The sequence below is a fragment of the Pinus tabuliformis genome, chromosome 6, assembly GCF_031772625.1.
Source record: "Pinus tabuliformis cultivar Carrire ecotype Pingquan chromosome 6, CPIR1, whole genome shotgun sequence".
In the NCBI taxonomy this organism is placed as follows: domain Eukaryota; kingdom Viridiplantae; phylum Streptophyta; class Pinopsida; order Pinales; family Pinaceae; genus Pinus; species Pinus tabuliformis.
This window is the reverse complement of record NC_142292.1, coordinates 621,796,348-621,868,436: the sequence shown is the minus strand read 5'-3', so window position 1 is coordinate 621,868,436 and position 72,089 is coordinate 621,796,348. Positions and strand designations below refer to the sequence as shown.

General features: G+C 35.5%; 1 protein-coding gene across 1 annotated transcript; it reads right to left on the bottom strand.

The window, feature by feature from the left end:
- Positions 1-47,829: 47,829 nt before the first annotated feature.
- On the bottom strand, positions 47,830-49,315 carry LOC149260118 (bidirectional sugar transporter SWEET3b-like). The gene is made up of 6 exons (XM_089456740.1): positions 49,276-49,315; positions 49,063-49,099; positions 48,742-48,964; positions 48,461-48,622; positions 48,202-48,324; positions 47,830-48,045 (listed from the first exon to the last, which is right to left on the bottom strand). The coding sequence occupies exons 1-6, from the start codon at positions 49,313-49,315 to the stop codon at positions 47,830-47,832; spliced, it is 801 nt and encodes a 266-aa protein (XP_089312866.1).
- Between the last annotated feature and the right edge of the window lie 22,774 nt (positions 49,316-72,089).

Genomic DNA, 72,089 nt, shown 5'->3' with positions numbered 1-72,089 from the left:
CAAACCTCTGAGCAAGGAAGTTTGGGAGCCAGTGACTAATAAACTGCAGGACAAGATCAAGAAATGGATAAGCAGATCTTTGAATTTAGCAGGAAGGCTAGTGCTCACAAAGGTTGTCCTGCAAACCATTCCCATCTTCATGTTTTCAGCTCTTCCTACTCCTAAAGGAGTTATACAACACATCAGGAACATCCAGAGAGATTTTCTTTGGGGCAAAGGGGAAGAGAAAAAGAAATGGGCTTTGGTAGCTTGGGAAAAGCTATGTAAACCCAAGACCCATGGAGATTTGGGACTTCATGACCCAGATACCCTAAGCAAATTTTTGGGGGAAAAACTTTGGTGGAGATGGCTAAAGGAAACGAGAACCCCTTGGGCCAAGCTTTGGAAACAGAAGTATGCAAATAACTGGCAAGAAAGGGATCTTATTCAGATGACGGGGCTCATCAAGGGCTCCCACATTTGGAACAATGCTTGGGAGAATAGAGCCATAGTCCAAAAGCATAGTTTCTTGGAGATCAGATATGGAAACATAGCTTGGTTTTGGGAGGATAATTGGCAGTAGGAACCTAACCTGTGTAGAGAAGAACTAGCCATTCTCAAGAATGACACTAACAATAAAGGTTTATTCAGGGTAAGTGACTTCTGGGATCAAACAAGGAACAAGGGAAAATGGAGAACATGGAAGGACCTATAATATAGTGAAGAGACCCCTTTAAAGGCCCAGGCAGAAGCTCTTGTAGTGATCTTGGAATAGAGAAAGATTTTGACTTCAACTTCATCTGACCAACTAAGATGGGGAAGAAACAACGAAGGAAAATTCAACCTCAAAGAAGCCAAAAGAATTTCCATTGGCCTTGACTTTCCAAACCCTGATAAGATATGGAAGGACATATGGCAGAACCCGCACTGACTAAAAATCAAAGTGTTCATGTGGTTGGTGCAACATAAAAAAATTCTGACCTGGGAAAATCTTAGAAAAAAAGGTTTAGCTGGTCCATCTAGATGCTAGCTATGTGGTCTACAAGAAGAAATGATGGATCACCTACTCAAACTTTGCCCATTCACCTCTACCTTGTGAAATTAAGTAGCCTCAATCTTCAGGCAAACTGACAGGGACGAATTTAGCATCACTGGTACTTTGAAGAACTGGAGGAAAGACTTCTCAGAAAATGAAATAATTAACAAAGCCTGGACTCTGGTGCTAGGTTTTTTGATCAAGGATGTCTGGAAAGAATGCAACAATAGGATTTTCAAGAACAAAATTGGCTCAACCCAGAGCATCATAGCTCAAATTATAAGACAGCTCAAAGAAATTGTGAGCACCCTTCTAAAGAAACCCCCCGAGAACCCTCCTCTAAAGTAGAAAGCTCAGATACTCTTTCAATTGGGTCTCTAGTTGCCTGCCCAAGAGGGCATAAGCAGGACCATAAGACATACATCAATGGAGAAGGACTTCTGGCAACTACCTTCTCATGGCTTTTTGAAATTTAATATAGATGGGGCCTCTAAAGGAAACCCTGGGGCGGCTGGTTATGGCAGAGTCATAAGAGATGAGCAGGGTTACATAAAAGTCATCTTTCATAGTCATTTGGGGAAGGCCACTAATAATATGGCAGAACTCATGGCCTTAGAGAAATGCCTAGAAATCTTGATTAACTCCAATTTACACAATGCCATCATAGAAGCAGACTCTGAAATGATAATCAATTCGGTCAAGAAGATAGGCAACGACACAGCACCAGAAAAAAGTATCAAATCAATGGGCGTTATTGCAGGTCTATCAACGTATACAATCCCACATGAGAACCCTGAGAACACTCATATTTGTTCACGTACGCAGAATAACCAACAGGTTAGCAGATCATTTGGCAAATGAAGGAGTGCTCTGCACTAGAAACAACAAAAGATATGCTTGGGAGTTAACACCCTTAGGGAATTTGCGCGAGGACTGTCATAGACAGGCCACTGAAGATAGGGAGTATTATCAATCTATGAAAGATAAGCAGTAAATAGACCAATGGAAACAACAGAAAGTGAACCAATCACAGGAAAGAAACAAGGGGTAAACAGCGGGCAGGTTGATAGGCAGCCGACCAATGATTGCAGTGAACTTCGGCATCCTACAGCTTTTGGGCGGATAACTGCACGGAGGATATACCTTCATACGGACCCGAAAAACTTTAGAGCAACAGTTTATGCTACTCATCGGGTCCGAATGGAAAATTAAAGAGCAGGCATGTTGTCGGCCCGAAATTAGCTCAGGATCGTTAGATCAATGAAGGCTGGATCGAACGGTATTCAGGTCATAAAGTTAATAGAAGGTTAATCCTAAAACGGACCCGAAAATTTATAGAATAGTGGTTTTGGCTTCTCATCGGGTCCGTAAGGAAAATTAAGGAGTGGGCAAGTTGGTGACCCGAAATCAATTCATAACCGTTGGATCTGCAAGGGCTAGATCGCTCGGTTTTTGGGCTGCTAAGTCAACCAAAGATTAAGGCTTGTTTTTAGTTACATATTGTTGCATTGTGGGTTGTAGGATCTATGGGCCCTCGTCATCAAGGGCTTTCGAGTTCTTAGATGCTCGAGACTTAAGTCTTTCAGCGGACCCAAAAGAACTTTAGAACCCTTTAATTTTCTCTTTCTGGTTAAGAAGGCAAGGATCCTATGCGCTGGTTTTCCAGAGCGATGCTTTGAGGATGGGTAGATTTTTGGAAGTTTGAGAGTTAGTCCTTTTGTAGGTTTATTTGAGTTAGGTAAGGGGTTGTGTCTACCCAGCTGTTTGTTGAGTGTTCACAGAGCTGGTGATGTTGTTCTTGACCCCATACATTATGTACATTATGTAATTTTCTCGATTAATGGAAGGTACCACTCTTACTGGATCAAAAAAAGAAAAAGTAAGAAATGCATAACTACTTTTAAAACAAAACTCAAACCCTCTATCTCAACTACTAGTGCCTATAGGCATCAATCTATAATAAGCATCAAAACAATTATCTCATCATAATCTCAAATTGTTAAAATTAGAAAAATCAAATCTCTTGTCACTCTAAGAGCTGTTTGCATATAAAGAGATTTGATCCGCTTGGGAGATCTGGTCATCCCTCTCCATGCTTGGTAGATCTGCAGTTAGATTCAAATCTGGAGTTAAAATGAATATAAGCTTGTTTAATTTGCCCCTTTAAATAGACTATATTCCACATGAATACCATAGGCCAATACCATGGGTTCTCAATACCATTGGCCATTTCTATTTTTATTTTTATAAGTTATTTTTATTTTGACATTTACTTTTTTTTTTTATTTTGACGGAGTTATAATGTTTACATTACATTGCATTAATCTTTTTTATTTTATTTTTTTATTTTTTTTATGTCATTTGACTTAGTCAAAATGTTAAACATTACATTACTAGGTCTCTAACGGCTCTTAACCATGGAGATTCACCCCCACTTTATCATGGAGGTTTATAATCCACAAATAAGATTTGTTATAATACCATGGGCCAACACCATGGGTTATAAATACTATATGCCCAAAAATTCATAACTCATTTCATATGGCACTTGTTTATATGACATTTCTATAATTAGTGAATTTAATTAAAGGAAAAGAAAAGATATAACTACTTTGAAAATAATTAAATTAAAATGTTGGAAGTCCTATTTCAAAATAGACATACATATAGACATAAATATTTTGTGAATTTATAGTAAATGTTAAATACCTTTAAATACCTACCTTCCATCTATTACTTATTAATAATTAAATTTAAATTCTGAAAATCCTATTCCAAAATAGACACACTTATCAAGGTAATAATTGATTTAATTTTATAATTTATGGAATAAATATATATAATTGATTTGATTTTATTCGTTTTTATTAAAAAAATTAAGATATGATAGTTATGAAGATTTTGTGTATTAAAAATCTAATGTAAATGAAACGAGAGGAAATAATTAGATTGATATAGAGTATTATAAGTATCATAGAAGTGTAAAGTACAACCAAATATAAAATACAAAATAAAAGAAATTCAAAGTTTAACATGGTAAACAAATTTCTCTACAATGCATTTGGCAGGTAAACAAGTTTGTAATACATTTGATATATTACTCATAGTTTATATTTCCAAACACACATTGTTATTGGTTTACATAACTATTTAAATTATATATCAACGCATTTACGTTTGGTTTAGAGCTTACATAATTGGTTATATCTATAGTGGATATTTTCTCATATCCCAATTCCATATTTGATGACATGACTGCATTTTGTCACATGATAGCATTGACCTTATTAGTCTGTGCCTATGAAGGAGTCTAGCAATTCATTTTCTCAATGACCACTATTAATTTAACATTGACCAATGCAATTTATAATGTTTACTTTGAAAAATAAATATTTTTTCAATATTATTAAAAAACTAATTTTCAAATATTTGATTGGACCATAACTGGAAGGTTTATTGTAGCCTTTGCACAATATAATACCATGTAAATAACTTCCTAACATATTTATCCCATAATTTCTTAATGTTGTTGTGATATTCATACATGATTTTTAATTAAATATTTGGTGTACTTATTTTTATTTTTTAGCTTTGCAAGAAAACCATCCAAAATTTAAATCTTTCAAAATAGTTTGCACTTAATAAAATAGAAATAAGATGTAAATAAATTTAATTAATAAGAATTATTATTCATTGTTATTTATTTCAAAATAAAATTGTAAATGTGTAGACATTGATTTGTTTATTAACCACTTGTATAAATTTAATATTTTATATAATTTTTTCTATAATATAATTTTTAACTTAAATAGTAGTCACTAAATTATCTCTACAATATTTATTTTACATAAATTATTAATTCTATATTTAATAATATATTTACATATAATCAAAATTTAACCATAATCAAATTTAAGATTCTATTTTCTCAACTAGGTTCCCTTCCCCTACTTCAACTAGGTTCCCTTCCCCTACTTCAAGAGTAGCCAATGTTCCCTTCCCCTAATTCAAGAGTAGGCTAGTAGTAGGTATCTTACGATAATGGCTAGTGCTCTTGGCTCGACGGTTTAAATGCAGCCTTCAATTACTGTTTTACACTTTATTCCGGTCAATTCATTGATACAGCTTGCACTTTTATTCCATTCAATTTTTATTATATAGTACAGGATTTTATTGCACCCTCCATTATCTTTTGCATTTTAAATTTCAAAATTTTATTAGCATATTTTATAAAGTTGACTTTGGAGAGAGTTGACATATTAATGGTACGATGTATACAATTTGGGATTCATGGTTTATTAATTAAAAAATATAAAATTTTACTTTTAAGAGTGTAAATATTAATTATTAATTTTATTATATACTATAATAATTTTTTATTTAAATACTTATTAATTATTTTTTATAAGAAAAAATAAGATGAAAAAAATATATAATTTATAATGTGATGGTAATATTTTTAATGTTAGAATTGTAACTAATCGAATTATTATTTTAAGTAATGATTTTAATTATAATCTTTATGGTTAGATGAGAATTTTATTTTAGTTAACTAATTAAGTTAACTAATTAAGTTATAAAATTACCGAGATCTAATCATTTTTAATGATTTAATGAAGTGATGGAAATCACACGAGATGATTTCTATTTATGGGCAGCTCATCATTGTTGTTAATTATGTGGTACTAAATATCATTGTATAAAAGCAAATAGTAAATTTTGACCTTTTAAATGACTATGATCTTGATTCTAATTATAGACCTTGAACCCTATAAACTAAACTTTGTCATGCATAAAAGCCCTTCTGAAGAGAACTTAAACTTTTGAAGAGAACTTAAACAACAAAGACGCTTGCTTTTGGACAAAAATAAAATTGATCTCTTCTTAAAGGACTTAAATACTAAATTAAATCTCCTATCATATAAGAATAATATTGAAGACTTCTATCATAATTTTACGGAAACTCTCTCTACTTCCATAAAAAAATTGTCCTTGAAGTGTTGTGTAAAAAGAAAAATTTCCACGAGGTCTTAGACAGACAGTGATTGAAAGTGTTGTTAAGGCACTCCTAGATGTTAAGCAACCAGTTCAATTCCCCGCCCTATTCAAGTCTTATTCTTGGACATGACCATGAAGTAGCCTCACCAATTTCGAACATACAATATATATATATATATATATATATATACATATATATATATATATATATATATATATATATATATATATATATATATATATATATATATATATACCCACCCTTGGTATAATAATGAGTGTAAAGTTGTTAGAAAAATCATTAGGGATACCTCTAATAAGTCCTTGAAATCTTACAAAGTAAAAATATACAAATCCCTAACTAAAATGAAAAACAAATACTAAAAAAAAAACAAACTTTGCACATATGTAAGCTAGATCCAAAGTCAAGTTTGGAAGCAATCTTTGACTTGTAAAACTAAAGAAAATCATATGATTATATTGACAAATCAATATTCTTACCTTTAAAATCTTTATTAATCCCCTAATATCCTAGACAACATTCTAAACATTTCTATGGAGGATGATTTTTTCCTATAGACGACATAAAGTTTGGGGATAAGTGACTCACAAAAGGGAAAACTAAGAACATTGAATGCTATGAAGCTAAAATTTTAAAAATTGGAGGGCTTATCCTTATACTTCTCGCACTCAAGCTCTTTAATTTAGTAGTCAAGTAGTGATTCCCTAAGCTTTGGTTTAAAAACTCATTGTACCTATTTTTAAAAGTGGGGATAAAAGTAGTCACTCTAATTATAGTATTAGTGTGATTAACCCAATTTTAGCTAGTTTTTATGGAATTATTTTGAAAAGCAAGATCAATATGGCTACAAAGTCACACACTAAACAATAGCTAAAGGCTAGGAGAAATTTAGAACCTATTATTCTTTAATATATACCACAAGACCATGAATAGAATCATTGGAAAGGAGTGTCACAACTATAAACTCAATCTTATTTGTTCTTTCATTGACTTTAGGAAATATATTGACACAATTCCCACAACTAACCTTTGGAATATGTTAAAAGAGATCAAATCTCCCTTTTTTAGTTGAGAGTTGTTGTAGTAAGGTTGTATGAGAATGTTATTAGAATCACTAAGGGGTGATTCAAGCAAGGTTCCCACATCTCCTACCATTTTTGACATATACATTAATAATTTGCGGATTTGTTGGAAGATACAGGTTTTTTGGTCTAATGCTTACTATTATAGTCATTATCCATCTTCTTTACGTCAACGATATTGTTCTTCTAGCAAAGAGTTAGTATGACCTCAATAAGAGACTTAGAATCCTTAAGGAATTTCTTCATAGTAAATGAATGACCATGAACATTGACAAAATGTAGGTTATTGATCCAGGAGGATCCATCGATCGAATTGCACAACTGTTCGAAGTTTCGTTTAGTGTCGTTCAGTGTCGTCATTGTTTCAGTTCAGTTTCGACAGATTGATAGTGTTGGTTATGATTAGGTTTAGGTAATGTTATGGTTTCATGGCGTTCAGTTGATGTGGTGTTGTACCTAGCTGTCGACTTATGTCATCGACAGTTCCGCCAGGGTTTGGTCGACGACATGTGTTTTTTCATTCGACTTTGCAAGATTTATGGTTGATATAGTTGAGTGTGTAAAAAGGTTTGAGTTAAAGTACCTGGTCGATGACATAGTCTTGCGTCGTTACCAGTGTTAGTTTCAAAGATGTGATGGTCGTCGTCGTGCAATGTTGACAAATGTCGCATGGAGACCACAAGGATGTACAAGGGTCAATCGTCTGGTAAAGGCTTCAATTTCACCAATGTCGCTGTGCAAAGCTGACATGGGTCTGGAACAATTAAATGAAACTCTTTACCTAAGCCTAGACCTAAACCCTAACTCCTAAGCTATCTTTTCATCATTGTTTACCCTAATAATCCTAATGAATTCTTTCCTAAGATCTAAAACCCTAATCAAGTCCTAATCCTATGCTAAACCTAAATGACAACCCTAAATACATTACATTCATGTATTAAATACCTAAAACATCAAACCTATCCTCATTCTATGCCTTAAACCTATTGCATTCAAAATATATTACAAACCTAATCCTAATACCCCTTTCGGCCTATTTTGTATGTTAAAAACATTACAAAACAAATATAAATTACAAAACAGTCCCTAAACTACAGACTTGACCATATCGGGGGACCGCCTCCATGTGATCAAGAGGGTATAGCAGTGGAGGTTAGCACTAACTGCCGGCAGCCCTAATCGTAGCCAAATTGCATCGGGATCGTGTCATGTGAATGGAGCTGGAGGTTACGGTTATGTATCCCAAACCACAGGCATCTAACTATATCAGAACCGCCAAAGGAAGGGTCATGTGACCGCAACACGTCAACTGTCAGTTAGCGGAACCTTCGCCATCCAAACTGCAAGCCAGGTCTACTGTTCACATGCGCTGGTAGTCTCCCCCGTGCGGTTAGCAAGACCGTTTGTGGTTTTCGGGTTATAATAAAGTTTTTGTTTTGGTTTTTAATTGAAAATTGATTTTAATTAATTCGAATGCCTAAACTAAACCCTAAGGTGTCTCCTGAGGTGTTAAACTCAACTAAATCAACCCAAGAAGTCAGCACATTCATGCCAAATTGATCATGAGTTGGTTTTTATGCATCCAAAGGATTTTAAAAGGTAGATTTGTCCTTTGAAGAAAGGAGGAGAGTTTTCACCGTTTGTATGCAGGTTCTAGAGGTTAGAGGTGGATTTTGTTTTCTGAGTTTCGAGAGCATCGGGAGTCGGTTTGGGAAACCATAAGCAGTGTTGGAAAGCTGGTTCAGAGAGCTATCTGATGACAGAGATCAGAATTGCCTGTGTGCAAGTTCATTCTGATAAATCACTATGTAATCCACTTCTTCTTCTCATTCCTAATAAAACGGTCACCCATCTTGAAAGCGGACTTGGAGACGTAGTCCATCAGGGACGAACTCCGTAATCAATATTGCTATCTGGTATATCTATGTTTTCACTGTTTATACTTATGTTTTGCATCTTTTTTATGGTTTATCAATTGTCGTAAAGTGTTCTGCTTCAGCAATCTTCCTTGTTTTTCGTGCTTTCAATTTTCATTCAATTCACTAATGGCTAATCAACTCTAAATCAGTATTTAATATATGATCATATCAGATCAGTTATGATAATTAAAACCAAAGATATTACCTATGATACTTTCACATATGACAAAAATAGCTTCAAGGAAGTGAATTCTTACAAGTATATTTGAATTGATATTTAACTCAAACTCTATTGAAACAGTGGCATCAAAAATGATAACTGGAAAGTTGAAATATTATTATGGGCTTGAAAATAATTGTAAATTATTGGACCTTTAGCTATGGGATAAGAAAATGTTCAGCATTGACTCTCTTAAATCACTCCTATTATCTTAATATATAGGTGTAAAGTTTTGAGATATAATATTTCTCATGAATCTTGGAGAAAGACAAAGTCGATCCAATCAAAACCACCAATGATTTAAGAGGCAATGGAATAGAGATGCATGAGTCTTGGATAAATCATTAGGGAATAAAGGAAGAATTTATTTTGTAGAGTATTGATTGTGTTATAAATATTATTATGGTTAAGTTTAAGGATAATCTATGGTGCAGTGAAGAATAAAATAATAAAAGAAAATTAACATACTATAAGGAGATTATTCTGGCTAATGTTGGAAATGAAAAGTGTGTATTTGTTTTATTAAAGTAAATAAAATAATCAACATTGCTTAGTTGTGTAGTGAAATTGGGCCTCAAAAAATTTTAAAACAATGTGGCATGAAAGAATCTACGATCTTTGTGACACTACTAAGATTAAAGATGAAAAGCACTTTCTCCTAAAGTGCTTTGCTTATATTCAAATTAGATCTATATTTCAAAATATGTGTCCCAATATCAACCTTCCAAACTTTTTAAATCATCAGAACTATAAAAACCTTTGAATGCTTCTCTTGATACTTTTCAACCTAAACTTCAAAGGAATCCAAATAATCTTTAACTTTTTTAAACTCTCATAAACCAACTTTTATTTTAATAAATGTTAATCAGGATTATTATAAAATAAAAAACAAAATAAATAAATAAATAAAACACCTTCTCAAAATATAATTCCTTTTTTTTAAATTATGATAATTTTAATTAATATTTCATAATAATAATAATAATTAATTATAAGCCATAAAAAAAATTATTAAATTATCGTTTAATATATAATTACATTATATGAAGTCTAAATACATGAATAATAATGATGGCATGCTATCTACTATATTTTTATATTTTAAATTACTAAAATCATCATCGTAACAGGGCCGCATAGCTAGCAATCCCTACCGCTTAGTTTAAATATAGGTAAATTAAAGTAGAAAACAATAAAGATATAATGGGACAAAGTCGTTAACTATTGTGTGCAAAATTGGCGCATTTACCCATAGAATTTTTCATCTAATTAATTGTACCATTGAATTTATTGAGTATGAGTGGATCACATACATTGACTATTGTGGTATGAAGTTGGCCCATCTTACCAGAGAATTTGTCATGCAGTGGATTGTACCATAGATGTAGATAAAGTAGAATTTGTGATGTGGTCAGGAAATTAATTCTCGCTTGAAGTTATTTTATGTCTTTTGCATTAAATGATTTTATTGGTCAATTTCTTTTGTTGTTTGTTTTATAACATTACTCATTACTTATGTTAAAAGTCACATAGAATTCACAACTTCAAAAATGAAAAACATTTTTGTAATTCTAATTGCCATATTTCTTGTAGTGATGCCACATTTTCAATGAGCACCACATGCCCATACATCATCATTATTGACGAGCATGCATAGGATACATGAACTAAATGATTCGATCAATGTTCCTATACAATAGTCTCGCTTAGCAAGTGGCCAACTTCCAAACCAAAGGAGTGCTCACGACATAATCAATCAATATTTTCAAATGGAATTTAATGTATTGGTAGTTCAAATTTTATGTTTTTACTTCATTCAAGACCTTGTTGGACCCATCTCACTAGTTGTGTCGAATTTGCGATAGTATTTCTCCATAACACTTATTTGTATGGCAGCATGGAGAATATATAATAAGTCATGAAAATCATGTTATCATGTGAACTATGTCATGTGTTGTATGGTAGCATGGAGAATATCAAATAAATATGGAAAACCATATGTTTTTGTAATTAAGTGTGGTTCTAGTCATAGTAAATCCAACAGTAATGTGTTGCATGCCAATATGAAAGTTGTGATACATTACTTCCCTAATGGATACGGTTCAGATGATAGTTTGCTACATGGGTAGTACATGACAGGATCAATGGATTTATCTAGTTTGTTGCCTAGGAAAAGATATATAATTTGTATGCTTCCAAGTCATTGGTTGATAAAACCACCATTGAGAAGAAATTTTTCTACAGTAAATAAGAAGGAGCAAAGCTTGATGAGAATCTAAATGAGTTTAATAGGTTGATGAGATAACTAGCTTCCATTAGAGATCAAATTCACTATTGCATGGTTGATGTGATTTTCATAAGGAATATGTGCAATCTTGTGAGAGGTGCATTAGTATTGGCTAAGGGTGTGAAGGTTGGTAATATTTACGTACTGGGTGTTACTACTCATCTCGAGGTTGATAGCGATGCTACAAAAATTAAAAAGAGTCGAGGCAATTGTTATCCCCTACAATGTCCTAGGCTGAGGAGGAGATCAAAAGAGGTAACCTCGAACCACTTTCAGTTCAGTAGCTAGCCCTACTGAACCAGAGAGGGATATCTCTAAGGATTTGTCAATGAATAACTGAAAAGAAATGGATTTTAGGCTAGATGTATAAGTCTTGTTTGAGTATTTGAAAATTTAGGGTTTTTAGGTTTGTTGGACTATGGATGAGAGAATTAGGTCAAAGTATGAAGTGTGCAGTAACAGGAATAAAGAGGAGCTAGATAACAATGTATTGTGGTGAGCTTAAGATTTAGTCAATGTAGTATAGGTCTAAGAGTTTAAGAAATCATAATGAGCATGTATTAGCATGAATTCATTAATCTTAGAAGAAGAGAAACACAAGCATGATTTTCCACATAAATAGAGCTTTGAATCTAAGAATTCTACCTATATGATTGTAAGGAAAACCATAAGAAGAAATAAAAGCATGTAAAGAGAGATGATTTCATCAATAAGAAACTGATATGAAAGGAAAATAACACCACAGACTCACTGAACAAGTATTCCTAAAAAATAGCTGCAACTGCTCCTTGATTAGTTGTATGAAAACATAAGGTACAAGTCTCTCCACAAAAGTCCAACCCTTCTCACTGAATGAGAAATCATACATATAGACTCAAAACAACCATTTCCCCACCTTCAAGGGTCGAATCCCTAAGTGGTGGAACAATTCCCAAGAATCTCTCAACCAACAAGAGAGAGTAAGAAGGTTAAACACAAACTCTTCTTTTAGACTTTGATTTGAGTTTTGCCACCTTTATGAGGCTTAATTAAGCACAAAAACAACCTATCATGCTAATTAATTCAATAATTACATCATCAAGTCTTTAAAATAACAAAATAACATCATAAAAACAAAATCTAGCAAAATTGAAGTGGAAAAAACAGCTACAAGTATTATGTGTAGCGCATTCAGCTATAAGCGTAGATACACCTTGAAAGCCAATTTTGGAAGTTTTTTGGAAGTCAAATTTGAAAAGTAAGAGAATGGTCAACTAGAATTTTCTATCTAGTTTCCCAATTAACTTGAATTTTTGGAAATGGAGCATGGGAAGGCCTTCCAAAATCAATTCTCCCGAGGTGAATCTATAAGCACAACGCATGTTCCAGAACAGTGGCAGAAAGTGTCTTTTTCACCCCTTTTTTCTCTTCACCAGATTGCTGATCTGCTTCCAAAAGTGGATATTTGAGATCCTTAGGGAAAATGCTATCCAGGGATATAAATTTTTCATCATTTTTATCTCTGAGATGAAAGCGTAACGCCAAGGTGTTGCTCTTATAGTAGGGTCAAAATTCTGGGTTTTCTGCAACAATAGGGCTCAAAGATGAAGATATAACTCTCTAACCATGAGTATTTTTGGAAATATGAGAGAGGTTTTTACAGATAAGGATGTTTTGAAGAAATACTTCTCTCATGTTCTGGAAATTAATTTTAATTTTCTCGGAATTTGTGCCACAACATGATGTTTAAAACAGGAAATTAACTTGAAATTTTTTTATTAACTGACATAGGTATCCAAGAAAGTTGCATATATCCTAATATATAATACCTATGTAAAAATGGAAGGAGGAATGTTTCCCTTAGGATATTATTGACAAAAACCTCTTCCACTTTTGTCATGTTCATCTCCATTTGGTCAAAAATACACTTTGAAGCAAAATTGTCCCTGTGTGTTGCAAATGACCTCTTGATGAATTTGTGAGGCAATGATCTCTTTGATGTGATATGGTTCAACTCTTCAGACATTTCCTCCATTATTTTACTTCTTCTATTCAAAGGTTTCATATTCCATGATAACACCTAACTCTTAGGAGAGAAACTAGGGTTTTTCTTGTAAGAAAAACAGGGGATTTTTTTTATAGCTATGAGGGAGTTTAGGGAAATGAGGGCGATGGGGAAATCGAAAAATTCTAGGAAAAATTGGAGAGATATTGAGGGATTTTAGGAAGATAGGGAAAGTATAATTATAGGATTTGGGTGAGTGGAAGGTTTCCAAACAAAGGAAACACAGTCCTGTAGTTAAAAAGGTGTAGTTTGTCTAGGGTTTTGGTAGAATTGATGAATTTTGGGAGTGGGTTTGATGGGGGGTGTTTGGGAGGGTGTATTTAGGATAAATGATGGTGTGGAAGCACTTAGATATGAGTTTTAGCAGCAAATTTAACAAGAGAAGGATGAAAACCTTGCTAACTGCATTCAAAACCCTAGGAGATAGACATGAGACAAATGAGCATAGATGAGGGAAATGAAAGAAGTTTGAACCTTAAGATAGATCACCAACCTGTTTTAGCAGTATAAAATGTCACCATGATGGAGGAAACCGCTGCAAAGGGCTCACACTCTTGGAGAGATGATGGAGCAGCTACCTGGTATATGCGTAGCAGAAACAGGGTCATTTGCATAGCATAGTTTCAGAAATCGAGTTTTGGATGCAACAAACTCTCTTGGCATGACAGAATCACCTTGGTGGAATGAGATGGAGTTTTGGAAAGTGAAATGGGAAAATGAGGAATGAATGAGAGTGAGTGATGAGCTTTTATGAGTGGAGAAAATTGATTTTCCCTTTGTACAATAATAGTGGACCCACCAAATAGTTTACACTTGGACTTGACACTTTATTTTTATGATATTATGATGGTATTTCATTTGAGAGAATGAAATAAAAATCATAACCTTCAAACCTTATTTACCAAACTAATCTCTACTATTCCTCCTAACATGAATTTTAATGGTAAAAAAGACTAATTTTCAAGAATTACACCTAGTAACCTAGTGGTGACCTAACATAAGCTTATTAGGTGAATTATGAACATAGTGACTATGGGACTCTTCTAACAACGATTTGACTTGACCAAGATGATATCCTTTAACCATGAGACTGAAGGGAATAGTAGAGACTGACCTTCATAACCGGTGACAAAATTTTTTATTGAAAAACTCTTTGAAACTATAAAAATTTGACCTGAAACCCTAAAAATAACTTATGTAAGAGCACATTTAATCACCTGCGACTGACATGACTAACAGGCACTAACACCACCAAGGAAGCATCTAAAGGCACTAAAGGATGAATGCTTTGGAACTTGACTAAGTAAATTATACAAGACACACACTCCAAATCAATGGTTAAAGGCATGGAGTTTTAATCCTAATCCATTTTGAGTTTTGTAAATCATGCACATTGGGTAAAAATGCACAAGGAAATATTTCTTTAAGCTCTCATAGACTCAAAGAGATCTTAAACATAGAAAATTTAGAGGTAGTTCTCAATGCTTCAAAACTTATGATAGATGATTTTAGTAGGAATACATAGGTTTTGCCTATGAAGAATGAAGGAGAGCTCTTCAACTCCATTAATTTCATTTTTATGGTGGAGATAAAAAATAGTAAAAGTCAAAAGTACTAAGAAGTGATAATGGTGGATAATATTACATGAAATCACTCAATGCATTATATTAGAAGCATAGGATTTCAAGACATAAAACTACACCATATTATCCAAAATAAAGCAAAGTTTCACAAAGGATAAATTGAAACCTAGTAGACAAGTTGAAATGCATGATATATGACATAAAATGCAGCAGAAGTTTTTAGGCTAAAGAAATTTCAAAAATGTATCATTATGCCAATTTTTCAACGAGTTTATCCTTAGGTGATAAAACATCAAATGAATATTGGAGTGGGAAAAAGTGATTTGTTTCTCACTTAAAGAATTTGGTTGTGAGGATTATTTGCATGCACCTAAGGAAAACAAATAAATAATGGATAAAAACACCTAAAAATTGTGCCTTCATTGTATATGGAGAGATTGTTGGAATTAAAGGATGCATGTATGGCTCCCAAAGGAGAAAAAGGTCCTTACAATTAATATGTCATCTTTAGAGGAGAAAGATGGAGATTTTGAACAAGAAAATGAATAACATGTTAAAATATTGGTGTTGCAAAAATTCATGGAGAAACAAATCCCATTACTAACAGAGAACAATAAAATTTAGTAACATTCAAATTTCTTCAACATAGTTATGATTCACACTGAACATTGTAGACTTGATACCATTAATGCAGCTAAGACCGACAATATGAGGTATAATCTCACTAAGGCAATATGAATCTAGTTCAACATTAATATATGATACAATTGGATTGAAGAAAATTTTAATGCGCAACATAATGATACCAATAGAGGAGAAAATAAAATAGATCAACATTTTAAGAGAAATGATAAAGCTAGGAAAAAACTTGCAAGATAAGTTTATGGCAGTGAAGACTTTGATTAATTTTGTGGTTTATCTCCCATTGGTGAGGATCCCAAAAGAGTTGAAAATTCTCTAAATAACAATGGAAAAAGGAAACGAAGAAAGAAATGAAATATCTAAAACAACCCAATGCATGTTTTTTAGAAGAGTTTCCACTAGACAACATTATTGGTTGCAAATGGGAATTCACAAAATTGTAATTTTGATAACAATATTGGTAGCAAAGGGGTGTTCTCATGGTCAAGGAATAGATCACCAAAATACTTTCTCATCTATATGATAAATGAATTATACTATGATGTTGTTAGCTTTAGTAGCAAAGTATAATCTAGAAGTGGAGCAAATGGATGGCACAACAACATTTTTTCATGGAAAGTTGAAGGAGAAGACACATTCCTATATATAACACATTAAGTGGGAGTAGCAATAAAATCTCTTTTCTAAGTTGGAGTTATGTTGTCTAATAAAATGTGTCCTAAAATTCACAAGGAAAAGAAATAAACATCGAGGGTACCATATGCTAGCACTCTAGGGTCTCTTATTTATTCAACGACATGCACACACCTATCTATAACACATTAAGTGGGAGTAGTGAGAGTATTTATATTTGATTTCAAAAATATGCATTCAATTGTTATTAATAAATATTCAGGGAGTTGCAAAGCACTAAGGATTATGCCTTGTGTTATTGTACTAGGACCACAATGATGACATTGTTTTATTTGCATGGATTTGTTGTTGTAGATCAAGTTGAAGATCTAGACAAAATAAAGTCCAAAAGTGATTATATATATATATATATATATATATATATATATATATATATATATATATATATATATATATATATACACTCTATTTGAAGGAGCTATCATTGGCTAAGGGACCAACCATTATTGCCTAATCTAGTTTAAAGGCACAATATGTTGCTATGAACGACGCTACTAAAGTTCTTTGGTGATTTATATTATTCAATGGCATTGGTATAAAACATGGAAGCTTGGAATTAGAATGTGATAGAAAAAGTGACATAGACATACCCAAGAAGCCAACATAAATTGTTAAGAGTAAGAATGTTAACGTGAAGTTCCTCTTTGTGAGGGAAATGAAGATGTGTAATGAAATTGATTGAGTGTAGAATGAAAAATAATGTGGTCGATGTACTGAAAAAAGGTAGTGAACAAAGACAAGTTTTTCTTGTGGAGAAACTTTATTAGCATTCATACCTGTTCAAAATGATTACTAGGTGGGAGATTTTTTTAAAAAATTGTGAAATCGCTATTCATATTGTAGCATTAATAAGTTTCCATTTGTAAAATGGAATGTAAAAAGGAATTTCCAAGTGAATGAAGAGAAGTTTGTATTATGGAAAAACATGATTGGAATTCATATGTATTCTAAATAATTATGAAGTGGGAGAGTGTTGTGAAAAAATGAAATTGTTTGTAACATTGTAACATCATTTTCTATTTATAAAAAGAAACATATAAACAAATTGCCAAGTCTAATCCTTGTTTTTAGGCACACAAAAACCCAAGTTACTAGTAACATGGTCTTGAATAGGCATTCCTAGGAAAAACCTATTACGTACAAAAGCAATGAAATGTTGCATTTTTAGCACACATTTTTTGCTTTCAGTAAATTGCTAATTTCTTAAGAAATATTTTTCTTTCAATGAAATTTGACTTTTTCTCAAAGAAACTATTTCATCACTAACTTCATTTTCAAAAAAACCATTTAAGCTTGTTGTGAAGTTGTGGATGTTGAAGTAGTTGTATGGACGTAATAATTGGTTGGGAAAAAACAACTAAAATTGCATTGAGATTCATCTAAGCATATAAAGAAGGGCATACATATCACAATGTCATTGAATCATGTAAATAACATGTATGAATGATTTTGAAAGAAGATTAAATGGAAAGGTATTTTTCTTTGGAGTATTCAAAAATATTTTCCTCTACTTTTGTGGTTATCTATTGACTTTGAACCAAATAGATATAAGGAATTTAATAGACTTAAAAGAAGAAATGTGAAATAAGCACATAAACAACTGACGGAACAAACATTTTGAATTGTAAAATGCATACAATTTAATTGCAAAACATTATAAATATGATATACTTTTATTATGAGTTGATTCATTCAAGTTGCCTTTTGATTTCAAATCTTGACTACTCTAGGAGTTTTGCATTCTTATGTTGGCTCATGGACACATTGCAAGCCATTTTCTCATGGAGTTGGTTATTATCTCTTTCTTTCAAACGTGTTGATGGTAGACTATGATAGTGACAAGTACAATTATGGCACAATAAGACTCTAACCAATAAAACCTTTCCAGAAGAGTCGAACCTTGTTTCTGAGCAACGGCGGTGCGGACTGATCTTGATGGAGGTGAGATCTTGTCGATGACGATCTGCATGACCGGGGCAGGAGGTTTCATCGGTTCACATCTGTGCGAAAAGTTGTGTGAAAAGCTGATGCACGAGACGGATCACACAGTGCTCGCCATTGATGTTTACAACGACAAGATCCAGCATCTCTTGGAGCCTGGTCACCCCTGGTCTGGCCGCATCGAGCTCCACAGGATAAATATCAAGCACGACTCCAAGCTTGAGGGGCTCATCAAGATGGCGGATCTGGACGATGGATCGGAGACTGCTACCATGGCCGCCCCTGCAACCCCTCACCACAAACAGCGAGAAGCTGGGAAAGACATCCCAGGCAGCATGGAATCGAAAGATGGAACTCTGGATTATGTCTGGAACCTTCTGGGTTTTGGATCTGCAGTTTTTTCCACCGGATCCAGCGCTGAAAACAACAGAGGTTGGCTGCATGAAGCGGATCTGCTCCCTCCTGTTGTGAACAGATACAAACATTCCAAATCTGGACTGGATCTACCCAACAAACAAAGGAAACACCAAGATCCAAGTGCCCTGGAACTCTGGCCAGCGAAAGGCCATCCGAACTGGGATGCACAAAATTTCAGCCACCTGTTACACTGCGCATTCAAGAAACCTGTTTCGGTAGCGGTGATGGGTCCTGCACAGGCACTCTACACCGATCTGATTCCCCAGATCTCAGAAGGGGCTATATGGCACGAGGATAGCCTGAATACAAAACAGAGGAGAACAGCTCCCACAGTCTCTGTGGCGGAAACCTCACCAGATCCACGCTTCCAAATCATTATAAAACCCCCCTCTGGGAAATCAACCCTAATCTGGGTTCAAGCATCAGACAATGTCTCAAATCTGAAGAAAAAAATTGCCAATGACATTGGCCTCCCGGAAGGACATCAACATCTGCTCTCTGAAGGCAGATTGTTACAAGATCATAGAGCAATTGACTACTACAACATCAAGCCAGGATCTAATATTATTGTCAACATGAGGCTACGAGGAGGTGCAGCAGCTAGTGGCCCACGAAAGCAAACAGAAGGGGGTAGTGGATCTAAAGCAAAACACAGCCCAGATCCACACTAGCAGCACAAAATCGAAGGAACATCTTACAAGCATATTCTACAAGGGGGAAAATCTTCTTCAACAGCCCCACAGCAGGCCAGAATAGAACCCAGTGCATATATCATGGAGCAACTGAACTATACACCTGAACTAACAATAGATACAGCAGAAGCAGAGGAGGTACGTAACATATACGAAAGACAAGCCCTCATCTGTCGTTTCAACGGTTTCTGGCCCAAACCCATGGACCTTTTACACTGGATTTTCACAAAATGGTCTCTTAATTGTGATGTCATGCTTTGCTCCAAAGGCTTTTTTATAGTCAAACTTCCATCAGAAGAGGTCAGGGCCCTAGTTATTCAGGAGGGACCGTGGTTTTGGGGATCTTCAGGACTCTTCATTGCACCTTGGACCCCAGATTTTGATGCAAACACCTACATCGTCTCCAGGGTGCCAGTGTGGGTTCGACTACATAACCTCCCTGCACATTTTTGGGACCAAAAGACACTTTCATGCATCGGAAACTCTTTTGGAAAATATATTAAAATGGATACTCAGCGAGTGGAAGATGGAATCTACACTTTCGCACGAATCTATGTGGAAGTTGATCTCAGCAAAGGATTACCAGATCGCATAGTACTGAAGCATAAAGATCACAGCTGGATGCAAACAATAGATTATGAAAATACAGCATTCCGATGCAGAATATGCCGGCAGACAGGGCACCTAAAAAATTCCTACCCAGAATTCAAAAAAGATAGCCAAAGAAGGAGGAAATTCGAGAAAAAAAAGGGTGGACATTCCCCCCACCAGACCCTGAGGAAGAGGAAGAAGGTGAGGAGGAATTGCCCATCCCAAATGAGAACAGCCAAGCAAAATCGCAGGAACAATCTCCACAAGTGCCCATGGAATCGCAACCGGAAAAGGCTTCCGACACAATGGAACTCAGTGGAACCAAAAGGCAGCATAAATCGGACACCTCAGACTCTGACAAGGAAAACCCTCGACCCGGTGAGGAAAACCCATTTCAACTCGTTCTCATGCATCTGGCTCAAGGCGAAGGGCGCAAGGTAGAGAAGAAAAAGGGGAGGAAAACTTGATCTTCCCCCTATCAAGCATCTCAGTGCTCCAGGCATGGTTTTTTTTCATCAGTTTTTTTTCTTCTTTGTACTTGACACTTGTGTCAACCATTTTTTGTCAGGCTTCATAGCCTTGTCTCTACAATGCTTTGGCATCTACAAAATGTAATTTTCAAAATTAATAGAAATTACGATTTTTTCAAAAAAAAAAGACTCTAACCAATAGATATGCAAATAAATAAATTAAGTTAACAATAAATAAAAATCAAATCAAATATTATAATGTGAACTTTGTGAACCCCATACCTCTCAGGTCCTTCTGGTTTCTTCAGTTTCGAATAAACGGGAGAGAAATCCTCGTACTTCTGAGGTGCATGAGAGCATTTCTCTTGTTCCCATCAAGCAAGAGGTTAGCTCTCACATTCCTACAACACCCTTTCTGAGTAGTTTAGTCACTTCTTTTGATTGGATTCGATTGGCACGATATCATCTTTCGTCTTATATGCCTTTCCAGATTATAGTACAGACTTACCATATGGTCATACCTAGCATAGTCATAGATGAGGGTGCATCTGTTAGCATCATATCCTCAACTGCTTGGAAATCTTTAGGTTCTCCTCTGCTTGTTTCTGTCACCCAGAATATGTTAGCTTTTAACAGAGGAACTAGTCGACTGTTAGGGATCCTTCCTAAGTTCCCTATTACTTTGGGAGGAAATATTGTCTATATGGACGTGATGGTTTTCCAAGGCCTATTGGATTTTAATCTACTCCTTGGTCATGACTATGTTTATGTCATGGGAGCTCTTGTCTCCTCCCTCTTTCAAGTGATGTGTTTCCCACATGAAGGAAACATTGTGATCATTGATCATCTTACATTCATTGGTCCTGAATCAACTCCCCATCAACCATCATCCCTAAATGGTTCTCATATGCAAGCAGTATCACCCTCACCACAGGTTAATTATGTGGCCACGTGTTCCATGCCCACATCTACTGATGATCTATCAAGTGATGTATTATGCCATGTACTAGGGGCATTGGAGCCCGAATTTTCCATTAGATCCCTGGACATGTATCCCTTCCAGAGTGTTGTTCTCCCATCTAATGAGAAACTCTTGGAATTCATGGCCTCTTTTGGTCTGTGATCAAGAATTATGGAGAAAATTTCTTTTACTTATGTCAACCTCATTAAAAAATGAAACAAGTACCATGGAGTAGAATTCCTTATCTTGTGTCAAGCTCCTTAAAAAATGAAACAAGGGATGTGGAGTAGAGTTCCTTTTCTTGTGTCAAGCTTGTTAAAAAATGAAACAAGGGCTGTGAGGATAGTTCTTTTACAATGTCAACCTCATTAAAAAATGAAATAGATATCCATGAGCATGGTTCATTTCTTGTGTCAAGATCATTAAAAAATGAAACAAATCCCCTTCCAATTTGAGTCTTCGATTAGATCTCATAAAATCCCAGTCGAGTCTTTCACTTGATCTCGTAAATAAACCTTAATTCCATCTACCTGTTAGTAACTCATAGTCTACTTAGGTGAATGAAATGAAGCTTGGGGGGCATGTACCTCGATTTTAGTCCTTATGATAGGGGAATGCAAACTTATCTCAAACATAGTTTATCTTTGTTTCAAGCTTGTGTAAAAATGAAACCAAATCCAAGCATATTTTTTTTCCCTTTCAAGCTTGTGTAAAAATGAAACCAAATCCAAGCATAGTTTTTTCTCATGTCTTAAGCTTGTGAAAAAATGAAACCATCTTCAAGTATACTCAAGCATAGTTTCTGATGTTTCAATCTTGTGTAAAAATGAAACCTCCCTATTTACATCTCGTGATTGTCATTTTTATCAGCCTACTTTACCAAATGAGCCTTGTTTTTTTCATTCCATCATCACCATCTCTTTGGACGCTCATATGCCTTCACTTGGTTGTTCTACCCTTACCTGAGGAACATTTGCAATGAGTGGTATTATTAGTCAGCCTCTTGACCATTACATGTTTTGAGCAGTTCTATCATGACCGGAACAAATTTCTATCCTTTCATACCATTCATTCCTCTAGGTGGAGTCCTCTTTCAACTCTTTTCAGACTCCAAAAATATGAAAATATTGTCAAGTACTTGTCGTTTCAAACTCGTAAAAGTAAATGAAATGATGTCTACTTAGTTTAAGTTTAACCCTTTTCTCGACTGAGATAGACCAATTTACAAAAAAGGTACACCGTAATCGACATGGTCAAGAGGTTCTCTCGAATATTGTTTTCTACCTTTTTGGTTTCGTGAGACAAATTATGAAAAGGGACATGATGGAGTTTTCTTTTTCGTCTCTTTTTCAAACTCTCTAAATATGAAAAAGATACCGAGTTATTCTTACGTCAGACTCTTTAAAACTTTACAATGAAAGACTCGTCACCATGGTGAGATCGAGCTTCTCCTTTCTAGGGCTCATTAAAATTACTAGGATGGATTCATTCAAAGAATGAACTTACATGATGAGCATATGCTATCCCCTTCAAGATTGTGATAAAAATAATTGGGATACTCGCTAGAAATAGAGGGGGAAAATTAAGATGAAACATCCTTTGTATAGGTAGCATGTCGCTCTTGAACATGAAACTCTTCTTCTCTCGTATCGGGTTTAGGATATCCTCACTCAGTCACTTGTCCTCTTGGGTTTGGGTGATCCATTTTTCCTATCATTTGACTATTCCATTTTTTCATCATGACCTTTAGTCCTATGTCGAGTCAAATGCTACCACACTCCACATTCATGTCACCAGCATTCAAGAGAAGTCCAATCTACATTTATTTTCCTATACATTGTTTGAGTCATTGTTACAGTCTTGAAAATCATTCCACTTTATTCCTTGTTTCATGTCGATGATTGAGGATTCATCATTTCCCTCCTTCAACAGGTCTCTTCCTGTCAACTTTAGCTCATTATCGAGGAAGATGACTTAGAAACTCCCTTTCAATACCTTAGAGCTAGCATGCCCTAATGGCTAGTTCTTCGCATTCGACAACAGGTCCTCATCATTGGCTTTCGATCGAGTGATTCCATGAGTATTTGACTTCAGCTTCATTATCACATTCATGGATTGTACTGGTGTACCTTGAGAGCCATTATCATTATTGGAGGTTTCTCTCGTACCTGTTAATGGTCCACATCATTGGCCAGTAATCAGGAGGTTCTCTATCATGTTTGACTTCAACACATTTATTCGCATGTTTGGATTCGTACGTTGATAGGGACGGGATGGAGTGCAAGACCCTGAGTATTATCTGTTATGACTCAGGCTGCATGGAGTTATATGTCATTCATGATTGTACACATGTTTTTACTATACAGATGGTTGTGACCATACCATGGGACTTTATATTTATGATTATCCTCATTATCTGCATGGTTGTGCCCATACCATGGATCTTTTCATATAGTCTTCATCATCTGAATGGTTGCGTCCATGTCATAGATTCATGTCTTGATCTCAGATACACATATGTATATGCATCCTTGATTTTCAATTCTCAAGACAGTACGTGTGTTTTTCCTTGCAAGAGCTCATAAAGCATCTTAGCCATCACTCCTCGTTCTGCCTTCATTCTTTACGGGGCATTTGATACACAGTATTTTGTCACGCCTCTTGTACTTCCCTGTGACATACCCCGAAGTGCTCGGACCATGACCATTATGTAGTATACTCATCCATGTATACAGCTCAGATCCCTCCTAAGACTTTGATTGGAAAATGCCTTGAGCTTTCCCTAAAGAAATAGCTCTTAAAACCCTAAAATGAGAGTCATCGCTCTTATGAGGCTTAAAACAGCGATGGTCACCTGTTGCACGGTACTTTACCAAAGATGGAATCGCTATGTTTTCCTGTATACCCGCGATGATCCCAAAAAGGAAATTTTCCCAAAGAGGATGAGAAACTTTGTGATCTAGAAGCTTCCAGAGCGACGAGCTAGAGGTTTTTCAACGTAGATGAGGTCGAATTCTCCCAACTTGGCCTCTTGGTCTTATCCCTATGAGATACCTCCTTTGGATGAGGGCATAATCTTATCTTTAGAGAAGTCTTAACTCCCTTTCCCAACCTATATATCCAACCTCTCCCATTCCCAAATGGTTGGTCATGTTAGAGGCTGGTTGGTCTATGTCTATTTGCACCCTTATGCTAAGCTTGTTCCTAGAGACTATTCATTTGACTTAGAGAAGGAGTGTTTGGAGAGTTCTTGGCTTGAACTTGGATTAACACTCAAAGAGAGCCTTTCAACATCAAGGCTTTGGTTTTAAGCTTCCCTTTATTTCCTAATAATATAAAACTGTTGGTTCATCTTCCCAAAATATATATGTTCATGTATTATTTAGCTTGACATTCCTTAATAGATTAAGTAGGTTGTTATTGGATTTTCTATTGGTTTTGGCATGATTTGTTGTTTCTTGATCACTTATGTAGGTACATAAACATTGAGAGAAGCGGGAACAAGTTCGTGACACAACCGGTTTGAGGACCTCAACAAAGGAAATTGGATAGCATCAGAACGAGGTAGGCCATCTCCTTCGTTCTTCTTTTCAATTATAACCTAGGAAGATGTCTAGTTGATTGTCACTTCAGTTGCTAGACCCACTCATTGAGCTAGAGGGATCATCTCTATCCACAAAGAGGATTAACCTTGTCAACAGAGCCATATGGTGTTGGGATTGGGATGGAGGTACCAATTTATGTGGATGTTTTGGAGCACATGACAAGAAAGAGAACCATTAGGACATTATGAGACGAGCATATCTAGAAATGGTAGTGAAGAGTTCTCTTCTAATTCCATGGTAATTTGTATGTGAGGGGATAGGCCATTGACGTGTTCTAGAAAGTCATGAAGGGAAGGAATTCCATGGGACCAAATAACAAATGTATCATCCATAAATCATTTTTGGCATTTGGGATTTAGGGGCAAAGGGTTGATGGCTTTAATTTCAAAATGTTCAATGAATATGTTAGTGATCACAAGGGATAGAGAAGATCCCATTATCATGCCTTCAATTTTCTCATAACGCATGTCCCGAAAGGAAAAGAAGGTGGAGTTAAGGTAAATCTTGATGAGGTTGAGGGTTCTAGGATCCACAAGATAGAAACTTAAAGCAAAAGTTTCAGGAACATGGATTTTGTGAAAATGGATACCATGCCAAAGCTAACAAGGATGTCATTAGGATCAAGGTGAAGGTGTAAGGTTTAATGGATAAAATGGGTTAAATCCTTAATGTAAGAAGGGGAGTGTCCAATAAACAGTTGAAGCTTATTAGTAAGAAACTAGGAGAAAGAAAGAGTAGGAGCTCAAATGGAACTCCCAATGTGCCTAAGGCGGATGCCTTTTTTATGAATTTTAGGTTTCCCATAGATCCTAGGTGTAATAGGGTGGGATGGGATAAGGAACTTTTGAATTCAGGAGGGGGGAAGAGAGGAAGATTTTATAACTTTAGTTACCATGTTAAATTAATCGAATTAATAGGGTTTTTGGGAAGTGATTTATATGATGAGAATGATAAGCTCTCAAGAATTTTAGCCTCAAAATCTAAGAATTCTTGATGATTGTAGCATTAACTTTCTCTTTTTTTAAGGCCAAAATGTTGAGGTTATTATTAAGATCACAAATGGCACAAATTCTTTGATGGAAAGGTTAGAACGAGGAGGTTTTTCATGCCTAAGAATAGTAACACACTCTTGAAGAATCTTCTTCTCTTCGTGAGAAGTGAGGTTATGCATGGTCGATTCAATGGCACACAAGATGTATTCTGATGAAATATTGAGCCTGGGGTCAATTAAAATTCATTAACTATGTGATGCAGGTGCATAGATGGAGCACAAAGTTCGATGAAGACTGAACCAAAGCTTTCCAATGTGATGGGATGGTCACATGATGATATTGGGTGAAATTTTAAATGTTTTGTAGATATTTGCATTAGGATGTGAGTTTTGTTTTTAGAATAAGTTGGAGGAAATATTTCCTAATGTAAATGTAATTTCGGTTTCCCTTATTTTGTGAGAAGTGGAAATGAACCATAACTTGTGGCTCTTGGTTACCCATGTTAGCTTTCTTTGTAAATAAATAGGTATTTGAGAAGAAGAGTGTGTGCAACAGAGGAGAAGTGTAGTGGAAGAAGAGAGGAGAAGCTTGAATGCTAGGAGAAGAAGTAGACGATGATAGCCTGGGTTGCACATGCCCACATTGTATATATGGCTAGGCTTAATGTATATTCAAGCTAATTAATGAGTAATATGTTTAGGTGCCTTTGTGTTTGTAATTTCTCTATTTGTGTTATTAATGCGATTTATTGGTTGTGTTGTAAAGTCAAATCTGAATGTGTCATGGTTGTATGCCTTTATGTCAATTTGAGGCTTTAGTTTAAGTACAATATGTGTTGAATTTATTTATCCTTGGTTGTATGAAACTATATCTTCATATTGTGGTCATAGTTGTTGTTGATGTGGTGGGGATATGTTGTTGGTCTGAATATTTATGTGTGGTTTTCACTGTTGGTATATCGCACTACCATATAAGTTTCGTAGATGCGATGAGTTGTTGATTACAAGAGTATTTGTTGTGTTTTTGCAAGAGACTGTGTGTAAGTTGAGTGTTGTTAGAGTAAAACATAGTACCTTGCGTTAATGCCTCTTTGACTGTCTCAATTGGTGGAGTGTATGGTGAGATTACATGTTTACTTTTGTGGGATTCCTATTATAAATTCCATAGAAGAATGTGTGTCTACGTTTGGAATAGTGGTTCTGTGTTTTTGTTGGTAATTAATATGTTGTTGCAATAAAAAATTGGAGGACCCTGTTTTGAATTTTGTTCAGACCATTTTAGATTTGTTTGGTTAGTTTGAGTGAGAGTGTAATCCAGGCAAAGAAAGGTGTATGAACTCATCCCTTGTGTCAAGGACCCATTCAAACACATGTAGAAGTGATTACGAACCAAACGGAGCCATTTCACTAACCCGGAATATGAAAAGGCAGAGTTTTAGGGAACTACGAAAATATTTTGCAGTGCCTACAAAATTTTGACTACACTGCAAAATTATTTTGTAGCACTTACAACAAATAGTTTTCAGGGTTGCGTGTGAGTTGTTGAAAGCCTGTTTTAGCCAGCATGATATGTCATCTGATAGTTTGAATCTTGTGGAGCTTAATGGGTTTTGAATAAAGGTTTCCAGGTGGGAGAAATCCCACACATGGCACTTGGCAAAGGAAATCTCCATCTTATTTTGAGCACATATTTTAATTAATTTGCTGAAATTTTGGAATGTGTTTAAATACAGAGTTGTGGGTGCTTGTGTTGGACTACCATGCGTTATGGGAAGCCGAGGTAACCTAGCCTGACCTCATCACTATGATTTATCTGACCATGAAACCTCTAATTCATGTAGCAATGAACCTACAAAATTGACACCGCCAAAATAAAAATAAAAACCCATATGCAAGGTATTTTCACGCCTGACTTCACCAAATACCAACCGCGCCAATGTGAGGCTAGACCTATCTAGACTCACTTGAGGTTAGTCAATATAGTGGCTTAATGTAGGGGGTCAGAATGATCATTTATTTCCATGGCCAGTGGACTGGTACAAGGCTCGACCACCCGACTAGACCCCACCTAATTTAGGGCTCAGGACTTACTTCTCCCCCTTCCACACTGTGTATTTTTTCTTTAGCCTGAATTCTCATTCTTCCAGTTGTTTGACCACATGATAGGATTTATGCGGACACTAGCCATCACATATGCCTCTCGAATCTCACTCCTTTGATCCAATGATTAGCAACCAACCTCACGGATAAGAAATGTGAAAACACAAATAAAACAAGATCTAGACACTTGAATTAAACACACATAGATTTAACATGTTGAAACATTTATATTAAAGGAAACAAAATTTGTTATATACCAGAGCCCCTATTTTCCTAACAGCCTCTCAACCTAGGTTTTCAATGGTACTAGTCGTCACCTCCTAACACTTACAGGCTGGCTATATATGATTAAAAAATCCTAAACAACCTAACATAATAGGAATCTTGTCCATACCAGCTAATTCCTTCTAGAGGCTTCTAAAACAATTAAAAAATACATAAACTATAGGAAATCATATCCTCTCTCTTTGGCTTCCACGTTGCCATATCTAGAAGAAACCATAATCAATTTTAGTTGGGGTGGTGGTTGATGCTCTTGCATCAAATTCCCACACTTGAAAAATTTTCAAGATCTCCTGATCATGTGCCTCCTTACTGCATCCCATTCACCTCACCTCAATATTCTTTTCCACATGTATCCTTGAGATTTTCCTCGTGCTCAACAATGAGCTGCAACTAAGCCTCCACTGACACCTCACCAACTTTCCTCCTTTGCTTGGTCTTTTGGCATGATATTTTTTCCTCCTATGTAACCTTCTTGAGCTTCCTCACTCCTCTAGTCATTGCAAACTTTCTCACCTCTCCTCAATACTTCTACCCATAACCGCAATTGTGGAATTGTCCTCTTGCAAGAAATCCTCCCTTCTTCATGTTCTTTGATACCACTTGATGAAATATTGCACCTAGGGTCACTTAAAATACATTATCTATGGGTTATGGGCCCATGAAACCTCTGATTCTTGTAGAAATGAACCCACAAAATTCACACCCCCAAAATAAAAAACCCATGTGCGTGATCTCCACACACTTGACTTCACCTTAGACCGACTACACTGATTTGGGGTGAGACTCGATAGGGTTTATGCAGACACCATCCATCACATATGACCCTTGAATCTCACTCCCTTGATCCCATGGTCGAAAACCAACCTTATGGATAAGAAATGTAAAAACACAAATAAAACAAGGTCTGGAAACTTGAATTAAACACATATAGATTTAACATGCCTGAATATTTGGATTAAAAGAAACAAAAATTTTATAGACCATGGCCCCTCTAGGCCTGAGAACCTCTCGGCATGGGTTTTCAATGGTATTGGTCACTACCTCCTAACACTTGCAAGTTGGTGATATATGATAAAATAAATATTAGACAACCTAACATAATAGTAATATTGTCCCTCGAAACTAATTCCTTCTAGAGGATTCTAGAGGAAATCGGGTCCTCTCTCTTTGGCTTCCAAGTTTTCTTTTCCAGAAGCATTCAAAATTAATTTTAGTTAGGGTGGTGGTTGATGCTCCTGCATTAAACTATCACGCTTGAAAAAAAATTATAATATCTTGATCATGTACCCCATTGCTACATCTCGCTCACTTTGCCTCAATCTTATTTTTGCATCTATCCCTGATCTTCTCCTCGCACTCAGCAATGCATTACAATTGAGTCTTTTAGTGTCATAGATTCACCTCCTCTAGAACCTTCTTGATCTTCCTCACTCCTTTAGTTGTTGCACACTTACTCACCTCTCCTCAACAATTCTAAGCACAACTATATTTGTGGAATTTTCCTCTCGCAGGGAATCCTCCCTTCTTCTTGCGCTCTGATACTACTTGATTAAATCCCAAATCTGGTGATCCAGGTGGCTCCAGAGACAGACACAGGACAAAGAGGGCTTATGGAAGCTTAAAAATCAAAGTGATCAGAATGATCTCGAAATAGGACCAGAGCATAGATCTCGTCGTCCTGATCGCGGTGGTGCAAACAGTTCGTCAATCCGAGCTTGTATGAGGGAGAACGAGTCAATCAAAGTTCTGGTCAAAGTTAAGCTATGGACCAAGTTTAAGTGTCCTACAATTTGACCAACCCCAAGGGATGAAACCTAGCTCCCGAAATAGGTCGAAATTGTGGCCTCATTAATTTTCCCAATATCCCTTATTTTCTAAAGGTTTGAAAACCTCCTATATGTTTTATAAAAATTAAAAAATATATATTTTATGGTGGCGGGCCACCAACCCCACTACCCCCACAAACTATTACGCAAAAAAAAAAGTGTAATAAGGCTAACGGACCATGACCCCCGCCGGCCTAACCCCAAACCACAACCAAAAATAGGCATTAATATTAAATGTGTCGGCGGCCATGACCCCGTCGGACCCTCCTCCCAACTCCGTTAAACATAACACATTAATGGGGTGGGCACGGGCCACCTCCGGTGGACCCGGCCCACACTTAATACAATGCCATGCCATATATAGTGCGGGGTCGGTGGGGATTGAACCCATCCGGCCCACGTGGGTTGGCCCCCACCAGGCGGCCCCATAAATGAACCATGTACAACCAAGACAAACACGCCATAACTTAATACAATACCATCCAAACAAATTTGCGGGAGTTAAGGGGCGGGCCACCCAATGTGGACCTAGCCCCCTAAAAAAATTATGTATGCGGTTTTTAAAAACGATAAGGATATTAATATGGAGGGGTCAGGGTTTGACCACCCGACCTCCTCCTTGCAATTTGCCTCCTTATACCAATCCACCTAAACGATTTCATGGGTTAATCCGCCCAGGATTTACATATAAACCTTCATTTTCATAGTGCACCCAAGAATGGAGGAACCAGGAGCGGGCATGGATTTTGAGGCAAAGGAGGCAAAATATTCTTTCATGCCCAAAGATTCTCCAAGGAGGTAAAAATTATTTTTGTCAAAACATCGTCAAGTTTATAGTCATTTTTCACGGTTTTCCACAGGGATCACAATGGCGAGGTCAAATTTGCCCTTTGAGTTGCAGATTTCCAGCCCACCCATGGAGCAGAATATTTGAGGAATCTTGGGGGAATCTAAAAGATTCCTTGAGCCCCAGGTTCTTAATTTCTCAGAATTCAGAAATTTGACAGTCGATTTTGCACTATTCGACGCCACAAATTTGATGGGGCATTCATATTTTTCATTCGCTCATTTCATTTTCCATCCACTTTTCTATGTGCAAGCAACCATTTCCATGCGATTGATCTCGTGAGATCGATGGCACGAACAGCTTCAGCAGTTTGAAATCCGCTTCTTCAGATGGCCTTGGTTGTGAGGTATATGCAGTGTGTACATGTAATTCTTTTGCCATTCATTGTGATGCACAGATCCCTATTTGATGTTTGACGAGGGATCTTGTTTATTACTTGTTTTCATGATTCCTGCTTGATGTGACGTGGAATTTTCTATGTGATGTACTTGTTTTCATGATTCCTGCTTGATGTGACATGGAATCATCTATGTGATGTACTTGTTGTCATGATTTGTCATGTTATGTTTTGAGATCCCTTTGTTGTATGTTGATGGGATACTTAGGTTTTCGTCATGTATGTTTGCATTGAGATCCCTTTTATGCCATGTTGGTGGGATGCTCATCATGCATGAGTTTGTGTCATACTAATGGGAGTCTTTTGACTGAGAGTTCCTGTAGTGGAACATCTCTTGGAGCCACTCCTACGTGAGGGCATTTTCCTTGTATGATAGCAACATCACCTCTATGTACATCATCACTATTGACAGCATTTAATGCAGTGGCCTACACCAACTTGACTTTGGAGCCCAGAGACGTAGTCCCTCCTGGACGAACTCCGTTATCAACGTCTTATGTTTTTATGTTGATGATGATTGACATGTTCCTCTTCTTTACAGCATGCACATGTATTCATGTATGATTTTTTAAAAATTCAATTTAACACATGTAATATCCCTTATAAGGAATATTCCTCAAACACAAGCAAACTCCAACCAGAGATGGACTAGGAGGGCATTTACCAGATATGTCGCCTCTGAAAAGAGGACAAGATCTGGAGGCTACCTAGCCCTTTCCAGACTCTGTCTAAGAGTATAGGAGAAAACACACAAGTGGTATAGTAGTCTGTAAGCTCAAAGAGATAAAACTACAATGGTCCAATATATAACAATATAACCATAAGCAGATACTCAAGAAATGCAGAGAGAAATGCTAAGCCATTTTATTATACTGAGTAATAGAATGAGTACAGGAGGTGATCAGAAAGATGGCACCTCAACTTGCACAAGGAAAGTGAAGAAATACACTCAGAATAGCAAAGGAATGGCCTCTCTCTGAACTGCGTCCAAGCTGCCGGAGAACTGCCGTGCTACTGCCACCGCTAGAAATCAAATGAGGATTTGGGGCTATTCCCCTCCTTAGAAAATTCTGAAATTCTGGAATCAGACTCTACTCAAGAAACCCAGAAAAACCCGAAAATCTTTGCTGAAATGGCCGACCCTTGAAAATCGCCCCCTTGAGGACCCACGCAATCCCTCAAGGCTCTGCACTGCTACTGAAATAAACCCACCACAACTTTTCCTGAAACGCAGCAAAAGTCCTCCAATATGAAAGGGTTGATCCCCTGCTCAACCTCCCAGCACAAATCCCCCTGCAAAACCTCAATCCAGAACTCCTGCCAGAAATCACTGCGTCATCCCTCTCAAGACTGCGCAGTCATCTAAGATGCTCAATCCTCCTGCAAAAATGTTGATGAAACTACTGCAAAAATGTTGATGAAACTACTGCAAAAATACTGATGGAAATGCCTTTCCCAAGAAGGCACTTGAAGTCCCCTGGGGCTAAGGGTGATATCTCCAAACAGAGACACCCAATGCACTAAACAGTGCTGCAGACTAGCTACATAGCCAGCTTGCTCTAAGTCGAAGTGACTAGCTCAAATGCACATAATCGAATGCCAAAATGAGGAGGCTCCTATCTCCTTTATAGCATTGGACTCTCTCAATTCCAAGGCTCACCTCCTCCAATGTAGCTTTCCTCTTGCCACGTGTTTCTCACCATCTGCGCAGTCACTCAAAGTGTCTGCGTGGGCCCCTCCTCTACGTGGTTCTTTGGCCCCCCTTGGTTCACCTTTTAAGTTACAACATTGTGCTACTAGGGAGTTTCTTTATTCATGAAGTGATTATGTCCCCCTCTCCTCACCTTTTTATTTATAAATAGCTATAGAAGGCAAAATTGAGAAAAATCGAATATTCCAATTAGCCATGGCTAATTAGGAATATTACAGGGTGAGAAACACATAACAAGAGGAAAGCTACATTGGAGGAGGTGAGCCTTGTGATTGAGAGAGGCCAACGCTATAAAGGAGATAGGAGCCTCCTCATTTTGGCATTCGATTATGTGCATTTGAGATAGTCACTTCGACATAGAGCACACTGGTTGTTTAGCTAGTATGCAGCACTGTTTAGTGCATTGAGTGTCTTCGTTCGGAGATCTCACCCTTAGCCCCGGGGGACTTTGAGTGCCTACTTGGGAAAGGTATTTCCATCAGTATTTTTGCAGTAGTTTCATCAGCATTTTGGCAGGAGGATTGAGCATCTTAGATTATTGCGCAGTGTTGAGAGGGATGACACAGTTCTTTCTGGCAGGAGTTCTGGATTGAGGTTTTGTAGGGGGATTTGTGCTAGGAGGTTGAGTAGGGGATCAGCCCTTGCATATTGGAGGATTTTTGTTGTGTTTTAGGTATATTTATGGTGGGTTTATTTCAATAGCAGTGCAGAGCCTTGAGGTATTGCATGGGTCCTAAAGGGGGCGATTTTCGGGGGTTAGCCATTTCAGCAAAGCTTTCTGGGCTTTTCTGGGTTTCTTGAGTAGAGTCTGATTCCAGAGTTTCAGCATTTTCTGAGGAGGGGAACAGCCCCAAATCCTCATTTGATTTCTAGTGGCATTAGTAGCACGGCAGTTCTCCGGCAGCTTGGACGCAGTTCATAGAGAGGCCATTCCTTTGCTATTCTGAGTGTATTTCTTCACTTGCCTTGTGCAAGTCAAGGTGCCATCTTTCTGATCACCTCCTGTACTCATTCTATTACTCAATATAATAAAATGGCTTAGCATTTCTCTCTGCATTTCTTGAGTATCTGCTTATGGTTATATTGTTATATATTGCACCATTGTATTTTTATCTCTTTGAGCTTACCAGCTACTATACCACTTGTGTGTTTTCTCCTATACTCTTAGACAGAGTCTAGAAAGGGCTAGGTAGCCTCCAGATCTCATCCTCTTTTCAAAGGCGACATATCTGGTAAATGCCCTCCCAGTCCATCTCTGGTTGGAGTTTGCTTATGTTTGAGGAATATTCCTGATAAGGGATATTACCGTGGTATCAAAGCATAGATCTAGCTCAGCCTATGGAGCTAGCAATCTATGACACCGAGGGAAAAGCCCTACATTTGTTACAGAGGTAAGAGATATATAGACACTGGGCGTAGGTTGGAGAACACTTACGAAGAGGGAGACTACACTGGGCGTAGGTTGGAGAACACTTACAAAGAGCGCGACTATGTTCCAGTGGTGGACGCAGAACAGGAGAAGCCTGTGGTGGACGCAGAACAAGAGGATCTGATGGTAGATGATGATGGGAAGAGATTTGCAGACATGCTCCTCAAATCAGTATAGGATCTATCGAGGCAGATTGAGGTGATGGGGTAGAGATTCATGGCAGTAGAGGCTAGACAACGTGAGAGCCCACAGGTTTTCCAGGTTGGTGAGGGATCGGGTGCATCCCACCATTTTCTAGAGCAGCGTGATACTACTAAGTAGCTGGCCTCACATGCCCCTACACGCTCTACCATGCCCACTTTCTTAGGAGTAAACAGGGGGGCCGGAGCCCAGTAGGAGGTAGAGCTCGGTCATATGGGCAATTATTTTGTAGAATACCAGGCCTATGGGCAGGAGTTTAGGGAGGCTCTCTCATTCAGAGACTTTGTTCAGCTCCAGCAAGATAGTAGACCCCGGACCATCACAGAGGGTACCGGCATTATCATGATGGTGACACCCACTGTGTAGCTAGTAGATTCCACTTGCCTACGTTTGATGGTTCATCAAACAGTTCGAAAAAGTCTTGGGTAGAGAAGCTGGACATTTACTTCCAGCTTAACCAGATGTTGGAGACGAAGGCCATCAAGGTGGCGACATTACATTTGGATGGTGAAGCCTAGGATTGGTGGTTCCATGGGACGGTTACACTCGAACACTCCACAGTGATGACATATGTCGAGTTCACCAGGAGATTGGTGGAGATGTTTGACTGGAGGGATCTAGAGCAGTATTGCGTTGAGGTGACAAGGCTCAAATATACAGGGAGCCCAGAGACCTACATTGCAGATTTATTGAGGGTCTCCGTGATGGTGCCAGACCTATCCATGGTAGGGAGGATCTATATGTATGTTGAGGGGTTAGCAGAGCCACTTCGGGTTCTAGTCAAATCCGCTAGACCAACCACCCTTCAGGATGCTATTAGTAGGACACAGGACTTATAGGATGTCTTACCTAAGACCCGGACACCTTACCCCCGGCGATAGGCTTTTCAGCCTAAGGGGAAGGATGTGAGGATTCTATCTCCGAAGGGGAATCCAAGACAAGTGCATCTTGATGATGATGCCAGGAGGGAGTTGAAGAAGAAGCAGTTGTGCTTCACCTGTCAGGAGCCAAGGGCACCAGGACATAGATGTGCTGTTGGCAAAGCACATTTTATTGAGGTCTTCTCTGAGAGCAACAGGGAAGAGGATGAGGAGGATGATGTGGAGGCAGGACGTAGTCATGCCGCGGAGGATCGTTTGTCGCCTCCACCACTACCAGCGGGTGGTGCAGCTTTTGCACCTACAAGAGGGGCCCTTGCATCATTGTGAGGAGTTCCCAAGTATTTGACATTGCGCGTACGGGGGATAGTACGTGGCCAGCGGGTATCAGTTTTGGTTGACAGTGGGGCAACCCGCAACTTCCTCAATGCACAAATGGTTGAGCGGAGAGGTATAAAAACAGAGAGCTTCGATGGGTTTTCAGTTTTGGTCCTAGGAGATCAGACCATGGTGTGTGAATGTTATGTACCAGAGTTATCTATGACAATGGGCACTTACAAATTGACTGGCCACTTTTTCGTCGATATTCCAGACACCAACATGATATTGGGTGTTCAGTGGCTTATCACTCTACGGAAGTTCATGACAGATTGGAAGACCCTAGAGATGGAGTGGGATGATGAGAAGTCAGGGAGGCATGAGAAGATACGAGTTTCGGCTCATCGGATGGAGGCAGTCTTCTGGAAGGGAGATGTAGAGTGGGAAGTGGAGCTGCGTGCATCAGAGGCAGGGACTACAGGGCAGATAGTGCACCTAGAGATACAATCCATCCTTAACTAGTATGCCATAGTATTTGGGGAGATTCCACCAGGACAGCCATCGGACCAGGGGTTTGAGCACACCATTGAGCTTGAGCAGGGCATATAGGCAGTGAATACTACCAGCTATATGCATCCCAAGGCCTATCGGGATGAGATTGAGTGGGCCATTCAGGAGTTGTTGGCTCTTGGGCACATTCGGCCGAGCATGAGTCCTTTTGCTTCTTCTGTGGTGTTGGTGAAGAAGAAGGACAGCACATTGAGGATGTGCATTGACTAAAGATCCCTGAACAAGAAGACCCTAAAGAACAGGTACCCCATAACCAGGATCGATGAGTTGATGGATGAGTTGAGAGGAGCTCGGTTCTTATCAAATATTAATTTGAGATCTGGGTACCATCAGATTCGCGTGAGGGAAAAGGACATTCCCAAGACCACCTTCAGGTGTCACTATGGGCACTTTGAGTTTTTGGTGATGCCCTTCGGGCTAACCAATGCCCCAGCCACATTCCAGTCTTGCATGAATCACATCTTCCGCAGTCACTTAAGGAATTTGTGTTGGTGTTCTTTGATGAAATCCTCATTTACAGCAGGACTTGGGAGGAGCATCTCCAGCACATTGAGATAGTATTATGCATCTTGGAGGAGTAGTAGTTCTATGCCAAGTTCTCCAAATGTCAGATCAGATTGATGGAGATGTTGTACTTGGGACACATCATAGGATCGAGGATCCATGAGGAGAAGATCAGAGTCATCAGAGATTGGCCAGAGCTGAGAAACATGACGGAACTTCAAGGATCCATTGGCATTTGTACTTACTACCGGAAGTTCGTCAAGGGTTTCTCACAGCTTGCTGCACCCCTGATAGATTTGATTAGAAAGGGGGCATTCAGTTGGTCGGATACAGCACAGCGAGCCTTCGACAGGCTCAAGGAGGTTATGAGCAGCTGCCCAGTGCTTGTGTTGCCATATTTTACACAGCCATTTGTTCTGGAGTGTGATCGGTCGGGAGAGGGGATTGACGCAATGTTGATGTAGGAAGGTCACCCTATAGCCTTTGATAGCCAGAAGCTCCTTCTGCATGAGAGGTTGTATTCTATATACGACAAGGAGATGCTAGCCATCATGCATGCGTTGGCTAAGTACCAGCAGTATTTGGTGGGTAACATGTTCAAGGTGAGGACTGATCACAACAGCCTCAAGTTCTTTTTGGAGCAGAAGCAGCTACAGGAGAGGCAGCAAAAGTGGATCAGCAAGATCCAAGCATATGACTTTTACATTGAGTATGTCAAGGGTAAGAACAACGTGGTAGTAGATGCCCTTTCACGTAGGCCAGCCACGTTGTCTCTTATAAGCTTGGACGCAGACTGGAGGGCTCGACTCTTAGTAGAGTACTCCAAGGACAGATTTGCATTTGAGTTTCTGGATGGGTTGGTGGCGGATGATAGGTACAGGGTGGTCAATGAGGTCATCTACTACAGGGACCGGATCTTCTTGACTGAGGGGTCTCAGCTCAAGAAAAAGATACTTCAGGTGTCACATGATTCGCCATTGGCAGGTCATCAAGGGTTTATCAAAACCTAGAGGGCCATTAGAGAGAGGTTCTCATGGAAGGGCCTCAAGGAGTATGTACTCCAGCATGTCTGGGAGTGCAATGTTTGCCAGAGGAACAAGGGGAAGATGAACCATCCCGCAAGATTATTGCAGCCTCTTCCCATTCCATAGGGGAAATGAGAGAGTATTTCGATGGACTTCATCACAGGGTTTCCCATGGTGCAGGGCAAGGATTGTATATTTGTCGTCATTGATTGACTGAAAAAGTATGCACATTTTTTTGCCATATCCGCACACTACACAGCAGCACAGGTGGCCAAGCTATTCTTCAGAGAGATCTTCAAGTTACATGGTCTTCCCAAGACCATCATCAGTGACAGGGATAGTTGTTTCATGGGCAGGTTTTGGCAGGAGCTTTTTTGGTTGGTGGGGACAGAGTTCACTCCGAGCACCAGGTATCACCCACAGACAGACAGGCAGATAGAGATAGTTAACAAGTGGCTAGAGGGCTACTTGTGTAACTATGTCAGTGGGTAGCAGCGAGCATGGCTAAAGTGGCTGCATCTGGGGAATACTACTACAACACTATGCATCACATGTCCATCGGTATGTCAACATTCTATGCTTTGTATGGATATCATCCTTTATCTTTTGTTGACATTATGTTTGGTGCTAGCAAGGCTCTGAGAGCTAAGATTTGGATCCAAGAGATTCAGGATATTCTCCGAGCTCTCAAGGATAATATGGCTACAACGCAGAACCAGCAGTAGCTGTATGCTGACAGGGGTCAGGTGGAGAGACAGTTTGAGGTAGGGGGCCTGGTCTACCTATGATTACAGCCATACCGACAGTCGTCACTGAAGCAGAAGGGGCTGAGAAGCTCAAGCCCCGCTTTTATGGGCCATACAAGGTGATATGCTGGATTGGATAGGTTGCATATGAGTTGGAGCTACCCCAAGGCAGCAAGATTCATAACATTTTTCATGTATCATGCTTGAAGAAGGCATTGGGGCAGCATGTGACAGTGACAGATAAGCTACCTCCCACAGATGATGAGGGGCATTTGGTGTTGCAGCCAGAGGCTATTATTGATACCAAGGAGAGGCAGCTGCAAAACAGGACAGTCTGGGAATTCAGGTGAGGTGGAAGAATTTACCAGATGAGGATGCCACTTGGGAGAGTGAGAAGATCTTGCAGCATCCATCACTTCAGTTGCTTGAGGACAAGCAACATTTTTTCGGGGGAGACTGTAATATTCCTAATCAGCCGTGGCTAATTGGAATATTCGATTTTGCTCAATTTTGCCTTCTATAGCTATTTATAAATAAAAAAGTGAGGAGAGGGGGACATACTCACTTCATGAATAAAGACACTCCCTAGTAGCACAACGTTGTAACATAAAAGGTGAACCAAGGGGGGCTAAAGAACCACGTAGAGGAGGGGCCCACGTAGACACTTGGACTGACTACGCAGATGGTGAGAAACACGTGGCAAGAGGAAAGCTATGTTGGAGGAGGTGAGCCTTGGGATTGAGAGAGGCCAATGCTATAAAGGAGATAGGAGCCTCCTCATTTTGGCATTTGTTTATGTGCATTTGAGCTAGTCACTTCGACTTAGAGCACGTTGGCTGTTTAGCTAGTTTGCATCACTGTTTAGTGCATTGAGTGTCTCCGTTTGGAGATCTCAACCTTAGCCTCGGGGGACTTCAAGTGCCTGCTCGGGTAAGGTATTTCCATCAGTATTTTTGTGGTAGTTTCATCAGCATTTTGGCAGGAGGATTGAGCATCTTAGATGACTGCGCAGTCTTGAGAGGGATGACGCAGTTCTTTCTGGCAGGAGTTCTGGATTGAGCTTTTACAGGGGGATTTGTGCTGGGAGGTTGAGCAGGGGATCAGCCCTTGCATATTGGAGGATTTTTGCTGCATTTCAGGCAGATTTGTGGTGGGTTTATTTCAGTAGCAGCGCAGAGCCTTGAGGGATTGCGTGGGTCCTCAAGGGGGCGATTTTCGTGGGTCAGCCATTTTATCAAAGCTTTCTGGGTTTTTCTAGGTTTCTTGAGTAGATTCTGATTCTAGAGTTTCAGTATTTTATGAGGAGGGGAACAGCCCCAAATCCTCATTTGATTTCTAGTAGCAGCAGCACGGCAGTTCTCCGGCAGCTTGTACGTAGTTCAAAGAGAGGCCATTCCTTTGCTATTCTGAGTGTATTTCTTCACTTGCCTTGTGCAAGTCGAGGTGCCATCTTTCTCATCACCTCTTGTACTCATTCTATTACTCAGTATAATAAAATGGCTTAGCATTTCTCTCTGCATTTCTTGAGTATCTGCTTATGGTTATATTGTTATATATTGCACCATTGTATTTTTATCTCTTTGAACTTACTGGCTACTATACCACTTGTGTGTTTTCTCCTCTACTCTTAGACAAAGTCTAGAAAGGGCCAGGTAGCCTCCAGATCTTGTCCTCTTTTAAGAGGCGACATATCTAGTAAATGCCCTCCCAGTCCATCTCTGGTTGGAGTTTTCTTGTGTTTGAGGAATATTCCTAATAACAGATATTACAACACATCATGAAAGCAAAAGGTCTTGCAAGGGTCCTTTGTCATACCCGAACCTAGATCATCTGTGGTCACTTCAAACCCATTAAATGTGGGTTATAGGCCCATAAAACCTTTAATTCATGGACAAATGAACCCGTAAAATTCACACCCCCAAAATAAAAAAACCCATGGATCTCTACACACCTGACTTCACCAAAGGCTAATTTTGTCAATTTGGGGTTGGACTCGACTAAACTCACTTAATTTCAGTCGGTAGAGTGGCTTAATTTTGGGGGTTAAGCTGATCATTTATTTCCTTAGCTAGCTGACTAGTATAGTGCCCAACCACCCAACTGGGCCCCACCCAAGTTAGGGGTTAGGACTAACTTCTCTCCCTTACGCACTTTGTATGTTTTCTTTGGCCTGAATGCCCATTATGCTAGTTGATTGACCATGTGATAGAATTTATGAGGATACAATCCATCGCATATGATTCTCAAATCTCACTCCTTTAATCCCATGACTGGAAACCAAACCCTATGGATAAGAAATGTAAAGACACAAATAAAACAAGATTTGGACAGCTGAATTAAATGCACATAGATTTAACATCCTAGAACATTTATATTAAAGGAAACAAAAAATCTTATAGACCATGGTCGCTTTGGGTTTCATAGACTCTCGGCCTGGGTTCAATGGTACTAGTCGTCACCTCCTCACACTTGCAAGATGGCTATATATGATAAAATAAATCCTAAACAAACTAACAGAATAGGAATCTCATCCCTACCATATAATTCCTAGAGGCTTCTAAAACAATTAAAAATGACATATATCAGAGGAAATGGTGTCTTCTCTTTTTGGTTTCCACGCTGCCCTGTCTGGAAGTGTCCGGAATCAATTTCAATTGGGTGGTGGTTGATGCTCCTGCATCATCTTCGAAAGGAATTCTCTTAGGAGAGAGGGAAAAAATAAAATCTTTTTTCTAAAATCATAAGGGCAGGAGGAGGTGAGACAACTAATGAAATATTTACCACTTTGGAATGAAGGTTAAATGAGGGTGGGGGGGACAGAGAAGAAGAATGAAGTGATGGGGGAGGCACTTCCATTGACGAACAAGGAGAGACTAATGGGTTAGGAAGAGGATTAGAGTGAATAGGAAAGGGATTATGATGAGGGGAGGAAAATGAACCATTGGTTTATAAAAATATTGATATATTTTTATTATCAAAGTTTGTTTGACTATTAAAAAAACTAGTTTTTATCATAATGATATTTTGCATTTTTTTTAAATATAATGCATATGTCACAAAAAAATATGAGAGACAGACAATGGAAATGATAATTCCAAATATCTAAAGAATAATATTGTGGAGTAATAATATATAATTAATAGATAGTTAGATAACATAATAAAATAAAGGGAAGACATAATCAGGATAACTACCTCCGATTATTATTAGGTTTTAACTATAAAGAGAAGGTTTTTATCTATGTACTTGTAATCTTTTAGGTTATGAATATTAAGTAAATATTTAATTATATTCTTTCATTTTGAAACATTTTATGCTTTCATTATGAAACACTTTGTAACAAAGGAAGCTTTCATTGTTGTCACAAGTGATTTGCTCCCTTTTTTTGTTAGGCTTTCATAACCGTTGTCAGGTATTTGTTCCCTCTAGATTTTTTTTTCTCATTTTAGTCTTTGGAAATTGTAAAATGAGGATGCAAATCCCTCTCCTCTAATTTTGCATGAAAATATATTTGCATAAAGTCAAACTATAGTCATCCAAGAGAACACAACACTTTTGAGATATTATCCCTTGGAAGACACATCACTTCCAAAAGCATAAATTTGATTCTTTTAGTAATAGAAATAGATCATTAAATAATAGAATTATCTACTTCATTAGCATACTTTGGTGATCATCAATCTTGCAATGGAGGTGGTAAATCCAAATATCAATAATTCCAATCCTTCACCACTTATCTTGCATTGGGACACTAAAATGATGCTCCCTTAATTTACAAGTGTTTTTTATGGAAAACAGGTTGATGCATAGACCCAAGAATTTCCCTTTTATTTCATCCATTAATTGCATCTGTTGAAATGGGATAACATCACTTTGCTATACTATCGTTTTCAAGGATAAACTACCCAACTATGAGTGAACACCAAACATACCTTGTATAATTATTCCTTCCTTGTGATGAACTCGATAATGGGGCCTTTAACCACAGTCTTAACACCATAAATAGTTGTGACACTCTCTACATTGTTCTTACAAGAATGTACCCTATTTGTTATGCATAAATTCTTTATGTAATGTGGCTTCAACTTTGAATATAACATAATTGAATCATATAGTAATACAATGAATCCTTCTAAAAGTTTTAGGTGAATCTCTCCATTGTTGATTTTAAACAAGTAGTTATAATTAAATTAAGTTTTTATTTATTTGTTTCTCTCCACCATGAAGTTACTTTTGCCCCTAGTTCATCCCTTTCATTATCCTTTCAAAATGATCTTCCTAATAAAAATAAGTTGGGTAACCATCCCATGACATCTCGTATCTATCCCACTTGACTCCCACTCCAACACCCTCCTCTTGCAGTTCAACGTCCCCACCTAACATAAGATAATATTACACTTTTCACAAGATCACCTCTCACATCGTCATAGCTTATTGTGACTTTGATCATTCATGAGATCCTAAAGCCTTATTTTGTGAGATAGAAACCCCTCTCATGGACATAATTGATGTCGAAAATCTGTTTGATCATGATCCTGACCTTGTATAAACAACTCACCATACCACACCCCTTAGCCCATTTCTGATATGACTTTACCCTCAACTACTAGATTAAGAATTGAGTGGTCATGTAGATTATGGACAGTGGTATTCAAAATAATTTTCTATTCATTACCCATGTTAAGTTATTGGCTCTACCAATTACTCCTTATTTTGACCCTTACCATCTTGGTTGGGTCACCAAATGTGCTAAATGTTTATTCATGTCATCACAATTTCACATCACCTTTACAACCATTCTCTATTATCATGAACAAGCGGTGTGAGAAGTCACTCAACTGATCTATAGACTTATTGTCAGGTATTCCTTGTGAGTTTGAACGCTTTAAGGCTAGTGATTAAGGGCGAGTGTTAGATTATATAAGTCCTACTTTCTTATGTGTGGTCACAAAGTATTGTGTTCCTATTATTTATGATTTGATTAGATCTAGTTAGGTTGAGAGACATTATCCAATTAATTAGCTTCCTATATACGTGTATGGTTGAGATGTATATTTATACATGTAACATTATTTGATTAACGAAATGAGAGAATGTTTATGCATTTCTAATTTTAGATAGTTTAAGCTTACAATTCCAACAAATATTTATTGGATTTTAGACAAAATTTATAGAAAAGGGACCAAATTATAGAATAGTGAGACCACTTAAATGTTTATAAGCATAAGAATCTAAATTTTTGAATTGCTTTATATTATATAAAATATACATTGTAAAACCATATCCATATATATATATATATATATATATATATATATATATATATATAAGACATTGAAATATTGAAATATTTTATTTATGTACCACATTGTTCATATTAAAATGTTTTTTGGTATTAATGTGTTTTTGAATACACGTGAATATTACTTAATCTTGCATATTGAAATATATTTTATTTATGTCTAACATTGAATATTTTTATTATTATTAATATTTTTAAATGTCTCATATTATTTTTAAATTAAGAATTGAATGAATTACACATATTTCACGTATTACTCTTATCATAAAGTAATTGTTTTTTTTGTTATAGTTGTCTAAGGATGTCATGTTTTCCTTGAAAAATAATGGAAAATTGGGTACTAAATCCTGGTGAAAATTTTGTAAAATATTCTTATTATTATTAATATTTTTAAATGTCACATATTAATTTTAAATTAAGAATTGAATGAATTACACATCTTTCATGTATTATTCTTATCATAAAGTAATTGTTTTTTTCATATTTGTCTAAGAATGTCATGTTTTCCTTGAAAAGAATGGAAAATCAGGTACTAAATCCTGCGGAAATTTTTGGAAATCCTAGTTATTGTAGTTAAGCTTCAGAATTTTGGGTTCATCAAGTGTTCTTGATGGTGCGGAATTCATTTCCACCATCAAAAAAATGACACAAACACTCCCACAGCAGATTGCTTCAGAATTTTGGGTTCCCTAAGGGTTCTTGATGGTTTGGAATTCATTTCCACCATTTAAAAAAAAAATGGTATGGAATTCATTTCCACCACAAAAGAAAAATGACACAAACACACCCACAGCTCGATTTCTTGAAAACAAAATAGTCGATTTAGACGAGAAATTTGTTGTCCAAGCAAATCATCCCCTAGATAGACTATGCCTATTTGTATTTACTTTCAATTGCTTCTTTCAAACATCAAAATATTGTTTCGGGGAATTGAACGGGTGACTTCACAGCAAGGAGTGCCTTAACATAGCACCGGATCATAGTCTATCCAAGACCCAATGGACTATATTGAAGTATCTTTAAAATGTATAAAAACTGTACATTTTTGTTACACTCAAAAGTAAATATATAATTTTATTTTTTATTTTTAGTTACTATATCTCTCTATAATTGATATAAAATGATATTACTACATGTTATTACATGGACTAAAATGTTTTATTTGTTGTTGAGAGTGTGAAAGAAATAATTTTACTAAGTATTTCTCATACTCAATTTTAACATCAACTAGCATAAAGCCATATTATGTGTAGATCTACCAAGAGCTCTCAAGGTGCAAAAATTATGGGGAAATATTTGCACCTATTATTTTTAGCTCTTAATAAACTAGGAGTTAAGATGTATCTATTTTTAATATTATTATTATTATTATTATAATATAAACTCTCTCATTTTATTAAAATCATAATAATTCATATCTATATCTATATCTATATCTATATCTATATATATATATATATATATATTCACTTGACTTTGACTTTTTCCTTTGACATTTTTTTAATTTTGCACATTTCACATTTTTCTTTATTTTTTTATTTTTTAAAATCAATTTTTAAGAGTTTATTGTTAGTATTAAATATTTATATACTTATTAATTAAATTTAAATAAATAAAAAACAAATTTGGACTCTTTCCTATCACCTAACCTACATTTACTTGACATATAAAGTTTTAAAATATAAAAACATGAATCATTATGTTAAAGCGAATCTTAATTTATAGTTATTATTTATATTTTTTAATTATATGTTTAGTACTTAAATTTATTAGGTTTTTATATGTTTATGAATTATATGTTTTAAAATATCATGGTTACAAATATGAATTATTATTATTATTTTAATGTGATATGTATATTTTTATGATGCCATTTAACTAATAGACAAAATGGTCTATTCCCTCATAATTCCACAATACAATTTTAAGTGAGATTGTCATTTCTTGTTATTTAAAATATGTTCTTAAATGCATTAATGAATTAAGCTGCTTAAATTTTGCAAATTAGATTGAGTAAACTTATTCTTAAAATTCTCTATCCAATTTTAAGAAAATTCTTATAAAAAATGCCCAAAAATCTCATTATATTTATTAGTTAGACTATATTTTTTTATTAATAAAAACCAACTTATAATATAAAAAATTGAATTGAACCATTTATTATTTGTATTACTTACATTAAGGTTTTTATTATTAATATTATTTTAATAAAATGCTTCATCCACTACCACATTTCCCATACATTTAAAAAACAAACAAAAAATAACATATATTTTAATTAAAACCAAACATATTCACTTTTTTTTTTTTATTATAATTCACATCACTTTATAATATAAAAATTATTAAAATCAATTTAACATTCCACACATATCCCTTTACCAAATTATAAAATACATTTCTCAGCACAATATATCTTTATTATCTTTTTTTATTAAAAAAAAATCTAATATCAATATTATTTTTAATTTAATTTAATTAATTAAAATAAAAAAAAATAAAAATTTATCATACACAACTTTATTCCAATCTATTACATTAAAATTTATGATGGTCACATGTCATTCTTTCCTTTTCACTATCTACTAATTATAATAGTCACATTTAACGCTTTCCTTATCAATATTTATAAGGGTACCATTTAATTTTTTAAATAAAAATAAATTTTTTATTTTATATATATAGATTTTGTTTTATTAATATGTAATATTTTGTTTTTTAAAAGAAAAATAAATGGTTTTTTTCAAGATATTTGTTCTAGTTAATTTTAACTAAAATTTGGTAAAGATTTTTAAAAATTTGAGTTTAAATAATTTAATATTTACAACTAAAATACTTATAAAAAATTTCAAAATATTAAATCTATTTATACATTGAAAAATATATTTTAAATAACAAAAATAGAAATCTTAAAAAAAAAAACTATTTCTTTAAACTTCATCTTTTCATATATACCTTTAGACTCCTAAATACCTAATAAACTACTTTAGTCTCCTAACTACCTAATAAACTACTTTAGTAAAAAATATTTTAGAGATTCCTAGAACTTCAATTCTGAATAAAGTGTTTTGATAAATCATATTTCAGAATTACTTTAATAAATTATATTTAAATTTGAGTTACGGAAACTAATTGAACTCAATTCATTTACCTTGGAATTATTTATGGAAATTAAAACAACAGAAAGCAAGAGCATGAGCAATGCGAAATTGTGAGACCAGCATTTTGACAAATTTAAAATTGGTGTTTCTAAACATCTCCTCCTGATACCGAAATTTCGGGCACAAATTTTATTGTAGAATACAACGAGGATATATATATGGAATGGAATCTTTTTCATTTTCACATTACCAAAGACAAAGTGCTCTGATATATTAACTTGATCATTTGTGATCGGAAGTTACGGGTATAAACAGTAATGACGGATGAAACAATTCGATACGGATGCAGACTTCTAAGGTGTGGATCATAATGAACATACAGATTGCAAAGAGACGTGTTTCACTCCCGCCTCTGCTCATACTTTCAACTGCATTTCGATGTCTTGTTCATAGGATTGGCATTTTTCATTGTCCTCTTCACTCTTTTCTTCACATTTCTCCTTTCTCAGTTCCAACGGTTGGCCTCCATCCACTAGTTTTGCATCTTCAACACGTGGGCTCTTTTTGTTGCGATAAAAGCAGTATAAAACCAGCTGAGCCAACCCTAACGGCACTCCAACAAAATTTGGTGCCTGCGCAAAATATGAAGTACACACAAAGCAACAAACCATTTAGCGGTAGTTTCAAATTAACGGTTCTTACTGCGCGATATTGTTGGGTCTTATAAAGTGATCACATGAATTTCATCCTATAAACTGGTAACAACAATTTAATTATTATATTATTACCATGATGACAATATCTCTGCTGAGAGAGCCATACACCATCCACAGCACACTTCCCAGGAAAGCGAACAACGAGAAATAGAAGCTCGGCATGAATTCCACGCTCTTCGTTTGGATTACCATTCTCTGAATAGTAATAAGCACAGTAAAAGGACATTTACAATAGCCACTATCAGTAGCAATAATTGATGCTGAACGCTGCTGAGCCTTCCGAGATTTTTTTAATAATTATGAAAATTGAACAGAGCAATGTAAAGCTTACAATTACGGATAACGGTGAAGCGTAGAGAATAACAGTCGCTACCATTCCTGCAGTTCCTACAAGCACCTTCTTATGCTTGTGATCACTTACAGCACAAAATGAAGCAATCGCAATAGCCCCAAACAGCATCAACGCACAGGCGACCATCCCAGCCATTTTCTTCTGCAACAATTATAGAGAGAAACAGTAAGTGCATCCCCTCCAGATTGCATTAGTTTTACCCAGTCGTATCTTCAGGTTCTAGTTATATCAGAGGTAATATACTGAAATTCCAATATTACCTTGGATTTAGGTGGAGCAAATATAAGATAGATGCAAACAAAGCAGCACTCGATAAGGAGGCCAATGCCATTGACAACCATAACTACAATGTTATCCCACCCGTTGCTGATCAGAGGGGACCCATAGAACGTATAGAGAAGACAATTGAAGAGCGCTATTGTGTATGGTAACCCCGAAAAGCTCTCTGTAGTTCTCTTTTCTATCACCCTCTTGAATGTTGTACTGTTCACCAATATCACAAAAAAATATCAAATTAGCCCTATACCCAGTACGGTGCTTTATTCCGAGTTGAATTTTAGAATTTTGCACACTTTACTCACATTGGTGCACCATACATGAGCAAAGCAAAAGTACTTCCTGTAATGTCATGTCAAACCAGAGAAATCAGTGGACATGATTATCATTTTTGTTCATACTATCTCAAAAATGCAAAAAATAGGTTTGATGTGATCTATAAAAACAGAAATTCATATCTCTGATTATAGAGGACTGAGGCACAGCTTTATATTAGGGATTTTGTGGCGCTCAGAGACCTAAAATTCGAACCGCCAAGCGCATGAAGTTGTTCATCATTTCTTTGTTCTCAAACGCCGAGTTTTTTACTTGCGTCACGAGGAAAACAAGAAAAAAACAATGCCTCTAAGCGGGGAGGTGGCACAAGTCTTGCGCTTACAGCATTTGCAGTATGGGCATACAACTATGGGAGGGTGGGTGTATACTTATACCAGTTTCATCACTTGCAATTTACTTTGCTTTTTCTCTGTGTCTGCACGGATATTCTCTGACTTGTTGGACGCCGATGCAAATAAACGTCATGCAGAATGAGAAAGTTGACTTGACCACATTATACAAAGAGAAAAGTACATGTTATTCAAATGGTTTTTGGTTGATCGTGCCTCAGCGAATGCATTTCATGCCTGCCTGGCAACTGTTGACAACAACACAAATCTTTAGTGCTGTATTCCTATCCCACATGCATGCAGACAATTAGTAATTTAATATTCAGAAAATGTCACCACCTTTGGTTTTGTTGATCCCCGCATATGCCCCGGGTTATCTTACTCCACATATATATAAGAACGGTTCACAGGGCATCTCTCTCAGTTGAATCTTTTCAACTTTCCTCTATTTGCTTTATAGGTATCTTAGGATTAATTTTCATTGGTACGTCGTATTCATTTCTGAGTTTAAAAAGTGTGTCCACATGCTTATGTCGGTTTAGTTGTAACTAAAAAGTTTTCCGTAAATGCCAATGAAACGCTCTTCCCCGTTGCTTTTAAGTTTGAATCTTTCCTCTGTTTGTATTAAATGTGTCAGGCGAGCTTTTTTCTGTACGGTTTAAATGCAGCCTCAACAACTATTTTACACTTTATTCCGGGTCAATAAGCCCATGCATAGTATGCCAAAATATGTATATATATATATTAAGTGGAAAAAAAAGGTTTTTTTATTATATTAATTAAAAAAATCATACAAGTATTTTTTTCCTTTCTTTTCATACATCATTTGCATCTGTAAAAGATCTCATGTGTAATCTATTTCTTAAATTTGAGTTTATGTCCAATTTTGTTAAGGCTATTCAACTTAGTGTTGTCTATGCCAAGAGTATCGTCTATATATATATTTTAAGAGGAAAAAAAAGGTTTTTTTATTATATTAATTAAAAAAATCATACAAGTATTTTTTTCCTTTCTTTTCATTTCATACATCATTTGCATCTGTAAAAGATCTCATGTGTAATCTATTTCTTAAATTTGAGTTTATGTCCAATTTTGTTAAGGCTATTCAACTTAGTGTTGTCTATGCCAAGAGTATCGTCTATATATATATATATTTTAAGAGGAAAAAAAAGGTTTTTTTATTATATTAATTAAAAAAATCATACAAGTATTTTTTTCCTTTCTTTTCATACATCATTTGCATCTGTAAAAGATCTCATGTGTAATCTATTTCTTAAATTTGAGTTTATGTCCAATTTTGTTAAGGCTATTCAACTTAGTGTTGTCTATGCCCTCCAAAAAAATAATATGCAAGAGTATCGTCTTTTCATTATGGTAGTGTCTTACAAAACTTAAATTTACTATGAGTAATTAATGTTGCTTGTGTTAATAGTGACTTTTTGTTCAAAAGTAAATCTCCTATTTTGGAAAGTAAATTCCTTATCTTGTTTTGCTTTTTATATATGTGATCAAAATTGATATGATGGAAGGTGTTTACCAGAGCCTTGATCTGTTTCATCCCGTTATTTAATATGGGTGGACTGAAGCTACTGAAGCGGCTTCACGGAGTCTATGATGCCCTTGGTGCCTCCATATATCTAAATGTGCTCCATACCAAGCCATTTTGCCACAATCCAGACTCCCCACATGGCTATAATTTGTGCTTTATTGTTTGTTCCTTGTCTGCCTTCCCACGAAAAGTGGAAAAAATTGTTTAGTCTAATGACTATGAAAGCATTGTACCCACATTTTCTCGTGGAACATGCACCATCAAAGAACCCCACTGGGAATACTTGCCATATATCTATGAGTTCGCATTTCCTGTAGTTGTTCCTCTTCTTCGATGGTCCAATTTCATTAAAATATGTTATTGTGTTAATGACATCTTCCCGAACCATTGCTCCCTTTTGTTCAAAAATAAGTGTGTTGCGGTTGCGCCAGATGGTCCATATAATGTATAGAGGGAGAAATCTGTAACTTATATGGGTTTTTGAACCAAGACAAAAGGCAAGAAGTCAATGAATAATAATGACGTAGTGGATCAATGTTGTAGTATTCCATAACCCCATCCCAAAGTGCCCTTGCAAATAAATGAATAGTGGAGAAACAAAATGAGGAGTGTCTTCTATTCCCCTCTTACACAAAAGAAAAATGCCTAGACCTGAGAATCCTCATCGTTGTAGATTTTTCCATGTCAATATTTTGTCATGAATTGCCAATCAACTGAAACATTTAATTTTATTAGGAATATCCCACTTCCATATGACCTGAGTCCAGATTGGAAAATTATTTTCCTTCTCTTTCCTAGGTAGACTATTGTATATATCTTTAACCATGAGAAGTCCCTTCTTAAGAATGCCACCCCATGTCATGGCGTCCTCTTTTTCACTGAGGGTGATGGCATTTCTAATTTTCGTGATATAGATTTCCCATTCAAATACATATGCATTTGACATCTCTAATTCCTACCCTCGTCCATGCTTGTTTGTCAATATTATGTAAATTTTGTTGAAAAATACGTTTAAGAAAGGGTTTACCTTTTCGGTGATTGAATTTAAGGATGTCAATAGATAATGAGTGGTTTTCATTCAGACCTTTGATTACACCTAAGCCGATCTTGATCTTGGAGCCACATCACTAACCTCCCAACGAACAAATCCCAAAAGCCATTGTAATATTTTCATCATATTATTCCAAATGTAAGATGCATTCTTTTCTTCCTTTCCCCATTGCTTAAACCATGTAGAGAAATATTATATGTACATGTATTTGTCCTTTATAATAAGTGGCCATATACTAGATCTGGACATAGCCCTCCACCTGTTTTTAATGATCAATGTTGTGTTGAAAGCAGAAGGGTCTATGATCCCCCAGTGACCTTCCTCGATTGTTCTAGCTATTAGAAACCATTGAACAAATGTATCTTCCCTAAGTGTTGTGTCCTTGCCCAAATAAAGTCTCCCATGATTGATTGAATCCTTTTAATACCTTTTCGAGGCAAAAGAAATAGGTGCATCTAGTATACTGAGATATTTTGTAGCACTGATTTTATCATTATCATTCTACCTCCCATTGTCAACCATCTATGCTTCCAACAATCCAGCTTGTTGTGGAACCTATCGACCAACCAGTCCCTATCCTTGTTACAATAATCGTTCGGCTTCAGCCTGAACCCCAAGTATATTATACCTTCATCAATATGGTTGGAACCCATTCCAAAGAGCATATTGATGTCCTTCATCATCGGTTCCTCACTATCATTATGTATCAGATAGATTTTGCGCCATTCGTACATAATCGTGTTGCATCTCCAAATGACTTAATGATGTTATGTATACATGTCCATTCACCAATTATATCCTGTCCTCTGAATATAATAACATCGAAAAACATTAAGTGAGAAACATCTTACTGTTTAGATACACTTACCCCTGAAATTAATCCTTTGTCCCTTGCATCTCGCATTTTCCTGCTCAAAATGTCAATCACCAAGAGAAATAGCATGGGGGATAGCGTGCAACCTTGTCTCAGTCCTTTGTGGGCATAGAAGAATTGTGATGGCAACTCGTTTATGATCACAGAAAAGTTTGTTGTCTTTGTGCACACCATAATCTAGCAAATATTCAAAGGAGACATACTTGCTTTAACCAATACCAATTTAAGAAATTCCCAATCAATGCAGTCGTATGCCTTGATTAAATCCACCTTAAGGAGGCAAGAATTTTTTTTTTCGGGATTTAACAGTGCGAAGAATCTCCTGAGATATACCAATGGCGTCCTAAATCTATCTACCCTCAATGAACCCAAATTGTTCTTCAGTGATATGCTTAGATAGTATCGGATTGAATCTATAGGAAATCAACTTTGAAATCATTTTCTATATTCAATTGCAGAGGGATATCGGCCTAAAGTCTGCAAATGCAAAGGGGTTCTCCTTCTTTGGTATCAGTGTTATAAATGTGGTATCGATAACCCTCGAAATAAATACTTTAACCCTATATTCCTCAACAGCCACCAAAAGGTCTTGTAACATCAATTCCATGAAATAAATAAATAATTTAACCCCCTACCCATCTGGACCGAGACTCTTTTCCTTCGCACATTCCCTCAAAGTTTCGATCAGCTCTTCTCTAGAAATTTGATGTCCCAATTTTTTATTATCCTCCACAAAAAAACGTATTAGGGACGAGAGAAATAAAGTCTAATTGAGAGGGAAAAGCATTCTCCTGGGCCATAAATTGGCCCTTAAAATGAGAGATAGCATCTTGTTCCAAAGAAGATTGGGAGGTAAATATTATACCATCTAAGTCTTTTGAACTTCCATATGGATTTGGTATGTTTTCTAAGGGTGAATTGTCGACGGAAGTGCTTGGATTTTTTGTCTCCCACTTGGAAGTACAAATATTATAATAAAACATTATGACCATCAGCTTCGAAGACAAATATTATAATAAAACATTATGACAATTATCTTGGTATGGGGCAAAGATTTGAGATATTAATGTTATATGCATCTCACAATGTGTTGTTTTTTGTTTATTAATTTTGTTGTTCTATGTTTATTTTTGATTAAAAAAATGTGTTTATTAATTTTGTTGTTCTAGGTTTATTTTTAATAATAAATAAATAAAAAAGTATGGTTTAGGTAAAAATTATTTAATAAATTTTAAAATAAAATAATTATAATTTAGAAGATAAAAGTAATATTTTTATTTTTAATAAAAAATAAATAAAAAAGTATGGTTTAGGTAAAAATTATTTAATAAATTTTAAAATAAAATAATTATAATTTAGAAGATAAAAGTAATATTTTTTATTTTTAATAAAAAATAAATAAAAAAGTATGGTTTAGGTAAAAATTATTTAATAAATTTTAAAATAAAATAATTATAATTTAGAAGATAGAAGTAATATTTTTTAAAATAGAAAATTTTAATGTTAGAATTATAAATAATTAAGTTATTAATTTAATTGATGATTTTAAATCTAATTCTTTGTGGCTAGATGAGTACTTTGTTTTATCTAACTAATAAAGCTATCTAATTCTTAAGACTTAATAATTTCCAATGGTGTAATGAAACATGGATATTGATGATCATTTTTCTAGATTTTACTGTGTAGAAAATTAGAAACTTGTAACGCTTTGGGTGGATGCTCCACCCACCATCATGGACAGATAAAGTTTCAAATGATATTTAACCATATCACTTGTATGCATGGTTTGGACAATAATATTGTGGATTATGTGATATCAAATATCTCTATACAACCTAATAGTCAATTTTGACATTTTAAATGACCATGAGCACAACTCTGATAATATACCTTTGACCCTATAAATATTGTCATGCATAAAAGCCCCATTTAAACTCTAAACTTTGTCATGCATAAGAGCTCCATTGAAAAGAACTCTACTAAATAAAGACACTTTCTTTTTACAAATAAAGTTGATCTCTTCTTAAACTTACTTAAATATCATATCATATAAGAACAATAGATTATAATTTTATGACAACTCTCTCTACTTCCATAAAATAAATTCTCTCAATTTATTGAGTAAAAAGAAAAATAGATTTCACAATGCTTTATATGATAATGAGTATAAACTTGATATGAAGTTTGTGGATATATTCTCTCTTGATAATCCTAAAGAAAAATAGAGGAGATTCAAAAAAAAATTATAACTTATAATCTCAAAATTATAGGAAATACACCATATCTTATCCTCCTCATAGAAATGATCCCTTCCACCATTGGGAGCACAACGACGATTAGTTACTAATGTACAAGTACAAGGTAAACAACATGGATTATAAGAGTATCTATTTAATGTACAAGAACACGATAAACAACATGGATTATAAGAGTATCTCCAAAATTGCTTTCTATTCCAATCAAAATCACTGATGACTTAAGCGGATGGCATATAGATGCCAAGTCTTTGACTAAATAATTAAGGAATAAAGAAAGAAGTTATTTTATATCATATATATGATATTAAAAATATATTACACTAAAGTTTAAGAAGAATCCATGGTGCAATAAAGAATTAGATAATAAAATAAAATTAAGATACTATAAGGAGGCAGTTCTCCTCTATCTTGAAAAGTATCTCTTTGTTTTCATTTGAGTAAATAAAATAATTAACATTGCTAAAATAAAATCTAAATCTCACCACTCTCACCAAATTTCATAGTTAAACATCATGACATGTAAGTTTGAAAATGAAAAACACTTTTTCGTAACACCAACATCAACCTTTATATCATCAAAATTGTAACAACATTTGAATGCTTCTTTTAATACAATTCAAATATCAAAATAACATTTTAAAGAAATTCAAATAATCTCTTACTTTTCTTAATACTAATAAACCAATTTTTATTTTAGTAAATATAAATAATTATTATCATCATAAATTTATCTTATTAATTTATTATAAAAACATAATTATATTACATAGTTCGTAAATATATGTATAATAAATAGTACATGTCATATTTTATATTTTAACCAACATCATAATAAATAAATTTACCTTACTTTATTTAAAATTATAAATAAACAAATAAAATTTAATTCTTTTAAGGTAATTGTCATCCTGTTTTATTAATATTCATACAACTTCTAATAAATTAATACATTACACAGTGTCTATAATTATTTTTTTAATTTATAAATAAATAAAAATGAATATGTAAATTTTGTTATAATATTATATTAAGATATTTATTTTTTATATTTTTATATTTTAAATTATCTTTATTAATATTATAATAAAAAATAATTTTATTATTAAAAATATATAAATAATATTAAAAAAAATAAAAATCACAATAATGCCATAACAAAATTCTCGAGGAAATCACCCAACATGTGAAACACTTTTCATCATCATGATATTCACGGTACATTTAATATTTTCACTCTGATTTATACTAAACTTATCTAAGAAATAATACTGCTTTTAGTAAATTTAATAGGAGATGTTTTTAAAGAGATTTTTTTGGAGGTTTTTCCCGTGGGTTTTTCTGGTCAAAATTTGACAGTAATTTATTGAAATCGCAAGTTTGATAGCTAATTTCTGCACAATCAAAGCGTCCCAGGAGTTTTTCAGGGTGCTGAATCCAAATATGCAGTTAAAAAAACATTTTAAATAATACAAATCAAGATTTAACCTCAATTTTTCCGCCGGATTCCGTTACCGGCACTAAAAACAACTCCAATTTGATATCTTAACATATTTAAATGTAAAGACTTGCTTTTAGAAAATTTAATATATTAGCTTATTCAAGTGTAGGGATAGTCCAGAAAAGCTTGCTATTTGTAAATGTAAATATGGTGTACAAGCACTTACATCGCGGTATTTTGTTTCTTTTGTAACCAATTTTTTCATTAAACCTTACAAAGTGTCTAATAGTATTAATCATTATGGCAAGTTTTTCTCTCCGATTAATCATTATGGCAAGTTTTTCTCGGAGAGAGTTAAGTATAATTAATAATTATTATGATAATAAAATGATTATTTTTTGAAAGATTGAATTGAGATATTTAAGATGTTCACTATTTTTATGTTGAGGAAATGTATTATATTATATTATATTATATTATTTTTGAAAGGTATATGAAAATTTTAGTAGTATGTTGTTTTGAGGATTGATTGTTTATTGGTAAACATCAAGCATACTTTTTATATTTATGTTTTTTTGTGTTGAAATTAATAATGGGGTCTTTTACCAAAGTGTTACCACCATAGCTAGTTAGGACACTTTCTACATGGTTCTTCTATAAATGTACTTTATTGGCTATGCACAATATATCTATGCAAATTGACTTGAATCTTTTTACAAGTTCTAGACACATTCTTCCATTGTTGATTTGGAAAAAGTACTTATAATTAAATTAAATTTTGATTTATTTCTTGCTCTCCATCATGAAGTTTCTTTGGTGCCTTGTGCATTCCTTTTATTATCTTTTCAAAACACTTTTCCTAAAAAAAATAATTTAGGTAGCCATCCCATTACATTTCACTATTTATCCCACTTGACTCCCACTCGATCACCCTCCTCTTGCAATTCACCCTCCTCACCTTGCATAGGATAACATTGCACTTTTCACAATATTACCTCTCACACCACCATAGCTTATTGTGCCTTTCATCACTCATGGGGTCCTAAAGTATTATTTTGTGAGATAGAAACCCCTCTCATGGACATAATCAATGTGCAAAATATGATTGATCCTAGTCCTAACATTGTATAGATGACTCACCATATCTCTTAGCCAGTTATTACTATGATATTTACCCACAATTACTAGATTATGGATTAGGTGTTTAAGTAGATTATAGGAAATGGTATTCAAAGTAATTTGGTTTCCATTGTCCATGTCAAGGCATTGTCTCTACCAATTTATCTTCGACTTGACCCTTATCATCTTGGGTGTTGTTGTAGTGAAAACACAACACCCTCATTTTATTCTATCATAATAGACATGGGGACCCTTTTTTACATTATATGTAGGCTTTGAGTGTGATTGCATCATTTCAAGTCTAATTTGATTTTTATTTACATTTGTTTTATTTTTATATTTTATCTAAGATTGATTAAGTTTGTTTGTTAATAAACTTTGTAAATAATTTTTTGTTTTAAACATCCTAGATTAATAAAACATAGCCCCCAAGACCAAGATCTTCATTATTATTATTAGTGGCTATATTTTCCAAATAGTGGCTTTGGCTTATATTATAAAGCGGATGTGTTCTTTTTATAAAGTGGTTGCGACATATCGAAAGATCCATTTCTAAATCCTCAATATCATAAGTCCTAAGCCCATTTATAAAGTGGTTGTAGTTTGTTGGAGAAAGGACCCATATACCATGTAATCATCCTCCGCTCTCATATATTGGAGAATCCCTATCAGATTTTTATTATGTGTCACCACTCAAAACCTCTGATATGCGATATTCATTCACCTCTGAACTCTGATATCATATTTCCCTCGGATATCCCTAAACACCTTCGCTCTTATATGTTTATATATCACTCTGTTGATCTTCGAACTCTAATATATCATTCACCTCCGATATCTGGACCCGATATTCATAATAACAATGGTTTAATCGGAATATCGTGTCCGCTTGTCTAATCGGAACAATTGTAAAACCTCCAATATCAAACCTATGATATTACGTACCCGATATAGTTATCAAAAAGAGTTCAATATGATATCGCATCTACCCCATATTGGATCTACCCAATATCGCCAATATTTTGTGTTGTATAATTTCAAAATTTGCGATGAGCTAAACCATTGATATCACTAGGCTCTTGCCACTTGTCACTTCCATATGGGGTCACTGTTATAATAATTGAAAATCTCATTTTCAATGGTTTTGCAAAAAGCTTGTTTATTTTTCAATTCGGTTTTCGTCTAAGTTTAATAATAGAACTCACTTCTCTGTTGTATTTTGAAACATGGATGATCCGAGGGTCGATAAGGAGGAAGTAATAGTTTGATCCAATATTTCCGAACACTCTCTTCCATGTGTAACAACATAGTTCTAAAATGGGGACATTGTTCTAATAGAAACTAAATAAGGCCAACATGTGGGTAACAAATTAATCATTTGACTAAAGAACACCACTTCGTTACAACGATATCCAGATTGGACTTTCCATTTCTCGAGAGAATTAGGGGAGATGGTTAGCTCTGTAAATCTGTATAAATACCCTTGTATTCAATCTTGTTCAAGAGGGGTCGCAATCCACACATAGGGGAATTCTCTGTAATAATTTGATTTGTGCTTTTGCACTATTGTAGAGCACAAAGAGCTTTATCGTAGAGATTCTAGATAAGTTATGGCTCTGTTATAAAGGGACTTTGCACTATTGCAAACACTTTCATTGAGGGTCAGAGCTACTCTCGAAAGTGCAGTAATAAAATTTTGACATCGTTTTAATTAATTATTTTCTTGTGTACTATTACTGGAATGCAAGATTATTGTCTCACTATTAAAGTTTCATTTTTGTTTCTAATATTTATTCTAAATAGTATTATGTTTATTTGATATTATGCACTATTGTTGTGTCATTGACATTTTTTTGTTGAAACTTTGTTAAAGATATCTTTGCAGGGTATAATGAGATCGGAATCAATCTTAATTCATTGAAATATTCCTGTGGTGACTAATAACTATTTATTATTCATTTGCAGGCTTATTTTACTTTCACTTGTATTAGTTAATATGAACTACTTCCTTTAATTAATACAAAATCACATGATGAATTATGTCAGTTCTTTCCCCCTGTTTTAGTTAACTTGCTCTCAGATTAGGAGAGGATTATCCCATTCTAGTTTGAGATGTTGTTTTCATGTTTTAGATTAGTTCTGCATCTATATCTTAGTTTGCATCAAGTCCTCTCTTAAAGAGTCAAACTTTAGTTGTGGCTTGGTTGAGCCCTCGTTCAACTTAAGGATCACTTTCTTGCCTGATCAGCAAGAGGGTTAATCTGATGTATCTTCTCTATTAGTAGGTGAAAGTCATATTTTAAGTGAAGATAGAGAGAAGGTAATTGGACCTAGTTTAATCAGTCATAACCACCATTTCAATGGAAATGGAGCTGCTTTAAGTTCCCGACCAAGTGGTCTCCCTAATAATGTTGTAGGCGGAGATTTTTGAACCTCCAAAAGGTGGTTCACCAAAAGTTCTCAATGCTTATTCATGTCATCACAATGTCCCGTCACCTTTTTTATTGGTCTCTATTGTAATGAACAAGTGATGTGAGATGTACATTTTCTTTATTATATATACTTGTTGTTGGGTATTCCTTTTGAGTGTGAATATTTTACCAAATATGAATTCATATGAACTCATACACCCTCTCCAGGGATAATCAAACCTATTTCTTTTAACCCTTTATGCCTTCAATGGGTTCAACCCCTATCCAAAAAGTATGTAGTAAGGTAGGTCACCCTTCATAAAAATTACATACTTGTCTCATTTATGAAGTGAAAACTAATAAGCCTCCAAGTTTGTACAATTTACTAGACCCTCTTCTCATTCAATTCAATTAGGATTTTTTTTAATTCCATGATTTTCCATGTTCCTTCCATAATAAATGTGACATCGATTGAATCCATATATCCCATTTCCTAATTCTTATGTTGATCAAGGGTTACATTTACATTGACCTCTTGTCTTGCACATTGATCCATATTGTGTCTCTATATGCCCACATATGCAGTTAAAGGCTACAATAAAGTAGTGATAAAATAGAATGGGTTCCAATGACTCAAATTACAAAATCCTTCTATGTTATAATAAGAGGCTACGACATTGAAATCAATCCTTACTTTAAATATTAAAAACACTTATGGCTCCATAAAGACATTTGAAAAGAGAAAAAAATTAAAAGGATAAACACAACCATGAATTATCTTCTATAAGAAGTAGTTATAATTGAGGATGGCATTCCAAGACTATGATTTGACACTTTACATCATCATATAGAGGTACTTTTATGTAAAACTCTCTAGAAATTTTTTTCTATAGGGAACATTTAGTTTATATTCCATACAATTGTCATCCAAACTAGGATGCATTAGCTAGAGATAAAATCCTTGGGTCATTTCCAACAAGCACATAACATTTCTCTTATCATTGTAGTGTAAGTTCTAAACAAAAAAATTGAATAGGCTTCTAATTAGGGTTCTACCTCCAAATAACTACAAATCCCAATGATCAATAGTTAACTACACCTATGTTGGCATAGTATTAGATATCACATTATATTTTTAGTTATTAACTCTTAACATGGATAATGTTTTACTTTTGTCCCCATGCTCATGGGAACTACCTTTACATACTCTTTATCTTCATGCTATCCATTAGTGTAGACTTTGGTTGTTCTTTTTTAGGGTCATATATTCTTGTTTACCTAGAACATCACAAAGATGTTGAGATATAATCATCTATAACAACATGTATGTGTTGGAACAACTAAATAATATTGTAGGATTCACTATCAAGCTGCCAAATGAGTCATATTTTGCATTAAAATCTAGCATGCTTCCAATCAACTTGGAGATGATACCAAAGCCAATAGAAAAAAAATGTGGTCGTGGTGGAAGGCTTATTATATGCACTACCAATTGTTTTAGGGATTTTCCAATGTATAGATGTTGGCATGATCATTCAACTACTTGTCAACTATTATGAAACCTGAAATGCTCCACCAAATGAAGAAAAACATCCCAACAAATGATAGCCTTCAAATATTACATTTTTATCCCGACTATATATTATGTGCCTCACAATAGTACCATGGAAATTTTATCAACTGCACCACTCAACTATGCACATCTAGGCCATGATGCAATATAGGTTGAAGTCAAATTTGTATCACCTTTCTTAAAGTAATGGAGCCATTGTTCACTTAAACTAAGACGAAATGGTACAAAATATGAAAGAGCTAATTGGATAATAATAAAGTTGAGTTGTACTAGATAATTAATAGGTAGTTATAAAATTAGTAAAATAAAAAGAAAAATAAGTCAAGATAACCACCTCTCATTTTGTAATACATTTTTTCCTGTAAAGAGAAGGTGCTTATCTATGTAGGCACAAATTGTTTGGTCTCAAATATTCACTTACGCTCTGACAATAAGTTCATGTTTGTGGATCAATTAAATATGTAAATGATAGAGTGTTTTGATAAATATTTTGTAAAATTGTAGCGAATATTTTGTACCTGTAGGTGACTATTTTTGCATTTTTTAAATGTTAATATAGATATATATTTAAATGATAATTTATTTTTTATATTGTAATTCTTGTACGTTAATATTGTAGCATAATATTTTTTAAGAATGAAAATTTATAATAGAAATAAACAACCTCTATATTTTATAATTTAAATACATATCAAAACAATATTAAATAAATAAATAAAATAAAAAATAAAAATATTAAAGTATTAGATTCATGTCAAAGCCTATTAATAAACACATATGTCAATATAAACAAAGTACTAAAAAAAAATTTGAATTTCAAATAATGCATATTTATTATAGATTAATCATGTATTCCACAATGTGCACATGTTATATAACATCACACACCAATAAAAATTACAAATAAACATAAAAAATAAAAATAAACCCCTTCCATAATTTGAAATATATTAGAGAGATTTACAGGTTTGTTGCTATAGACATTCGAAAATCCTATAAATAGTATTTTTTATAGAACAAAAAATGACTAGTTAACATTTATGACCATTTTTTTTATTCCATAAATCATTGTGAGGGTATTAAGACTCATTCCATAAATCACATGTTACAGTGCTCTAATACTTTGATCGAGTCTATATGTGGTTTGTTTTCTCCAGTGTATGGAGAGGTCTATTATTTTATTTTTTTCTTCATATTTTGAGTATTGCAATTTTTTTTGGTTTTGTCATAGATTACTTATTTCTTTGTTTCTTTTTGTGTACACATAGTTACAGCAATGCTTAAAGCATATACATTTGTAATTTTTTATTGTCTTAATAAAAATTTTGATTTTTCTCTGGAAAAAAAATGCCGCAAGACTCATTCTAAATTTTAATATTTCAAAATGGTTCCCACATTACACTTAATGTGTAAGGGTTTCCCTTGAGCCATAAAATTACCTTTTAGGCCCTAAGATGTTATTTTTTATCCTTGGATGATGGTTAGGAGGTTATTAAAAAAATATATTGTGTCAAAACTTGTAATAATTTCTATATTATATCATTACATTTACTATCAGATCCTATGATTCTAGGGTTTTGTTCCTTCAAATCAAGACATTGTGGAATTTTCTCTATAAAAAAAAATTATGGGAAGTTTATGATAAAAAAAATTGAATGAGAGTGAGGAAAATAGTGAAGAATACATGATAAAAATTTCAAGTTCCAGTGCATTATAGCTTTGGATATATAGAATACGAAAGGTAGGGTTTGTAACATTGTGAAATCATTCTTGAATGAGTCATCTAGTTGTTTTCTCTAGAAATTTGTTTATGTGAAGTTTCAAATAGTGAAATTTTCAAAGGCTAAGGAAAAATACCATAGTATAGGTGATCAAAATTTCATATTTTGTTCATTTTAATTTTGGATATATAATTTGTCTAAGATAGGGTTTGTGACTAATCCTGAAATCATTGTTAAAAGAGCCATCTAGGGATTCTTGGAATAAAATATTTCAGTGAAGTTTCAAACTTTGAAATTTTTAGAATATTGAGGTGACATAGAAAATTACAAGTGGAAAAATTTTAGTATTTTGATTTCACTTTATGAATTTTATCTTGTGGAAGTTATGGGGTTTGACTAATCTTGAAATTAGTCTCAAACAAGTCAGTTTGGCATTTTTGTTAAAACAATTTTAGTGAAGTTTTAGATTTTGAAATTTTCAGGAGCCTAAGAAATCATATCAAGGTGCTACAAGAAACTTTTCATATTCAAAAGGAATGAAATGTTATATATATATCAATACAAATTTCATCCTTCTAGATGGTCTCCGAATCAATGTTTTAAAGGTACACAGCTTACAATTAGCATAAATTTTCATTGGAAGATCCATTTTTAGGTGATTGAAAATTGTGTTAGAGGAGTATTGTTATTATTTTATCATATGGAAAAAAAAATATCAGAAATACTAATCATAAAAAATAAAACATGACATTGAAGAAATCAAAGACCTAGAATATAAGTTCTCCCAATTAAATGATTAAGTTGATGTATATGAATATTCTAAACCCTTGTTTAGGTAGGAAATTGAGCTTGAAGTTTCTATTTAGATATAATAAGATTATTTGTCATATCAACATTCTTATCATGAGGATTAGATGATTGGACCTGTTGACACTGCAATCAACACCTTCCAAAATTTTACCTATACTTAAATTTTGGATCCTATAGAGGATCTTGCGATCTATCATTCTATGGTCATTTCATTTTCCATTGATATTGTGCTAAGTTTTTAAGTCTTCTTCCTGGTTTCTAAGTGTCAATTTCACTTTCTCATACATGCTCAGTCCATGATAAATTCATGAGTGCACCTTTCTTATGCAATCCTAGACATATGATAGTTAGTGTGCACTCTCCATTGATAGTCCCTCTCACTTTTTCTGCAATTGTACTTCTATTCTGGTAAGTTTTCCCAACTGTCGGCTTTTCGCACCTTTTCTTTTACAAGTGACGCTTTCACTTTTGAAGTTGTTGTTTTTGCTTGCTTTCACTTTAACAAGTGTTTTTTTCATGTTATCTTCACTTTGGCATGTGCCAGTTTCAATTTCATTAGCTTTTGCAAGTGTCATTTTCACATTTTCTTATGGTCATGACCGTCGCTTTGCTGTTGTTTCAAGGTGTGATTTTTTTCATGAGTCTTGTGCATTTTCCTGGCTTGTATCAATGGAATTCATGTGTGTGATCCATGTTTGAGTCTCTTTCAGATGCATTTCCCTCTGTTGCACTACTAATACCACACTTAGCCATTTTGGAGCTCTTCTTTGTCCTCTTGCCCAGTGCAAGTTATGAAAGCTTCACTCATCTCCTAGGTGATGAGAAATTCCTATTCATGAGCCTCATTGATGATATATCTACCTCCTAGACTTGTGCACTAATTTTTTCCTAAGGTCATCTCCTATGTTTGCACATTAAGAACCTTCAAATCATAGTCACCTAACCCTTCTTGCTTGTACTAACTCACTACACTGAGTTTTGAGAAATTATACCTTGTGTAGTGCATGAGGAACTTCTAGTGGCCCTCTACAAAAGAAAATTATATCCCTCTCAAAGTGCATTAAGCCTTTCCCTGAGAAAAGTGACTTTTCTTCCATTGCTTGCCTTAGCCAACTGTGCAATCTCCACTCCCAGTGAACCCTCCTGGGCGCAGAGCACATATTTAGTGAACAGTTAGCCACTATTGAAGAAAATTGTGCCTATTAGAAGGATATCCCTCTTAGATCACACTTCATAAAACAACCAAACTTTGAGTTCACTTAGGGAAAACAAGGACCCTTTTAGTGCACTTCAGGAAAACAAGGACCCTTTGAGCGCACTTTGGGAAAAAAAATACCCTTTAAGCACACTTAGAGAAACAATGACTCTTTGAGTGCAGTTCAGGAAGACAAGGACCCTTTGTCCCTTCTGGAGCGTACAATGCACTCTCAAGCAATAGTCGAGCATCATTTTCCATTGTCATTATGCCCTGCACTGAGACTAAGTCATGTCATACCTTCTAAGTGCATGGCACACTTTTAGTGAAGAGTGGGGCCATTCCTTGCTCATTGTTAAGCTAAATTGTGCTTTCACTATCTCCTCCTCCCTTGAGCACAGTGCATGGCACAATATTTGTCAACAAGCTCATCACATTGTCCCTTGTAGTTGCCCACTAAAATGGACCTAGAATAACTCCTCCTCATAGCACATGCCACATTTGTATTGAACAATGGCGCTTTCCCAAGCCACTATTGGGCTCAAATACACCCTCCACATCATTCTCTTCCTTCTCAATCCTATCATAAGAAGCTTCTTTCATAGATAAGGTAGAGATGGGATAAATGAATTTAAGAATGATTTTTCCCTATCATGATCGATTTTGATTGGTAGGTGTACCAACTCATCATTATAAGGTGATTCTTGAGAAATATGTTAAGGAGAAGAAGCAAAGAAGCACTTGTAGAGAAGAATCACAAAGAAGAACCATCATGAATACATGAAGCAGATCATGGACCATGATAGATTGAATACATTTCATGGTAACTCAGAAGATCTTGATGATGATCCAAGACCCTTTGGAGGGTGAATATGAAGAACAAAGTATATATCCCATGAAAAAGTCAGAGGCATAGCAGTAAAGAGAGAATCTTGGCATTTCCACATCATCATGAAGTTACATGTCATCAATTCCAAGTCATGTCTTGTACAAGTGTCAAAATAGTGTCTTATGTGTCCATCTATCTTTCCGCATCATTTATGGATGTAATAATGTAATTATCAAAAGGAAAATGACAAAATGTAATGTGTGGAAGTCCAAGAGTCACATGTGGAATATGAAAAGTCACATGTGGACAAAAGAGTTAAATAGAAGTTCAAAGGTCATTTAGAAGTCCAAGAGTCATTAGGGTAGTTGAAGGGTCATGGGGATATGAAATTTCATTCCTCTTATTACAAATGCACCCTCATAACTCAATAAAAGGGCTTTTAGAGGCTTATACTTTGTAGATCTAACCTTGGCTTCACTAACTTGGGATAGGAGAGAAGATCATTCTTCTAGAGAAGCAAGAAGTGACTTAATGTTCCATTGTTGGAGCTAGTGGCTCACCATTGTAACTATGTACTTGGATCTTTCACTTAATAATCAGAAGCTCAATGAGCCAACATATTTTCATGCATGTATCGTGAATATTGTAAGACTATTCTTTGGATGTTTGCAGTATATGTTATTTTCATATGTACTAAAGAAATTGAACTACTTCATTGGATTTGGTGCGTATCGTGTTGAAGTCGTGTTGTATTTTCTTTAATGATTATTGTGTCTATGTGAACTACTTTTGTAGACAACTACCGTGCTCTCGGTTCCTCTCTTAGGATAGTACTATTACTTTCCTTCTAGAGACTCACTCTTGTCTCCCACTCATGAAGGTATCCTTTTACACACTGCAATTGTTGTTCCAAAATGTCGACTTACTTTCTTGTTCAAAGGTTATGTGTATAATATCTTATGACATATTCATTGAAATTAAGGAAAACTGTAACAGCCCCTAGTTGAATTTCCGCGTAAAAAAATATAATACCAAGGTCATGGGATATCTATTACAAGTTGAATGTTGGGAAAAACATCCTAGTGGGTGTTCATTTCAGTTTATTTATGGCTAAGGAAATTGGAAAAGGAAAAGAGGCATTAATTGGCATTTATTTATGAAAATGGGAGAAAAGGAAGGTGAAGAGTCATAGATTTTCATGTGAGTAAAATTGAAGGAAAATAAAGAAAATAGAGGCCTCAATGATAAAAAGGCTTTTGAGGATCAGTTTGAAGAAAAAAAAATCAGTTCAGTTTTGGAACTCTATTCTATTCTCTCATTCTCTCACACTTAGAGTATTCTTGGAGCATGTTCATTGGATTTGGAGAAAGAAGGCAAAGGTAAGTAGGAAAGTGCAAGGGGACATCGGGATCAGTAGCTACAGTGGGATTGCTTTGCAATTATTGAGTTGCATGTATGATTTCCTTGCTAGTTTTGGCATGCATGGTATATGCACGTGGTTATTAGGTTATGATTTGTCATTTGCATGGAGGATTGTCTAGATTGACAGTGGTCTTACTTAGCCTTGTCATTTCCTGGATAACCATGGTGTTCTAGGTTTCCCACTTAACTATTCTAATTGGTGCTCATGTTCCTTATAGTTGTGGGTTGAGTTACTAGTTCTTGTAGCCTTGATTGGACAAATGCTCTGGAATTCCTTGAATAGCTTGGGTTGAGTTACTAGTCCTCGAACTCTTGGTTGGAAAAATTTTGTAGATCCCTTAATGCGTTGAGTTACTATTCCTAGAGCCTTGGTTCAAAAAATGCTCTAGAGCGCTGTCGCATTTTTGGGTTGAGTTACTAGTCCTAGATTCGGATTAGAACAAACGCTCTAGAGCTCTGGATAGCTTGGGTAGAGACTGATATGGTGATGGTTAGTGATGTCTGACCGTGAGGTGGAATAACTAGTTGAGGGTTGAGGTGTTTTTGCCTCTGGAAGCCCTAGTTTGGTTTTGCTTGGTTTATTCCATGAGATCCCACATTCGTGCTTGTAATATGGCATAGGGGTGGTTCGCTGAAAGATAGATTTGGTTTAGGCCAATTTATGGTCAAGTGGTAAATGGATATCCCTGACTTGGTTGGATTTTCATATGTTAATAATATCTCTTTTACTCTTGTATTTCATGAATATTTATGCTTTTTATTATGTGGATTTTATGGTTGTTATATCATTTTTATTGTTCTTGTTATATGCTAGTTATAAGCATGGTTTCATGACAGATTTGAGTTATGGCTCTTATCATGTTTGAATTGGTAAATGATTTATTATTGAATGCATGACCTAATAGATGTTATTCCAGCTATTATGAGAGGGAATTATACCTTCTTGATGATTCCCATAGAATTATCAGACCCCTAATTTTAGATGCGCATTTATGGCCTTGTTGTCACTACTACAACACCTTCCAAAATTTTATCCTACACCCAAATTTTGGATCCTACTTTGGTCTTTCATACTATCTTCATAAATATTAACACTTATCGCATAGTTTTTTCTCTAAGTGTTTTTGTCCCATTTGCAATAAAATCAAAGTGTCGTCTTTTCGCATGGCAAGTTCCATACATTACACACAATCTTATTTAGGTGCTTTCAAGGGGTAATATTTATGCAAATGAGTTGATCTTACCATGTAAACATCTATCGCACTCATTTCCATAGTTTTAAGCACTATCACACAAGTGTCATCATGGTCATCACAAAGTGAATCTTTGGTATCGCACTTCTCGTCGCAAAGTTATCGCACTAAGGGAACTTTGTTGTTCATGTGTCTCAGATGATCTATGTTATGTCATAAAGTGTTTGAAGTGTGTGATCACATTCAATTCTTATCACTTTTCACATCAGCTTCATCGATCCCACACTTAGTCAAATTCAGAAAAACCCCTAACAAAGTAACTTAGCCTCATCTGGCCCTCCTAAATTGTGCATTGTGTAGTCTCAGCCCTCTAGCAGCAACCCTGCCTCTTGTCACTGTAAAATGTACATTTTCTATCTCTCGAGCCTATGTAATGTGTAGTTTCAGTGCTCAAGCCCAACCCTCGGCTCCAAAATTGCACAACCCTTCCCTCTAGCTAGGCTTGAATTGTGGATTGTGCAGTATCAGTCCTCAATCCCAGCCCTTAATCTCCTAAACTGCAAAATTGCATATTCACCTGGCCTCATTTTCCTCTAGCACTGTGTAGTGGGAAACTTTATCCATCAATCCCTTATCCTAACACCTTAAGCTCCCCAACTACATAATCATCATTCTGAGTGTAGACTAAACTATGCATTACATTGTCTCAAGGGTCAAACCTCACCCCTCACTTTCTGAGTTGCACAATTTTTTAGTCAATAAGCCTCTCCCTCAACCTTCCACTCGATTTCGGCTCAATTATTGGATAATCATGCAACATCTTAGATTAGGGATTTATCAGACTAATGTCATCTTGTCATGAGTGAATTTTAGATGCAGGTACTCTCTCATATCATGATAGGATGATGAAGAAGGATATGGAGAAGGGGAACATGCTAGAGACACCTATGTAGCTGAATATGCAAGTGAATCAATCAAGAGAAATAAAAGGGACACCATTTTGCAACCATGGCTCAAGACATGATATCACTGAAGACTCATTATCTCTAAGCCATATGGAGGTGGACAGAAGAACATTCTCAAGAATACACATAGCAAGAAGCAGCAATAATGACTTGTCATTTCCATGTCATCATGCAGTCCATGTCATGCCATGTCATGAGTCATCATATGCCACATCATTTTTGTGGATTATGTAAATACCTATTCGAAAATATATTGTAAAGTGGAAGTCCAAAGTACATGTACAGAATATGAAAAGTCATGTAAAGTAGAAAATTCATGGGAAGTCAAACAGTCATGAGGGTAGTCAAAGATTCACAAGGGAGTTGAAGCATCACCTCATTGGTTATACATATACCCTCATTGTATGAGAAAATTAATTTTCACCTTGGCTCCTCCCGCAAGGCATCAAAGAGACAAGCTAGTTCTTTCAGGGAGCAAGTAGTGGCTCCAACGCTCCACTATTGGATCTAGTGGTGTTTGTTTTATACATGTCTCCTAGAACTTTTACTTAATATATGAATTTTGATGGCCAACACGTTCTTCATGCATGGACTATGAATATTTGTAAGGTTGTTTTCTAAATTTTTATGACTCGTTTGTTTTCGCCTGTACTAAAGTATTTGAACTATTTAGGTTATTTTAGTTCTTATCATAGTGATAATGTGATGTAATGGTTGAAATGATCATCACATATTTGTGGACTATTCCGATGGATGTTAGACCGATCTTTCATGTTCATGTGTGTCTCTGCTAGGGTGGTACTATTACCTCTCTCTTAGAGGCTCAATTTCTTCTCTCCCTCTACAGTAGAAGAACCTTAACACACCTACAACCGAACACTCACTGGGCACACTTACTTTCTTTTCGAAGGCACATATGCACTCCTCTCTCTTACTGACAGTTAGATTCAAGCCAAACCTTTAAGAAAATGGTAACCGGGTTGTATTCTGGATAGGGCTCATATCCCAAATGATGTGAGGTCTAATTGGGGCCTCATATCGGGGAGACCCCTTGAATGTTGGCAAGTCCAGCATTTTCAACATTGTTGGCACTAGAAGGATGGAAGTAACATTTTTATGGCTAATAACCTCACCCACCCTCATCATACTTCTTCCAATAAAGACAGTAATATTCCCAGCACCTCCCCTACTCATATTCCTGGAGTTGGTGGATCTTCTCAGCCCGGTCTTGAAAAAACTTTTCAAATATCTTATGAGCACATCCAAGCCATCCGACCCATAACCTATAAGTTTACAAATGTTATTGGATTGATTCCCGGTGTACATAATCTTCCTTATTTTTCAAAGAAGAATGCAACCACTCCTATTGGGATAGTGGTTTCCACAGTCGAAGATCTATCTCTTGCCACACTTAAATAGTTAGAAAAGACTGTAGAAAGCGCAGAGAAACCAGAGGAGCCTCCATCTTTTAATGTTGGTGATGGAGACAACATTGTACTCTCATAGGAAACTTTTCGCAAGTTAGGTGGTGATGAAGAAGAAGAGGCAGATCCATCAAATTTTGAGGAAGAGAATGTGCACAGATATGAATATATGGTGGACCAAGATCTAGATTGGATGACTTAGGGCCCACTTTCTCTACCATGAATTTTACACAAGATGTCGAGGCACCCAGAAAATCTTTTAACGAAGTATGACACTAACAAAGCAATGAAAGTGGAGGACCATTTGGACAACTTCTCCCTGCATCTGCAAATGCTTGAGGTATGTTACGATGATGTTGCATGTATACTTTTCCCTTATACCATAGATGGCGGAGAAGTTATATGGTACCACAATCTCCCTCCAAAATCAATCCAGAATTGGAAGGGTTTCAAAAAGTTGTCCCTTAAAAAAAAATTCGATGACAAAACCCCTGCCATCTTATTGAAAGAGCTGGACAATCTAAAGATGGAGCAGAAAGAGAAAGTTAAATATTTCAATCAAAGTTTCAATCGCATATTGAACATATTTCCCATAGACATGAAAATTCATGACTCCATCACTATTGACTATTATATTTTTGCCTTATCGACAAGAATCACACAGTTCATGAAGAGAACTGCAAAAGGAACTCTTGCAAAAAATTATGAAGAAGCTGTTGCATTTGAAAAGGACTTGTGCACTGTTGGAGTCATCATGCACAATGAATCAACAAAATACTCCAAAGACATGGGAAAAATATCTCAAGCCTCCTTAAGTAAGGCCAAGGATATGTCC

Excerpts from the sequence above, each read along its gene's own strand:
- LOC149260118 (XM_089456740.1), bottom strand. The coding sequence starts at position 49,315 with ATGATGAACAACTTCATGCGCTTGGCGGTTCGAATTTTAG. Across the intron at positions 49,100-49,275 it reads CTTGGCGGTTCGAATTTTAG|GAAGTACTTTTGCTTTGCTC; the intron begins GTCTCTGAGCGC and ends ATGACATTACAG. Across the intron at positions 48,046-48,201 it reads GCAGAGATATTGTCATCATG|GCACCAAATTTTGTTGGAGT; the intron begins GTAATAATATAA and ends TATTTTGCGCAG.